The following is a 67,996-nucleotide window of genomic DNA, read 5'->3' as shown; positions in this document are numbered from 1 at the left end:
CAAAGTATGCGTAAAATATTTCGAGAACCACATGACAATTTCTATAAGCTCAAGTGGTTTTTAAAAACAATCCAAATAATAGAATTCTAAGATACATCAATGTTGAGCATCAACTTATTGTCAGCTCTAGCACTCAGTAAATTTCACAATCTACTTCAAAGTATTAATCCACAAATAAGAACAATTCTAAACATTGAGTTCATAGTGAAATATGGACTTATCACAATCAAAGGTTCACTTCTTAATTTTCATGATATCATTGATAATCAAAAGAGCATTTAGGACAACCAAAACTTGCCTAATAGTTCATCTTTTCATTCTTCCAGTTTTTTATATTTCCATCGATGGCTTTCACACTACGTCCACCTTTTTAAAGATCTTCAATAGGTAGCCGTTTTCAACAACAACTATTTTTTTAGTTGGGTATTTATTTATTTTTCTTTCTTTTCAATTCTTCTTATTGAACATGATGGACAAATTCCCCAGGTTGGTTCCTTCCATGCTTAATAATCATCAAGTTATCAATTCAATATCAAACTAGAACCTTAATATGTAAGCTAGATGTGATATGTGAAATCATGACATAATTAATGTTTAAAAATTCTAATCATGGATCAATAATTCGAACTTACTTTGAAATCTAATAAATAACTTGCTCTAAGAGTCATAACATTGACATTAAGTATCTTATAATTCTAATTCATGGGTTAATCTCAAAATCACTTGAATTTACAAAATTTTCAAAAAAAAAAATTCACGATTTCTCAAAGACTAAGAAAACACTAATTAGCTTGCCTAACCCACACCCCCAACCTAAAATCTGTATTGTCCTCAATGTAAAAGATATAAGCATGCAATGCACATGAGACAATGAAAGTAAAGGAGAAGTGATGGAAAGGTAGTACCTGAAGAAGGAATTTGGAGGTGTTTCCAATGATCTCGGTGTGAAAAAATGGGTTAACATAAAAGACTCAAACTGATGATAAACAAACAATCCTAAAATAGCTGAAAGCAAACTATCCTAAATTTCATGAAAGAAATAAACTAATCCTAAACTAGGAAAGCAATGGAAAAGCTACTCAGTCATGCTACAAGGTTCCTCTTCCGGCCACTATCTTGATAAATTTCTCAGTAGATTTCTCAACAAGATCATCCAAAAGCCCTTTTTGTAATAGCCCTGGATGCCCTAGAGCATGAATTTCTAAAGAAACTTATAGACCTCAGCATAAAATATCATTTTAATTTTCTGAGGTGTCCAAAGTATATATGACTCACTTGTGATAGAAAAGGTTTCAATATTAGCATAACATGGTGAATCAGAGACTACATATAGATGAAATTCAGAAAAAATCTCAGGAAGTGATATAGTCTCGACACATTTCGGTTCAATTTCCACCTTCTCCTCCTTTAATGGTAAACATTTAGGATCTAGGGACGGAGGGGCTTCAGAATAAGCGTTCTCTCGATCAGTAACAACTACTGGGGTATTGTCTTGCAAGGCATCCACTATTTCTTTTATCATAGGTTTGTTTGAAGCTGCAAAGTTTGCCAAGCAATCGTCCAATGAGTTGAAAAATTCTGAAGAGAGTGACTCATTTTTCACATTAATGTTTGTGATGATTTGTCAAAGGATTCCATCATCTGTGGAAGTGGATGGACGCATGCTCTCTTACTTTTGCCCTGCATAGACAAATTGAAAATCAACAGGCGAAGAATTGATGTGAAGACTCTGTTCATTGGTACTACTCAGTAAAGGCATTGTATTGTCAAGGGTTAACAACTCAGATGGTGGCCTTAGCTGGATGGTTTCCAATCCTAGAGTCATGTCGAGCAACTCATCCATCTCCCAAATCATATCATCATTCAATTCAGGGGAGTGGTCTAAACATTTCTCACAAGAGTTAGAAGGGTTGGTTGAAAGGGGCTCATCCTCCACATTTAAATCAAACATGTCAGATGAGTGGAGTAGATCTTTATGACTGATCACTTCGTGTACTTCCTGATCACTGACATGAACCAAACTTGAGATTGAGTTCAGGGGAATTTGAGCTACACATTCATGATTGTCATCCTAATACTTATCATTTTCCAATTCAGTGCAGTACACACTTGGGATGAGATCAGTTTCCTCACATTCTACTCCTAAATTGGTTTATAGTTCGAATAAACTAACGTCTCCCTTATCATTGAAACCAAGTGTCTCATGTGAATGAAGTGTGTCATTATCATTATATTTGAAAGACAGCAAGTCTCTTGATCCTTCCTTTGGACTTATCATCGAGATCGACTCTTCAGAAAATTGAACCATATACTCATTAACACAATCCAACTCTCCATTCTTAATTTCAGTATTCTCCATAATCACATCATGTGAACTCCACTGTTGTATATCTTTTATAAGTTCTTGAAGTCTCTGAAGTGTGCTTGCTGGCTGAGCTCTAGAGTTTGTATGAAATTTTGAAGTGAATTCTCTTGGATCGTTTCTTGTTGGATCTCAGATGTATAGGACCCAAGAGAATTGTCACTATAATGCATTGTTGGTTTAACTTCTCAATCTTGATATTTCCACTGATCATAAGCAGGGAGTTGGGAATGAAGAATTGGATTAAGTTAAGGCTGAGGTGAACTAGCCTCCATTAGTTTATCGAGGGGTGATTCAAGCGCTTCTATTGTTCTTCTGATGTCAGCAAAATTATCTGTGTAACCCTAAAGTGACTCATCTTGGATCGTTTCTAATTAGGTTTCAAATGTAGAGGACCTAAGAGAATTATCACTATGATGTATTGCTGGTTCATCTTCCCAACATTGATGTTTCTACTAATTATAGGCATACAGGCCATAGGTGGGAGAATATGATGGTTGTTGATATATATTGTCAACCATAATATAATCACGCATTATTTTCTTCTTATCTAATGGGTGATAATAGTTCTCACTCTCATAATTATGATAACCCTAACACTCACGTACTATTTTCTTAATTCGTAGGGTGTAATTATTCTCCCGCATATGATCGTGTAAGGATTTCTTAATCGGTGGAGCATTGTATTCCATTCGGTTCTCGATGATGGTTTCAGAAAGATTTTGAGACATATGTTGTTTTCGATCATAATCATCACACATCCCTTCCCAATATCTTTTATCCATCTCAGCATATTGACGTACCCACTCTTGCATGGTGAAACCCTAATTCTGAATCTAATCCTAAAAAAAAGGTAAAAGAAAAATCTTACAACAATGAGAAAATCTAAAAATAGAAAGAGAGAGAATCCGATGGAAGTTACCAAATTAGAAGTGTCACACCCCAAACTCAGAAACCGGGCTCACAAAATTCCCAATGACCGAATCTGACGCCGATAGCCTCCGTAGTACCCCATTCTCGGCTCCCAGCGCCCATACACCAAATTCCGATCCTGGGATCCTACAAGGAGGATTTTCAGTATGATTTTTTTTTGAAATGGAGCATAATCACAAGCATAACCAAGTCACAAAACAACAACACCACATATCCACTATATCAAAAACTTTAACTACAATACGTATGAAAGGGAAATACAATATAATGAAAGTAACAAAAACTCCAGAAGCTTAGTTGCATGCTCCAAGCTCAACGCAGCTGCAACCTAACGCCACCTACACGCATCTATCGTGCATAAGCTTATAAAAAGCTTAGAGGGTGGTGAAAGTGTGTGCAAGGTGACTGCCAGGTGTATAATATCAGAATAATGCAGAAATATACGGTAAGTCCATGAATGCTATCAGCTATATCAAAGCAATGTGATGCAAGGCATGAATGCTATCAGCCATACCAAGGCCATGCGATACCAGGCCTATGTAGCCAAATGTCATATGCGAGATGCAAAGCAAGCGTGCCAGTACTCATCAAGTACACATATCAGTATCTGCTCTGGATATCACCGGGGTCTAATACACCTCACACTGACTGCCTCCTCCCTAGCTGCACAGTCAAGCAAGTGGAAGAGACCACACTATCCGCCTGACCAGTAGTCTACCAATACCTACCCGGCTCATCAATAGCGGACTCATTTGTGAGCTAGTTAAACTCAGCCTAGCTTATAGCCCCCTCACTCGTGCAGATAAGGCCACACCCCCTTCCAACCGACCACGACACAGTGGGAGATGTGGCCTACTGGTATTCGGCACTCGGGTACTCATGTATCCACTCGGTCTAGATGTTAGAGCATCTCCTGGTACCAAAAAGGTTCTGAGACTTTCACCCAAGGACATCCTAAGTGCCCACAGTGCTAGAACCAAACATTTTTGGTATCCGATACGGCCATCCACGATGTGTCTATGGAGCCATGGCCCTGATGTCGCTAGGGCGTGCAGTGATCACGACACACAATGCGAGATGCATGAGTCACACCGTACAATCATTCAGCAATCCTATGCGTACCACGCGATCATGTGGAGCACTCCGTCTCATAAGGAGTCTCGTAAATGTCTAAGCCCAACAGCTTATGCTATGATCAAACATTCCTCATCTCAAGCATACATATGATGCGTATGGGCATGAATCATGAAAGTGCACTAAGCATGTAATAAAGTAATGAACTATCAACAAGTATGGGCCTATCAATGGGCCTTAAGGAGAGTTACAATGCGGATATTTAACCAACATTGTACTTACAATGTGGGCGTCAAACCAACATTGCTCCCAAGGCATGGTCCGCCATAAAATATCATTACACAAACCATAGGGAATCATACATTGCAATGGACCTATATACATCTCATTGGGCCTCGACCCATAGTCCTTAGATACATCAAATGGGCCATCTAATAAGGGCCTTATATAAATCAAGTGGGCCACATCAATGGGCCTTATGTACATTGCAAGGGGCCATGTCCCATCGACCTTTGAAAACATCACAATGGGCCTTGTAACATGGGCCTTATGCATGCCAAATGGGCCTAATCATATGGGCCTTATACATACCAAATGGGCCTAATCATATGGGCCTTAGATATATACCAAGGTGGGCCTACTGGGCGGTCACAAATAACTCAATATGGGCCCCATACATATACTAAGGTGGGGTCCAATTGAACCATAGGTCTATCTTATTTCTAGTCTCAAGCATCTAAGACAGCTTGCCAAATGGTGGACGGTTGGGTTGCAACACATGCATCATGCTGGGTCACATACCTCAAGGTAGGGTCCACATGTGTGGCCCACCAGATAGAAGGACAGTTGGATATAACACAGACATGGTGGGGCCTACTGGCCGTCCAGCGAGTGCTTGGACAGCATTGATAAAACACATAAATGTGGTGTCCACCGTCCACAACCGTGGACGGTGCAAATAAAATACATACATCATTGTGGGTCCCACATGGGGCCCACCATAATGCTTATAAGCCATCCAATCTATTGATAAGGTCACAGTGACCTGAATGAAATGGAAAAATAAATTTTAGCTTGATCCAAAACTTCTGTGGACCCAAAAAGGGTTTCAATGGTAGAGTTCAATTCACACCTCCCGAGTTCCAAAACATCACTTATGCAACATAATTAATGAATGATGTATGTTGACCGTATTAGCACATAAACATGGGATAGATTAAGCCAAAACGCAGATATGATTCAAGGATAAGTGAATAAAGCAAGCGGAAGACTTATAGTAAAATATGTGTACAAGTGTAAGTCCTGAATTACATATACAACCGATCGTGTAAAAGTGTTATTTATCAAAATTATAAGTACAAGTTACATCATTTCGAGTTCCCAAAATAGTAATCCCATAGATCCCGCGCAATAGGATCGAGGCTCGCTAGAACCCGTCTCGAAAACCGCATATAGGAGAAGGCGGCCTCGTCGTCATCCAGCTCCCGCTCTGCCTCAGACGTCACATCCACATCTGCAACATCAGGGCCTAAGACAGAGTCTGGTGGGTGTGCAACACCGCCCCAGAAACGTGGGAGTGAGTGATCAACTCAGTGGAACAATAAGGCACTGGTTAACATGTTATCAATTCAATCAAACAGTAATGATAAAGCAGGACAATTAAAGAAATCCTAAGTACTCTTATTAATGCAAGTATGAATGCGGTATGATGCGTGCCCTCACGCGTACACCCTCTTATTACGTTACGCATGACATCGCCTCAAAGTGCGCCACATCTACAAAGCACATGCAAATGCGGTGCATGGATATGATTACCAAGTTGTTATTAGTCCAATTCATATAGCAGGATTGAGAAGCTAAGATACCTTCCTCATATCACCATCCAAACAGTGATCCATACTAGGGTCGTCAGTCCTAGACATCTCATACGATCATATAGTTGAGGTCGTAGCAAAGGGCTCGTCACCAATCAATGCACGCCTTTCATGCCCTTACTACCACAGATCGGCTCGTCACCTCCTTGCGGTATCCAGGTATGCTCGAGGTCACTACAAAGGGCTCGTCACCAATCAATGTAGGCCGACAAAGACGAATATAGTGTCCCATACCAACATATTGGCTCATGAGTCTTAGCGGATCAGGTACCATGGTTATTAGGATTTCACTGGTAAGTTCGGTATCCTAGATTCAAGCAGTAGCGTCCATACATGGTTAACATACATCGGACAATCGGGTTAGCTGACGAACTCGACTAGCACGAGCGCACGTTGAATTGAACGACATGGAATGCGCAAACACCCCGCGTGGTCGAACCACTGCCGACAACTCTAATACGACTCGGGTTCGTCTAATGCGTCCTACGTGGCGAAAGCAATCTCAACCACGATTCATAGGGTCAATTACCGATTTCCTGGACTAAGGCATAGTCCCAAACACATTACACTACTACAGGTATTCATATGGAATGTAAAACAGTAATGGAACAACTTAAACCATGGTACATAAGCATCTGAAGAAACTCAACTTAACATAAATGTAAGCATAGGAGATGCTTGAATTTAAATAACTTGGAATGTAACTGCATAAAGGAAATCATGCGCATCAATAGGAGTATTGAGAATCACTTCTCAACGCCCATTACTAGTGTAATCAGTTACACTTAGGTCATTCATGCATTTCTACAAACACTTAGCATACATGGAACAACATACATGACGCATGTTGAAATACATGCACTTAGACAATTCCTTTTATCAAGGAGTTGTCATACATGCATCTAGCATACATACATGACCAATAATCATGGCAAACACAAGTGCGTATTTTATACGTATACGGTACTTTATAAATACACTTAGAATACACAAATCTCAATATAGCACATGCATATCAGGAAAGCAATGCAAACATAACATTTGACATGTGAAATCTCATCCATAACAAGAATAAATCACTAACTGGGATTGAAAGCCTTGAAAACCATAACCTATACACTTAAAGTCCGCACCTTAAGCGAAGAAAGAACCGCCGAACTGATTTAGACGAGTTGTCTTCGTCAACGGCGCTAGAATACCCTAAAATAAGGATAGAAATGAGATACAACAACACCAAGTCTAATCTAAGCTCTAACACAGGTTAGGGTTAGGTTAACTTACCCCAAAAGAACTCAGAATCGTCAGAGGAACGATTCAAAGTGAAGATTCAAAGGTGAAGAAGAACAAGGAAGAATCAAGGTGATTCACCAACTAATCTCTCTCACTAACTCTCTCTTTTCCACTCTCTCTCCAAGCTAGGGTTAGAGAAAATTCGTATGGAAATGAGAGCTAGGCTTTAAGGACTATATATAGACCTTAAAATGATGGAAATAACCCGGTCAAGGTATACTTAGGTTATAACCAAAGCACGCCTTTCTCGATCCAACGAAGCACTTGGTGGGCCTATAACCACGAAAGGTCGGACTTAAGCTCACCGACCATGGATCTAGGTCAAGCCTGAGTTTTCGTACCGACCGCTCTTCAGATCAACCGTGGCGGACCACACTCAATTCAACGGTCACGGAATCTCGATCAGTCCACAAGCACTAGGATATGCATGGGCCAAATCCTGATTCGAGGGTGAAATTGGGTCGAAATCCAACGGTGAGATAGCTTAAAATCGTCGCGCAAGCACCACACTCATTTCATAAAAAGCTTATTAAATTCCAACCGTTCTCACACTCTTCACTCCGAACTCAACCAAATCGACCCGGAACATCAGATCGACTTGATTTTGAGGTGAAGACCAAGCCCAACTCGGTGGCCGCAATGCTAAGATCATCGCTATCGGACTTTCGACGCACGGTCAGTCCGATCCGGATCTTCCAAAAATTCAGAACAACCGGATTTAGCGATGGATCCCATTTCGGAGTAACGTAGCGCTCACTAATCGCACGTTTAGAGCCATGCAGATACAATTTAAAGTGAATGATGCGAATTTCACAATCAATCGAATAAAGAACTAATTACCACACAACACATACTTAAGGAAAGATTAGCACAAAAATTCCAACTTCTGTGGACCCAAAAAGGGTTTCAATGGTAGAGTTCAATTCACACTGTTTCCTATAATGTGGGCCACCTGAGTCTTGGATGGACCTGAATTTTGGAGGGCGGTCCACTGCCCTGAGGGCCCACCATATGAATGGATTGGATGACAAATAAACATCAAGGTGGGGCCTACGGCTGGAGCCGTGGGTCACTGCTGCAAGAGTATCAAATAAACAACCCTGACCGGACAGCTCAGATTATTCAACGATTGGTATTTTATTTATTTATTTATTTTTTAAAACCCTTTTTTATGCTTTTTCACTCGTAAGGCCCGCATCAAGCAAATCCACCCCGTCCATTGATCTCTATGGCTCAAGACCATTCTAACGAGTCCAATATCCGATATTTTTCAGTGCATAAAAAATGATTGGGTGACTTTCAACGGTAGAAACCACTACTTTACATGCTATGGCCCACCCAAAGTTCGGATGGATTTCGTTTTTTGGCTCAACGCCTAAAATGAGTTGTTAAATAGGATGGATGGCATGGATTGAACTCATACATCAATGTGGACCCACACAAGTGGCCCACCAATAAGCTTTGGAAAAGCTAATATTTGTGCTTTCCCAGTTAACATCTAGAGACGCTGGACTCTCTTTTTCTTTTCCTTATATTTTTTTTTTGTTTTGGCATACAAATAAAGTTAAGGTGGGCCACCACATGGCTACACATATAAAGTGGGCCCCCAATTATGGATCACTTAGATAAAATACATGCCTCATCGTGGGGTCCATCCGGGTGGGCCATACAGCCACATCATCACACACACAAAAATAAATAATTAAAAAGGGAGGGAGAGAGAAAGAGGGACACGTGTGATGGAGGGACCCCGACACTATGGGCCCTCCTTACATTCAATCATACATCAAGTGGGTCCCAATACATGTCGGCCCACTAAAAACAAAAATCAATGGTGGAGATCCTTTCTCCACTAAATGTAAGGTCTAGATGACCTCTTTTCATGTAAGGAAAATAAACATCATGATGGGATCCATGGAGAATGGCCCCATCATGGAATGATCATGAGTATCAAGGTGGGCCATCGGCCACACCTAGGGTCCAAAATGAGATCCATACCATCAATCGGTAGGCCTTACTTGTCCCTTCATCAAAAAAAAGAAATTTAGGCCTAATAAAGCACCCACCGGTCGATCTTCTCGGTCCGTTGGAATGTCGGTCTCCTTGTGCTCTTCTTTGATGGTGGAAGATAAGAAGTGAATGACTAAGATGGAGGATTTGGGATGGGAAAGTGGGCCACACAACTCACTTTCTCTCTTAGAATGGCTTGGACGTCCACCACTTCCTTAGCTTGGAATTTGAGAAGAGAAAGAGAGGGAGAGATGGGATGTAGGGAGAGGAGTGATGGATGTGAGTGATGGGTGAGGTGATGTTGTACTTGACATGTATGGGTGTGTAAGAGAGAGGGTGAGAGAGAGTTGACTTGGTGGTTGCTTGGGGATGGGATGAAAGGTGATGTGTACTTGACATGATGTGATTGATTGATGGGATTGATTTGACATGTTGTAGAGATTCTCTTGGGATTGCAAATGCGCGGCATTTTCTTCGAAATAAACGCCGGCTCACATCTTCCTGTCAGGGTATCGGATCGGTGCGAGAGATGCGGCGTCGGAACCGCAACGATGGTGCAGTTGCAATGGTATAAGTCTTGGATGAAGACGACTCAATTCTACAACATACGACTTAGGGTCGATCGCAAACGTCGATTACCGATCGCAGGTTGCTGGAATTCAACGGGAAGGATCGTGGGATTTGATGGAACAGTATGGAGTAGGATACGGGTCTTACAAGAAATTCCTAAATTAAGACCCTGCAAAAAAATAAAATAAGTTAGTTTCTAAAAATAGAAAATAGAAAGATGAGTTAGTTTTTAAAAATAAATTAGGAAAGTTTCTAAACCTTGAAATAGAAAGTTAAGTTAGTTTCTAAAATAATTCAAAAAATCCTAATCCAAAAACTAGAAACTAGAAAAATCCTAATCTTAAACTAATTCCAAAACTAATTAATCTCAGAAAAATGCAACCATCAATCCCAGGAAACAACGCCAAAAACTTATTCACAACCCTAAGTGTAGGGTCGCAATGTAGTAATAATCTCAGTAAGACTAAGGGTGAATCCACAGGGACTGAACTTGTACGTTTCTGAAATTAAATTAAACTAGAACTAGAAGAAGATGTAAACCTAATTCTGAATATTTTGAAAGAGTAAATGTGAATAGATTAATTAAAAACTAATAAATTTAAAGGAAGGAACTAGGGTGCCAAGGATCCACTTGTAGCAATTGGGAAGCTACTTTGCATGATTCAAGGACTCAACTGGAAACAGAGACCTATCTTATCTAGTTAGTAAGAAAAGATTTGTCAGATCTCTGAACTTCTCAAGGATCTAATCATCAATGGATGAGAGTGGTGAAGATTTGGAAGTGATTCCGTCACCTAACCTTGCCCAGGAGACAAGGCAAATAACAGGATTTACCAATCCCACAACCAATCAATAAGAGAATTGTGAAAGTTAGGAGGGATTCCATCATCCTACCATGCTCAAGGGACAATGGTGAACAACAGGATCTCCTAATTTCGTAATCTCAATTCAGGAAAAGAAGATATCTCAAGCCATCGCAAATCTATTGTAATTTGTCACAACAAACCATTAAAAACTAAAAATATTCCTTCATAATCAAACTAGAATCCAAGAGAGTTCAACAAAACATGAATCAAAACAAAGTAAATATCCCAATCACATTACAAGCTTCATCCCTTAGCCTTAGCTAAGAGGTTTAGCCAACCATAGACATGATTGAACTAAAGACTCTTAAAAAAAAGATCAACTAAGGAAGAAGAAGAAAAACTCTCTGACGGAGGCTCCACCCTTTTGCTCACTCCTTAAACCCTAGAAGATGCCTAGGGATGCCCAGGGGACCCCTATTTATAGTTTTACCTCACCTCCTTTCGAACCGAGTTGGAAATTTCCAAAAACCGTCTCAAATTTACGCAATCCACGAAACTTCTGCATAACCCTCGACTGGTCGAGGGTCACCTTCGACTGGTTGAGGATGACCTTCAACTGGTCGAGGATGACCTGATTTTTTATGATTTCATCACTAGAGTTCGAGTTGAGGAATCCTCGACTGGTCGAGCCAAAGCCTTCACTAGTCGAAGAGGAGCCAGGACTAGTCTAGGAGATGCCTCGACTAGTCGAGCAAGAGCCAGGACTAGTCGAGGATCATAGAAATTCACTTCAAAACTTCGATTCTCTTCATTTTTGACTTGATTTTCTTGGATCTTTGGTATATGAATTCTTCATTTTTAGTCTTAGTGATTCTTAAGCATTAAATTCGTGCTTTTTGTATCCTTTTCAATCCAAGCTCTTAAATTCACCTTATAGCACAAACATGATTAAAATAGAACATTACATATTATCATGTTCATAAAACCAAGTAATAAATGGGGTCTAATATGCAATATTTGACCCTCAACATTCCCACACATTGCAATATGAAAAGGAGACCTTATGATGTCCTAAAGGAGGGGTACATAAAATAATGTCAAATAATCGAAACAAGTGTTGAATATATATAAATAATACAAAGATCTCAATTGCTTAAGTATTGAAACCTTGATTCCAAATAATTTGTAGGACAACCTTCACCTAAAATTTTAGGCAGGACAACCTTATTTCTTGAATGTTTTTAAAATCAAAACTTTAAACTAGCAAGAGTAAATTAAAGAATTATAACATTCACCACACAACTGAAATAATTAAATACATCCAATCCACTAAAGATAAAAATAAGGCATTCATTACATGACACAAAGAATTATAATGGTTTGGTGCTTTAACAACAACCACACCTACTCCACTCCCAAAATTGCTTCCCTCATAATTTTATCTTTCACTATAAAAAATGGTTTTCACAAGGTCACATTAATAACCTGATACAATTCCTTGTGATTTTCACGGGCTATCACAATAAAAACCCAAACTGAGATTTTCACCTCAACTGAAATTTTCACAGGAGATCTTAGAAAAACCTAACAGAATTTTAGAAGTTATAATTATCTTCAACCGTAGAAGACGTAGCAAAAGCTTGTAGCAGAAAGACCTCTTTCTTGATTTTAGATGGTGCCATGTTCAGTTAGATAAAAAGGGTCTAGGGTTCTATAGATTTTAATTTTGTTAAACCTAAATGCTACTTAATCAATTCTCTTAGATCTCAAAGAGGAGTATAGTTTACTCTCTTAGATTAGACTTAAAAGATCTAAGTGTAAAGGGAATCGAAAAAGCTATTTAAATAAATTATAAATACCAACCAATAACTTGCTAATAACTTGAGCTTCTCTTTCTCTTACAGAAGAATTCTGATAATTAATTTGTATTATCAGAATGAGAGAAGAACTCAATTTATAGGCAAAGAAGTTACAACTTTGGCTACACTGAGACAGTCTTCAACTAGCCTAAGTGCAGTGGATTCTGTTCAATGCTTTGATACCACTTGAAAAGGCCAAGCTATATGTCCTAGAGGGGGTGAATAGGACAATGCCAAATAAAAACTTATAACAGCGGAATAATAAAGAAAATGATGCCAAATTAAATAATAATGCAAGAAAGAAAAACAACCTCAAAATTCAGATCTTGAGAGGTTGATACAAACGTTATTCTAAGGACAACCTTACACCAAAAACAGAGTTTATGGTAGGACAACCTTATTTCTAGAAAGGTCTTTGTATCAAGTCTCAAATCGAAGAGGAATACAAAAACAAATATGAACTGAATTGAAATAACTTGTAATTAAAGATGTATTGTTCTAGGGACTGCCATACACCATAAAAATGGCAGGGCAACCTTGTTGGAACAACTTTCAAAATGAAATTGAAAAACAAGCTTATATAGGAATAGCAGAAAGTAAATTCTAAGCTATTACAACATTCTCACAAAGCTTGAAATAATTACAACATTCACCACCATACATACATCCCACAAAAAGAATAAAAACAATTAAAAGAATAAATCAATCAACCACAACTCAAAGGATTTATAGTGGTTCGCCTGTGTGTTCACCAACTGTTATCCAACAGCCACACAAAAAGCTACTCCACTCCTAATATCCTCACACAGGGGATATTAGCGTTCACTAAAGATAGGTTTTCCCAGGTTCACCCAAAACCCTTACAATTGTGTCTTTGTATGTGGGCTTACACAATTAAAAAACCCCCACTTCTGAGTTTTCCTGGCTTTCCTCAGATAACCAATATAACAAGATTTTTCTGGCAAATCTTGAAAGAAACCAAAATAATAGAAAGGAATTTACAATATGTAAAATACCTGAATATCTTCTTCGTTGTAGCAGCCCGGTAGAACCAAATCAAAGTAGATGATTGAATGTCCAAGTTCAATGTCCAGTACTCGATTACAATGGTTCTAGTTCTAATTGATTTTAAATTAAACCAAACAGGGCTTGCCTTAATTGATTTTGATTCCAAAGAAAGGGAATAACAATTCCTCTTTATCAAATCAGATTGGAATATAAGAAACAAAATCAATTAAAATAAAGCTAAGGAAAGAAGATATTAAATAAGCACACTTAGCTTGGATGGAGCACAAAATTATCTCTCAGAAGTTCGACGAAGATTGGCTTGAATACTATAATTAAATCGATGATTTCTTCTGAGATTCGTGCACTATTTATAGGTGAAAAGATCAGGTCTTCGACTGGTCTAGAGTGCTCTTCGACTAGTCGAAGCCATAACAGATATTTGAAAGATTAGGCGGGATAAGCGCAGACCGTTCTACGACTGGTCGTAGCCCTCCTACGACTGGTCGTAGGTCACCTACGACTGGTCGTAGGTTTCCTTCGACTGGTCGTAGGTCCTGCAAAGGTTCGCTGGACTTCGAGTCGTAGATTCTACGACTGGTCGAAGATCAGTCGACACTGTTCCTACGACTGGTCGAACAGATTTCAGGACTAGTCGAAGGCTAACAGATTTTATCTGGAATTTGTAACAAACTTACGACTGGTCGAGGATTTTCTTAGACTGGTCGAAGCAAGTCTAGGACTAGTCGAAGAACCCCTAGGACTAGTCGAAGAACAGACCAATCACATGTAAAATAACATTCGGCTTATGTATCCGAAATGACCTACTTCTAAGGTCATCCTATGGTCAAACAAACCTCAATCATGAAGTATGGACATTGAAACAAGAGACCATGAAGAATGAGCCTTGAAGTCTTGATGAAGATTAAACCTTGAAGTAGCTCAATCTTGAAAGTGGCTTGAGTTTCAGCTTGAGTCTTGAGTTCAGCTTGACTTTCAACTTGAGTCTTGAGTTCAGCTTGAGTCTTGCCTTGTACTTTCTTTTTCTTTTCAGCTTGAGTCTTGTGAGCAGTTCTTGCATTCAAGAGTCTTGTCTTGTGATCAGTTCTTTCATTCAAGATCCTGAGTCTTGTACTTGAGAGCATTGCTTGATGTGAGCTTAGCTTGTTCATGTATGTTGATCCTTGAGAGAGCTTCACTTAAGCAGGTTATATATAACATAACAGTGATTTTGGCACCACAAATTTGACAACAAACAGGGATATAAACTATAGCACTTACAATCTCCCCCTTTGTCAAATTAGTGACAAAACACATAACCAAACAAAAGTAAAACAACTGGTTAATACATGCAAATCAACATTTAACATTCAACCAGTTTCAACATTCAACAAGAAACAAGATCAAACATATATTCTTCTTGACACCCCACTCCCCGAGTAACATAACCAATGCTACTCCTCTCACAATCATATTAAACAAACCATTCTCCCCCCTTTTGTCACAATATGACAAAGGAGAACTAAATAAAGGAATGAGAGTAAACATGAGGAGGAAATAGAGTATAGTAAAAGAGTCATAGAGATACTCAAGATTGCATCACATATATCCAGCATAAATATTACATTAAGAACAAAATCCAACAGCATATAATCCAACTAAAACTCAATCAAACAAGAGCAAAGTAATAAAGTTATTACATACCAAAAGTCTCATAGAAACTAGTCAGAATTAGAACTTGAAGATGGAGCAGGAATAGAAGGATCAAGTTGGTGCATGCCTTTGTTCAAGCGCCTTAGGTATTTGCGCATGTATTTGAATTGCAAATCATGAGCAACAGACATGTTCTCCAACTTAACATTAATATTCTCAACTTTATCTTCTAATGCACTCAGACGTGCATCAACATCAGATGGTACAAAATCTGGATCATTAGCAGAGTCAGAATCCAGTTCCTCAAAAATATCATCCATATTAATATCAACACCAGCTTCTTCAGGACCACCACCACCACCTTGTTCAAGAAGTAGATCCAACTTCATCTTATTAATATTTGTATTGTTGAAGATCAGATGATGGATTGGTGCTTCATCAACAGGCATATCGACTAACATATGAGTAGCCAATACAGTCATAAAGTATGCAAATGGAATGTCACTATGACCAGGATGGAGTCGAAACTGAAGAATGAAATGACAGATTAAGGATGGCAAACAAATTTGAGTACCATTTGAGATAGCATGAATTATCTTGCAATTTAAACAAAAATTGAAATACAATCTAGCAAATATATACAATATTATACAAGAAGGCATAAATTATCAATTTAAAATGCACATGCCAAGATCAAATTTCATCTTTTTGAACTTGCTTTTATCAAGAGGTTTTGTGAAAATATCAGCACGTTGATCTTCAGTAGGAATATATTCTAGAGATATAACTTTTTCTTCTACTAATTCCCTTATATAATGAAATCTAATGTCAATATGCTTAGTACGAGAATGCTGAATAGGATTTTTTGAAATATTTATCGCACTGGAATTATCACAATGTAATAACATAGAATCCTGTTTAATTCCATAATCACTTAGCATTCGTTGCATCCAGACAAGCTGTGTACATGCATTACCAGCTATGATACTCCAGTTGTTGAAAGTGATATAGAATTTTGTTTCTTACTAAACCAGAAACTAGACAATTTCCAATGAAAAACAACCACCACCGGTTGATTTTCTATCATCTAGATTACCAGCCCGAGTACCCGAGTACCCAACTAATTGAACATTGGTTTCATGAGGATACCGAGACCGAGATTAACCAGTATTTGCGACATATCTAATAATTCGCTTGACAAAGAATCAAGTGAGATTCTTTTGGATCGATTGATATCTTGCGCAAATACCAACACTTAGAGAAATATCAGTCTACTAGCAGAGTTAGATATAACAAACTACCAATCATACTCCGATAAAGTTTTGAGTCAACATTTTTACCATTAGAGTCTTTTGATAGTTTCGGGTAGTACTCATAGGAGTATCGAAATTCTTGCCATTCTCAAATCCAAATCTCTTGATTAGATTCAAGGCATACTTAGATTGAGAAATGAATATTCCTTGATTGTTGCTTTACTTGCAATCCAAGGAAATAAGTCAATTCCCCAACCATGCTCATTTCAAACCGTGATTTCATCAAATCTGCAAACTCAGTAGTCAAGTCAGTATAAGTTGATCCATAAATGATATCATCAACATAAATCCGTACCATTAAGATATGATCATTTTGTTTTTTAACAAACAGAGTTTTATCAACAGATCCCATTTGAAAATTATGAGTTAAAAGAAATTTTGTTAGTTTCTCATACCATGCCCTAGGTGCTTGTTTTAATCCATAAAGTGCCTTTTAAGCCGATATACATGATCAGTATTTTTGGAATCTTCAAAACCCATTGACTATTCAACATAGACTTCTTCATGTAAATCGCCATTTAGAAAAGCACTTTTCACATCCATCCGATAGATCTTTATCTTTTTAAAACATGCAATGGATATAAATAGTCCGATAGATTCAAGACGTGCTATCGGTGCAAAGGTTTCATCGAAATCAATCCCTTCAATTTGAGTATAACCTTGTACCACCAGTCTAGCCTTGTTTCTAATTATATTTCCACGTTCATCGACTTATTTTTGAAAATCCATTTTGTTCCAATGATGTGTTTATCTTTAGGTCTTGGTACGAGATACCAAACATCATTTCTTATGAATTGGTTGAGTTCATCTTGCATCGCAACAATCCGGTTTATCAGTGAGCGCTTCTTTTACGTTAGATGGTTCAATTTGGGATGTAAAACATACATAATTACATATATCCTCAAGTTGTCTACGGTGCGAACACCGGTGAGAGGGTTTCCAAGAATTTGTGTGGTTGGATGATCTTTAACAGTCCTCAACTCAGAATCAGTTTGATTTGATGAAGTATCGGGTTTATCAATGATTAGTACTTCATCATTATCTGAATTAGAAGTTGGTGTGTTTAAATGATCATCAATGACAACATTAATGGATTCTTGAATCACACCATCCTTTTGTTCAGGACCCTATAAGCTCGACTGTTTAAAGAGTATCCTAGAAAAATACCTTCATCACTCTTCGTATCGAACTTTCCCAAATTTTCACGATCACGTAAAATATAGCACTTGCTGCCAAAAACTCGAAAGTATTTAACAGTAGGCTTTTTATTGAACCACAATTCGTAAGCCGTCTTATTATTATCCTTTTTTGTGTAGACTCGGTTAATAATATAGCAAGCTGTGTTGCTTCAGCCCAAAGATTTTTAGAGAGCTTCATGCTATTCAACATGACATTAGCCATTTCTTGAAGCACCCTATTCTTCCTTTCTACAATTCCATTTTGTTGAGGAGTTTTGGGAGCAGAGAATTCATGTAATATTCCTTGGTCGATACAGAACTTCTCAAAATTGCTATTCTCAAATTCGGATCCATGATCACTACGAATTTTACTTTGATTTGAGAAGATTTTTCAGTTTGAATCCTTTTGAGAACTTTTCTTACTTCTTCAAGGGTTTGATTTATCCCTTAAGAAGACTACCCAAGTGAATCTGGTAAAGTCATCAACTATTACCAAGATATACTTTTTACCACCACGACTTTCCGTTCTGGTAGGTCCTATCAAGTCCATGTGGAGAAGTTCGAGTGGTCTTGATGTGGTATTTGAATTCACCTTTTTGTGTGAGTTCTTTGTTTGTTTGCCTATCCGGCACTCACCACATATTTTATCTAATGTCTGAAGTTTGGGTAAACCTCTTACAAGTTCTCGTTTGCTCAATCGATATAAATTTCGATAATGTACATGTCCAAAACGTTTGTGCCATAAATCAGTCTCGTCTGTATGGACCATGTAACATGTTTGATTAGATGAGCTGGATTCACTAATAATATAGCAATTTTCAGACGTTCTACGTCCAGTTAATATTACAGAACCTTATTGTTTAATATCTCACAGCTTTGATTAGAAAACCGAACATTATGGTTATTATCACATATTTGTGATATACTAAGCAAGTTGTGCTTTAGGCCTTCAACATATAAAACATTTTTAAACACAGGAAGATTAAAAAGTTGAACCGTACCTTGGCCTATTATCTTGCAGTTGCTACCATCACCAAATGTGACTGACCCATTAGTCATATCTTTCAGATCGGTGAATAAAGCTTTGTCACCTGTCATATGCCTGGAGCATCCACTGTCTAGGTACCACTTTGAATGACTTGTTGCTTTGTAAGCGGTGTGAGCAACCAAGCAGGTGACTTTAGGAATCCATTTCATAATTGTTTTGGGTTTAGGAACATAGTTGGTCTTCTTTTGTGTATACTTGTAGGAATGACCTATAGAATTAGATTTTAATAGCTCCTTGAGTAAATCAACTATCTTTTCAGCTAGTGGATTTCGATTCTGATTAAAGTTGACATGGCTATTTCTAGGTTTTTGAAAAGTTTTTGAATTTTTAGAAAAATCTTGATAAGTACTTTTCCCTTTTGAGTTTGAGGACTCTCCTTTAACAAACATAGGAGGAGTATATTTTTGTTTAGGAGGTTGATTTTTATCATAGCCCAACCCGGATCGATCGCCACATTTTCTTGATCCGGATAACAATTTTTCTAACTTTGGATCACCTTGGGCATATTTCCATGTGTCCTTTAAACTCAGAAGAGAGGAAACTTCAGTTTTAAGTTTCTCAATTTCAGATTTTAAATCAACAATTTGAGAGTTTTTAAATTCCAAATCGCATTTTGATTTTTCAAAATTATCTGAAATTTGTGATTTTTCTAAGACAAGCGATTCAAAACAATTTTTGAGTTTAGAAAACTTTTCTTTTTGAAGTTTAAGTTTGACAGCAATTTTACAACTTTCCTTATATAGGGCATTGTAAGCATCTTGAAGATCATCTTCATTTTCACATTCACTATTCAGATTTTCTTCACTCGTAGAGTCATTATCTGAAAATGTGAATTTGGCTAGAGTCATAAGAGCTTTGACCTCATTGCCCGACTCGGTTTCAGAATCTTCTGATTCAGAAGAACCTTCAGAATCAGATGATTCATCCCATGTAGCCAACATACCCTTCTTCTTGGGTTTGTCCCTTTTAGGACATCTATTTGCTAAGTGCCCATATTCTAGACCGTTGTAACATTGACTATCTTTCAAAGATTTTTGAAATTTGGGTCTAAACTTCCTTTTGTCATTTGATTTTTGAAAATCAACTCTTTTCTTGCTTTTGAAAATTTTGTAAAATTTTTTAGCTAAAAGAGCCATATCATCTTCTAAATTTTCTTCTGAATTACATTTAGAAGATTTTAGCGCGATAGATTTACCTTTAGGAGCTTTAAAGTTTAACTCGTAGGTTTGTAGAGAACCAACTAGTTCTTCAACCCTCATATTATCCGTATCACGAAGTTCCTGGATTGCGGTTACTTTAGAATTGAACCGTTCAGGAAGTGAGCGTAATATTTTTGCACATACTTTACTTTCTGGGATTTTATCGCCAAGACCCCACATTGAGTTTACAATGTCATTCAATCTAGTGTAAAAGTCCATAAACATCTCATTTTCCTCCATATGAATTTCTTCAAATCTGGTTGTGAGGAGTTGGACTTTAGATTTTTGACAATTGTAGTACCCTCGTGTGTCATTTCTAATATATCCCAAGCTTGCTTTGCGTATCACAAGAGATGATTCTTTTGAACTCATCCGGAGAAAGAAAGTAAGAAATTGCATTAAGTGCTTTAGCATTTGCACTACTCTCACTTTTCTCGAAGGGTGGTCCATTGGTAATATGGTATGGTTTTCATAGATTTTGAACCATCAACCCCGTAACTTCCATGATAGGAGGATTCCATTCGGTACCGTGGCTTGCCACACATTTTCATCCATTGATTTGAGGAAGATCCTCATTCGGCTTTCCAAGAAGCATAGTTGGAGCCATCAAAGGGTGGAGGCCTAGTGACTGAAAGGCTATCAAAATTTGACATCTGAATAGCTTAAATCGTTAGCTCAGGAATTAAATCCAAGAATTAAAAAGGAGCTATTAGGCTTTGATACCACTTGAAAAGGCCAAGCTATATGTCCTAGAGGGGGGGTGAATAGGACAATGCCAAATAAAAACTTATAACAGCGGAATAATAAAGAAAATGATGGCCAAATTAAATAATAATGCAGGAAAGAAAAACAACCTCAAAATTCAGATCTTGAGAGGTTGATACAAACGTTATTCTAAGGACAACCTTACACCAAAAATAGAGTTTATGGTAGGACAACCTTATTTCTAGAAAGGTCTTTGTATCAAGTCTCAAATCGAAGAGGAATACAAAAACAAATATGAACTGAATTGAAATAACTTGTAATTAAAGATGTATTGTTCTAGGGACAGCCATACACCATAAAAATGGCAGGACAACCTTCTGTAACAACTTTCAAAATGAAATTGAAAAACAAGCTTATAAAGGAATAGCAGAAAGTAAATTCTAAGCTATTACAACATTCTCACAAAGCTTGAAATAATTACAACATTCACCACCATACATACATCCCACAAAAAGAATAAAAACAATTAAAAGAATAAATCAATCAACCACAACTCAAAGGATTTATAGTGGTTCGCTTGTGTGTTCACCAACTGTTATCCAACAGCCACACAAAAAGCTACTCCACTCCTAATATCCTCACACAGGGGATATTAGCGTTCACTAAAGATAGGTTTTCCCAGGTTCACCCAAAACCCTTACAATTGTGTCTTTGTATGTGGGCTTACACAATTAAAAAAACCCCCACTTCTGAGTTTTCCTGGCTTTCCTCAGATAACCAAAATAACAAGATTTTTCTGGCAAATCTTGAAAGAAACCAAAATAATAGAAAGGAATTTACAATATGTAAAATACCTGAATATCTCCTTCGTTGTAGCAGCCCGGTAGAACCAAATCAAAGTAGATGATTGAATGTCCAAGTTCAATGTCCAGTACTCGATTACAATGGTTCTAGTTCTAATTGATTTTAAATTAAACCAAACAGGGCTTGCCTTAATTGATTTTGATTCCAAAGAAAGGGAATAACAATTCCTCTTTATCAAATCAGATTGGAATATAAGAAACAAAATCAATTAAAATAAAGCTAAGGAAAGAAGATATTAAATAAGCACACTTAGCTTGGATGGAGCACAAAATTATCTCTCAGAAGTTCGACGAAGATTGGCTTGAATACTATAATTAAATCGATGATTTCTTCTGAGATTCGTGCACTATTTATAGGTGAAAAGATCAGGTCTTCGACTGGTCTAGAGTGCTCTTCGACTAGTCGAAGCCATAACAGATATTTGAAAGATTAGGCGGGATAAGCTCAGACCGTTCTACGACTGGTCGTAGCCCTCCTACGACTGGTCGTAGGTCACCTACGACTGGTCGTAGGTTTCCTTCGACTGGTCGTAGGTCCTGCAAAGGTTCGCTGGACTTCGAGTCGTAGATTCTACGACTGGTCGAAGATGCAGAAACACTGTTCCTACGACTGGTCGAACAGATTCCTGGACTAGTCGAAGGCTAACAGATTTTATCCGGAATATGTAACAAACTTACGACTGGTCGAGGATTTTCTTAGACTGGTCGAAGCAAGTCTAGGACTAGTCGAAGAACCCCTAGGACTAGTCGAAGAACAGACCAATCACATGTAAAATAACATTCGGCTTATGTATCCGAAATGACCTACTTCTAAGGTCATCCTATGGTCAAACAAACCTCAATCATGAAGTATGGACATTGAAACAAGAGACCATGAAGAATGAGCCTTGAAGTCTTGATGAAGATTAAACCTTGAAGTAGCTCAATCTTGAAAGTGGCTTGAGTTTCAGCTTGAGTCTTGAGTTCAGCTTGACTTTCAACTTGAGTCTTGAGTTCAGCTTGAGTCTTGCCTTGTACTTTCTTTTTCTTTTCAGCTTGAGTCTTGTGAGCAGTTCTTGCATTCAAGAGTCTTGTCTTGTGATCAGTTCTTTCATTCAAGATCCTGAGTCTTGTACTTGAGAGCATTGCTTGATGTGAGCTTAGCTTGTTCATGTATGTTGATCCTTGAGAGAGCTTCACTTAAGCAGGTTATATATAACATAACAGTGATTTTGGCACCACAAATTTGACAACAAACAGGGATATAAACTATAGCACTTACAATAAGAATTATCCAAAATTCGGTTGGCCTGAGGTCAAGTTTGACTGGCAGAATTCCTGTGAATTCTAAATATTAATGTTGCTGGAATTTGACTCGAACTTTCTCGGACCAGCCGAATTTCAAGCTCGGGCTAGCCGAACTAAAACTCGGCCTAGCTAAATTTGTAAAAAAAAAAAAAAGTTGTTATTTGCTTCAGGCTTGAAGTTAGGCTTGTTAAGGAATCTTAGGCTGGCCAAATTTCAGGAAAAAATAAATGTAAAAACCCATGATTAAACATTTTTTAAAGCACCTAGTCTTAAAGTCTTTCTAGGATTTATACCACTTGAGATATATCAAATATCTGATTCACTTTGGCTTGAACTTTGTTTCGAACTTCATCTTGAATTTGGGTTTGACTTCATCTTGAATTTGAGCTCGATCTTTTCTTGAACATAAGCCAATCTTGAGCTTGATCTTTTTCTTGAACATAGACTGATCTTGAGCTTGATCTTATCTTAAACATAAACTCATCTTGAGCTTGATCTTCTCTTGAACATAGACCGATCTTGAGCTTGATCTTTTCTTGAACATAAACTGATCTTGAGCTTGATCTTCTCTTAAACATAGACCGATCTTTGAAGATCTACTTTGAAGTGGCTTTGTATTATGAAATTTGACAACCTAAGTGTACTCAGCATCCTAGCACTTACACGATATGATACATGGGACTTAAGCCCCTTTAATGGGTTTTTGTTATGTTGTGCACATGCCTTGCATTCTCTAAGGTATGGCTAACCATGAGAATCTACTGTCGACCTTAACTCAGTTTAATGTTTATGGTCAACTGTGACTTATTGTGATGTTCATGGTTAACAGTCGAATTTTGTAATTTTCTACAAAATAATTTATTTATGTCAGGTTTTCTTTAGGACTTTATACCATACGAGTGTTTTCTCTTAAGGGGCTAGGGTTTGCCAAGGAATTTAAGGGTTTCCTATAGTTGCGATCAAAAGGGGAGAATCGGTACATTTGTAGTACAAGAATGTGAGTCTGTACAACTCTAACATTTTGATTATAGTAGATTTTTATCGTTTTGTGCCATAATTTTTCCCGTAAGTGTTTTCCATGTAAAATATCGTGTGTTTATAAATTGCTTGCTTTTAGATTGGTTATCCTATATTATTATATTGTTCTATCTTCATTTATTGTACTTTCAAAATGTGCATAGATTGGCAGGGTTGTTAGATCCAAATTTCTAACACTTGGGGTTTGATCCAGGTTTTTAATTGGCTCGGGTTTACATTATTATGGTGTGATATAAAGTGGGATCACTCAAAATAAAGTGGTATCAAAGAATCAGGTTGGTTGTTTGGGTTTGAACAAAGATGTCATAATCAAAATTCGATATATAGAAGTTTGACTAGAAAAACAATTTCAATTTATGGCAGCGGAAGGTTAAGGACATTCTAGTTTCACAAGGGTTGAGCAAGGCTTTATTGGAAACAAAATTGGAGAAGATGTCAGATGATGAATGGAGCAATCTCGGGGAGAAAGCTATAAGCACCATTTATTTTTGTCTATCGGATGAGCTTACGTATAACGTCTTACATGAGGAATCTCCCTTTGAGATGTGGAAGATGTTAGAAGTTAAGCACATGTCGAAGTCCCTCATAATAAATTGTTTGTAAAGAAACAACTTTTCAGGATAAAATTGAAGGAAGAATTGGATCTGATTGAGCACATGAACTTATTTAGAAAGCTATGTAGTGAGTTGGTAAAGCTCGAACAGACGGTTATGGAAGAAGACAGAGGTGCTACTTCTAGCATTGCTTCCCTCGTTATACAGCCATCTCATCACTACTCTGCTCTTCCCATAGAATACAGTGAATGAAATGAGAAGGAGAAAGGAAGAATGAAAGAAAGAGAAAGAGAAAAGGAAAGAGAAAAAGAAAGAGAAAGAGAAAGAGAAAGAAGAAAAGAAAAGAAAAGGAAAGAGAGAGATGAGAACTCTCGTCACTACTTTGCTATAAGAAATCACTATACCGTTTGTTTCCAACAAGATCTTGAAGAAGTCAAGTGATGAGAACTCTCAGGTGGAAGGGCTACTCATGAAAGAGGGTCAGGGTCATGTGCAATCTGTGGAGCGATCTCATTCTAACAATAAGAATGTAACGCATCGAACTTTTCAATACCCGAGTATTGAAAGTTCTCGAGTGTTACAACGAAATTTAACATATTATGTACAGGTGCATGATACCAATCCAGTTATCCTAATCTTACATCTATTCCCTGACATGAATATAACCTTTGGGAATGATCTCCATTCATAAATCAAGCTATCTGACTATTGATTTTAAGACAATACCATCCATCATGTGATTTGACATATGTACCTTCCCTTAAATGAATTGGTGAATAACCCTTTGTCCGTAATGATTTTGATGTAAGTTTATTTGTAAAAATTGTTTACAAAGGTGCATACAACCCTATAAAACCATTAGATTTCACAAAACTCTTAGATCAGCAATAATTATGAAAATACCATTAACAAAGACCTTAAATTCTAGATCATAAGGTTCTCACAATCCGTTTAATGAAAAACTTTACACCATGCCTGTATATCATAAATTGACTGTACATGTCAAATTTCAACCCTTACATCAACAAGATCCATAGTTAAAATGAAGATTCACTTGAGATGACCCACTTAAGACTTGTATTCACTGCATACTCTGATGTGGGCCCGATCATGAATCAACAAACGAATGGACAGAGTAGATTTCTCAAAATGTACCTACAGACCCCACGTCTAGGTGCCCACAGCGTACAAGATCATTAGACTTGATCAAACACGATTTGACCCATGAAATCCTAAAAATGGAGGGATTTACCACTGCGCAACATGAACGAACAGTGTTCCATTTGGAGATGATGTGGCCCACCACCGTGATCGTTCCAGATGATCTAAGTCATCCATTGTGACCTTAGGTCAAAAGTGACTGGACCAATCTTTTCGTAGGTATTTCCAAGTGTCACACGCACACAGTATTGAACACAAACAGTCAGGCTGTGAACGGACGACTTATGGTTGATCCAGATTGGACCACCACTTCAATCTATTTAAATGATCCGAATTGCCCATCAAATCTAGCACACAATTCTGGCTAAAACCTCAAGATCCATAAGAAGCCATGCATCCGGTCGTGCGCACAACAATGGACACAAGAAGAAAACTCATTTTTCCTTCAAATTGTTAACCCGAGAAAAATGCCCACTCTAGATCCCATCTACGCAACCCATCAGCATATCCTAACCGTCCAAACTCCAGGTGCTGGAATTCCGACCATTCCCTGACAAGAAGAGAGACAGAAAGGGAATGGAAACTCGAGATTCATTTGTCTTTCAAGCAGTCCTCATGCAAGCCTACCGCTTCTTGTAAAAAAAACCTCTGCATGTATCACATCCCTGCTTCCAGCCCTTCAATATGGTGGGCCAAGGAGCATCGAATGGAGATCACGAACTGCCCATGAGGGTCATATCGAAGGAAGATCATGCGGAGACAAATCCACCATTAAACAGACCTCGTCTTCCTTGCCAAGAAACGGCAGCCGCAGGAAGACTGTCCAGATGTAAGTCCAAATCACGATCGAGCTTTGCACAACCCATGAACTCCCTGGGACCTATTTAAGTAAGCTCCAACCAACAATTCAATAGATGGCGTTCCAGTTGATGACCCATCACTAGATCAAATCGCCTCCTTTGTCGAAGAGATCGGCCCCACTGCACAGACCATTATGTTATGCAACAAATCAACTGATTAGATGGTGGCCCACCCAAAACTGACCCAACTGATATAAGGAAGAAACCCGAGGGGAGAGACTAGGGCTGAGAATAGCGAAACAGCGTCCGCTTCTTGGTTTCGTAAACAGAAGTTGTGCAAAAGAAACCATCTTGCTTCCGTGTTCGCACAAAACAAGGTTGCGTAAGAAGAATCCCGAGACTAGGATACATTATAAAATCCCCTACTGCCTAGCCAGGGAATACACAGTAAAAGAAAGGAAGCGAGAGAAACAAAAAAGATAAGAAAGAAATGAGAAGGAGAAAGGAAGAATGAAAGAAAGAGAAAGAGAAAAGGAAAGAAAAAAAGAAAGAGAAAGAGAAAGAAGAAAAGTAAAAAAATAAAGAGAAAGAGAAAGAGAGAGAGAGAGAGAGAGAGAGAGAAAATAAAGAGAAAGAAAGAAACGAAGAAAGAAAGAAAGAAGGAAACAAGAGAGAAGATTTAGCAAGGAGAGCAGCACCCAGACTCGCTAATCTCCAACAAAGATCGAGTCCGGCCAAAAGGGTTTTAGCTGATCATTGGACGACAAAGAGAAGGAAGAGAGAGAGAGAGAGAGAGAGAGAGAGAGAGGAGAAAGAAGAACAGGGTGTCGGAACCCATCAATAATGACGGTAGCTAGGGCCTATCAGGACTTTTTTTTATCAGCCATCAACGACGAGATGAGGAAGTGATAAGGGTCGAATATTGCATATCAGACCCTAATTATTGCATGATTTTACGTACATGATAATGCTTAATAGAATATTTTAATCGTGTTTTTGTTGTAGGGTGTAATCAGGAGCGTTGACTAAAAAAAAGTACTAAAAGCGTGGATTTGATGCTCCGAAGCCACCAAAGCAAGCGACGGACCCCAGGGGATCAAGATCAACGGATTTACACGCCAGGGATCCAAGAAAATCAAGCCGCTCACATTAAAAAGGCCCGAAAATAGTCCAGATTGCAAGATCATATAGTACCCGCCATCCAATTGACACGAAACCTCATACATGGTCTGAGGGATATAAATTAATCTTACATGTAAAATTTCATCCATTAAATGTCTCGAAAAGTGGCCCAACGGCCAGATCATCCCTTTAATTCATTAATTGGGGCCCACCTACAATCTGGATATACTTCAAAATTGACCTAGACGGTTTAAATAAGATGAGAAACAGGATGGATGGATTGGATTTCTCGACAGCATCACAGTGGACCCCATATGTACATCGTGTGTACATAGTGTACGCACGACTGACGAGCATCGGACCAACTAAGGCGGGTCAGCAGGCGCTGACCCACTTCTTCCTCTTAAGACAGCAGTTGCCATTTCTGGCGCAATGAACGGACGGACGTTGTCCGTCTTACGGAAGCTTGTGGGCCCCACCCATCACACGTACGTCTAATCTAAACCGTTCATCGTGTAGAAGGATTCGAGAACTGCAAAACCATGTTTACATTTTATGCCCATACGTGCACACGTGTTCGGTACAGAGGCCACAAGCGGACTGCCCTGCAACGTTCAAAACGGTTGCAGCGTGATTGCTTCTCTGGGCCGCGTCAATGGACGTTCAAAACCATCCATATTTGAACGAAATTTCATCTTGAATCCAATGTATGGAGTGGATTTTCTTGAAAACACTTCTGTGGGGCTCACCAATCATCGCAGCGTTGTACGTGCGTATGCACGTCCATGAAAAACGGACTTCCGGGCGGTTGTGGCCCACCATCTTTGATCAGATGGAAGATCTAATCGGTCCATCGTATAGGCCAGCCAAAAACATCCCAGGAGACGTTGATTTTACGGATAAAGTACAAAGAACAAGGGACTTATGAAGCCCCAAAGTTTGATGTGAAAAGGCATTCGCTGCGCGTGCGGCAGCTTTCCAAATCTGATTTTCACCACTCTAGCCACTCCAACAGCTATAAAAAGAGATGCAAAATGTGGACAAGGAGGAGGAGGAGATCCAGGGAGAGCTTGGTTAGACATATAGCAAAGCAAAAGAGAAGAAAGGGAAGCCAGGGAACAGATCCAGAGAAGAGAAAGAGAAGAAATGAGAAGAAAGAGGAGAGAAGGATGTTTCTTTTTCATCAATGTTATTTTTTTTACTTTCTAATTGATCACATGGATATCTAAATTCCTTAGCTAGGGCTGAGATGAAGCCTCTAACTTGAATGATCTTTGTTTGTTGATTCAATCTTAACTTGATTGATTTGTTTCTTTCTCTAGTATACTTGGCTAGAATTTCCATACTTCTGTATGCTATGAGCTTAACCAAAGTCTAGTTATGGATGTTGTTTGGAATATTATTCTAGGTGCTTGTGTCTGACCATGAACAGGTTTCCTATAGGGGAAGAAACAGGAATCTACATCTCTTCATGCCTGACCATGGATGGAAAGACGTGATCCATATGCTTTAAGGGATTATACATTTTGTGTGCCCGACCAAGGACATAGTTTGTGATTTATTTAATTTATATCAATTTGAATAGGGTGAATCAACAGGTAAAACAAGGGTTAGGATAATTAGGGTTGGATTAGAAAGTCCTAGTATTCTCCTTGATTGAATTTTCCTCATTATTCTTGATTATTTTTCGTATATTTGTGTTAGTAGTTTGCTCAATTATTTGTTGGATTAGTTAAGAAGAATCGTAGATTTAAATTGTGACAACCAGTCCTCGTGGGAACAATCTCGTAATACGTACCATATCTACATCTGATTCGTATACTTGCGAGTTTAAAATCATTTAAATCAGATTGGTTTAAAAATAAAACATCAAGTTTTTGGCGCCGTTGCCGGGGACTGTTTCGGTCCAATTGGATTTAGGATTCTCTCTTATCATAATTCATAGTCTTAGGTTTTTACTAACTTTAGGTTAAAGTTTTTTTTTAGAAACTAACCTATTTCCTGTTTTGTAGGGTCCTGACATAAACTTCTAATTTGGTAATCCCTTTTTAAATTCTCTACTTTTTCTAATTTCTACTTTTAGAATTAGGGTTTTATTTTTTAGAAATTTTCTATTTCTAAGCTTTCTTTTTTTATAAATTTCTTTTTTTTTTTAAATTTTAGATTTTGATTCTTTTTTCAAGTAACTTTCTATTTTCTAGTTTTAGAAATTTTTTCCCTTTTTAGAAACTAACTTGGCTTTTTATTTCTAAGATTGGAAACTTTCTTTTTTAGAAATTAACCGTTGCTTAGGATTTTTCTAGCATTATTTTAGGAAATTCAATTTTTTTTTTTAATGTCTACAAGAATTGAGGAAGGAAGCTGCTAAATAAGATTGTCTTCAAAAGGAGGAGCTCTCAAATCTTCAGACATTCATCATCGCCTTTTCCGGGTTCTTCCTTCCAATTCTCATTTACATAACTTTCTTTTATTTTTAGGAATTCATAACTTTTATTTTTAGTTTTATTCATCTTAAGTTGCATCTTAGTTTAGTTTTCTTTCTTATATTGATAACATAGTTTATGCTAGGACGTAGATCTCTGAACATAGAACTAGCACCTTTCGATCCTGAAATAGAAAGAACCTTTCGTAGAAGATTTAGAAACATCCTATTTGAAATGGCGGAAGAGAATAGAACTAAAGCTCTTAGAGATTATTCAGCTCCTGTCCAATTCAATGCGCCTTCATGTATAGTGTTGCCTGCCACCACGGCAGCACACTTTGAACTTAAACCTGGGGTCATACAATTGTTGCCCTCCTTTTATGGTTCAGATAAGGAGGATCCATATCATCATGTGAAAGAATTCTTAGACATTTGCTCCACCTTTAAGTTCCAAAACTTTTCAGATGATTCGATCCGTTTGCGCATTTTTCCTTTTTCTTTGAAGGATAAGGCGAAAGCATGGCTGAATTCTCTAGGAGTTGGGTCTATCACTACATGGGACCAACTGTCTAAAAAGTTCTTAAACAAGTTTTTCCCGGTTCACAAAACTAATGCTCTCCGCAGAGAAATTACGAATTTCACACAAAAAGAGGGTGAGCATTTTCATGAATGTTGGGAAAGATGGAAGGATTTACTTCTTAAATGTCCACACTATGGTTTTGAAAAGTGGCAACAGGTTCAATACTTCTATGACGGTCTGACACCCCAAAACCGTCACATGGTTGATGCCACCAGTGGAGGGTCATTCATGACCAAAAGTGATGTCGAAGCTTGAAATTTCTTTGAAACCTTGTGTAAAAACTCCCAGCAATGGGACTATTCAAATAGAGGTGAAAGAAGTCCTCAACCACTGAAGAAAGGGGGTATATATGAGGTAGGAGTCACACCAGATCTTTATGCCAAAATTGATAGCCTGACAAAGAAGGTGGATGCTTTAATGTTAAACAATGGACCTCCACAAACAACTCAGGTCGAGTCATGTGTCATATGTTCTAGTCTCGCCCATCCAACGCAGTCTTGTCCATCTAGTTCAGCATTTCCAGAATTTCTCTTTGAACAAGTACATGCTATGAACACCTTTCAGAGAACTGAGAATAATCCTTACTTAAACACTTACAATCTAGGGTGGGCTAGGCATCCAAATTTTTCTTGGGCAAAAGGACCACAACAAGGAGGACCATCTGGAAATCCTCCTATGCAACCTTACTCCCAAGTTGGCAGTCAACAACCTCAGCAGTTCTCACAGTATCAACAAGTGCCTCCACAATCTAGGAAACCATCTCTTGAGGATACACTCAATCTTTTTATGCAAAGTTCACTTAAATTTCAAAAATATACACAACAAACTTTACTAGATAACCAGTAAAGTGTACATGCAAATGCGCAATCCATTGCTAAGCTAGAAGTACAGTTGGGTCAACTTGCTGCCACATTGAGTGAGAGAGAGAAGGGCAAGTTCCCTAGTCAACCTGTGGTAAATCCAAAAGGACAGTATGAGATTGGCTCTAATTCAAACCAAGAACAATATCATGAGCAAGCCAAATCAATCATTACCCTTAGGTCCGGTAAACAGATCGAGAACAAAGTAGAGATGCCTAGGGAAGAATCAAAGTCCAATGCGGAAGATCAAAATGAAATGGAGAGACATACTAGTGCATCCAAAGTCCAACAACACTCTGACTCTCCAGGAACCACTCATGTGCCATCTTATGTGCCTAAAACACCTTTTCCTCAATGTCTGGCACCGGTTAAGAAAGGAAACAACTTTAATGAGATATTGGATATGTTTAAGCAAGTGCAAATTAACATTCCGTTGCTTGATGCTATCATGCAAGTTCCTGCTTACGCTAAGTTTCTTAAAGATTTATGCACTCAAAAGCGTAAGATGAATATTTATAAGAAGGTCTTCCTTGCGGAACAACTCAGCTCCATGATTCAACACAACACCCCTCCTAAATTTAGGGATCCAGGAGCTCCTACCATTTCTTGTGTTATAGGAGATCATAAGATTGAGAAGGCATTGCTTGATTTAGGGACGAGCGTTAATTTGTTGCCATATTCTGTGTATGAGCAACTAGGACTTGGTGAGCTAAAATCAACCAAAATAACACTACAACTAGCTGATAGATTTGTCAAGGTGCCCCGTGGTGTTATTGAGGATGTGCTAATCTAGGTTGATAAGTTTTATTTTCTAGTGGATTTCGTCATTCTAGATACTCAGCATGTCCAAAATCGTATTAGTCAAATCCCAGTTATCCTGGGACGACCATTCTTAGCCACATCCAATGCTATCATAAATTGCAGGAATGGAGTTATGAAGTTGTCTTTGGTAACATGAAGATTAAACTCAATGTTTTCAATGCTGGACAACAACCGACAGACTCGGATGATATATTTGAAGTGAACATGATTGAGAGTCTAGTGCATGACTCTTTCCTTAAATCTTCCGAAGACGCTCTTGAGACTTGTCTAACACATTTTGGCATAGATTTTCATTGAAAGTTCCATCCAAGAAGTCAATGCATTGCTTGACTCTAATCCGGAAATGGATACAACAAAATGGAAAGCCAAAGTGGAACATCTTCCACCTTCTGACTCTAAACTGATCCCGTCTATTGAGAAACCACCCGAAGTCGACCTTAAACAATTACCTAAAACTCTCAAGTATGCATTTTTAGGACCTTCTGAAACCCTGCCTGTCATCATAGCTGCTAACCTTGATAAAGAACAGGAGGGTAAGTTGCTTAATGTTCTTAGAGAACATAAGGCAGCTATTGGGTGGACAATAGCGGACATAAAGGGAATAAGCCCCACGGTGTGTATGCATCGTATTCATCTTGAAGAAAATGCAAAAACATCGCATGAAATGCAAAGGAGGCTTAACCCTAACATGAAAGAGGTCGTTCGGGCTGAGGTGCTAAAATTGCTAGATGTTGGTATCATTTACCCCATTTCGGATAGCACATGGGTCAGTCCAGTTCAAGTTGTTCCTAAAAAGTCTGGGATTACAGTGAAAAAGAATGAGGATAATGAGTTAGTGCCAACTCGCATGACTACGGGTTGGCGAGTTTGTATTGATTACCGTTAACTGAACCTGGTCACAAGGAAGGATCACTTTCCTCTTCCTTTCATAAACCAGATGCTTGAGAGATTGGAAGGGCACAACTATTATTGTTTCCTGGATGGTTATTCCGGGTATAATCAGATTCCCATTGCTCCCGAGGATCAAGAGAAAACCACATTTACATGTCCTTTTGGCACATATGCCTATCGGCGTATGCCATTTGGGTTGTGTAATGCGCCTGTGACCTTCCAACGATGCATGATAAGTATTTTTTCAGACATGGTTGAGCATTTTCTTGAGATTTTCATGGATGATTTTTCAATTTTTAGCTCTTCATTTGATGAATGCTTATACCATCTATCTCTTGTCTTGGAAAGATGTGAAAAAATGAACCTGGTATTGAATTGGAAAAAGTGTCATTTTATGGTTCAAAAAGGGATTGTACTCGGGCATGTTATTTCAAGTAAAGGCATTGAAGTTGATAAAGCCAAGATTGATTTAATTTCTAGCCTTCCTCCACCCAGAACAGTTAAGGAGATTAGATCATTTTTAGGGCATGCGGGATTCTACAGGAGCAAAATTTCTCGACCCTTATGCAATTTACTAGCTAAAGATGTTGCTTTTATCCTTAATGATGAGTGTCGACAAGCTTTTGATAAGTTGAAGCATTTACTGACTTCTGCTCCAATCATCCAACCACCTGATTGGAGTTTACCTTTTGAGCTTATGTGTGATGCTTCGGATTATGCTGTTGGAGCCGTCCTAGGACAAAGATTGAACAAAATGCCTCATGTCATTTATTATGCTAGTAGGACTCTAAATGATGCACAGCTCAACTACTCTACCACTGAAAAAGAATTGTTGGCAGTAGTATTTGCTCTAGACAAATTCAGGTCGTATCTCATAGGGTCAAAGGTTATAGTGTTCTCAGATCATGCAGCATTGAAATATCTTCTTTCTAAAAAAGACGCTAAACCTCGATTGATTCGGTGGATTCTCTTGCTACAAGAATTTGATATTGAAATTCGGGATAAAAAGGGTTCCGAAAATGTGGTAGCCGACCATTTGTCTAGACTTGTCTTAGAGTCCACAGTGGATCCTTTGCCAATGAACGAGTCTTTCCCTGATGAACAACTTCTAACTATTTCTCAATTACCTTGGTATGCGGATATTGTAAACTATCTTGTTACAGGTCAACTTCCTTCTCATTGGACTAAACAAGATAAATCCAAATTTCTTGCTGAGGTTAAACATTTCTTTTGGGACGACCCATACTTATTCAAAATTTATCCTGATCAGATTATTAGGAGATGTGTGTTTGAGAGTGAGTTTCATAGTATAATCTCCTTTTGTCATGATCATGCATGTGGTGGTCATTTTGGTTCAAAGAAAACAGCTGCGAAAGTCTTACAAAGTGGATTTTATTGGCCTACACTGTTTCGAGACACCCATGCCTTTTGCTCAACATGTGATAGATGCCAACGTACGGGTAATATTTTCCACAGGAACATGATGCCACTTACCAATATTCTCATTATTGAAATATTTGATGTTTGGGGTATTGACTTCATGGGCTTATATCTCCCGTCATTCGGTTATGTGTATATCCTTGTGGCCGTCGACTATGTCTCTAAGTTGATTGAAGCAGTGCCATGTAAAACGAATGATCACAAAGTTGTGGTCCGTTTCTTAAAAGAAAATATCTTTTCTCGTTTTGGCACTCCTCGAGCAATTATAAGTGATGGGGGTACTCATTTTTGTAATAAACCGTTTAAATCTTTAATGAAGAAATATTCCATCACTCATAAAGTTGCAATGCCATATCATCCACAAACAAGTGGTCAGGTTGAGGTGTCAAATCGGGAGATTAAACAAATTTTAGAGAAAACGATTCACCCCGATCGTAAGGATTGGTCGCAACGTTTGAATGATGCTCTTTGGGCATATCATGCGGCTTTCAAAACCCCGATTGAAATGTCTCCGTACAGGCTTGTTTTTGGGAAAGCCTGTCACTTACCTGTGGAATTAGAACATCATGCTTATTGGGCCATCAAAACTTTTAATTTTGATTTGAATAAGGCTGGATCACATCGTAAACTTCAACTCAATGAGTTAGAAGAAATTCGAAATGAGGCATATGAGAATGTAAAAATTTATAAAGAGCAGACAAAAATCTTCCATGACAAATCAATTCTTCGCAAGACATTTGAACCGAACCAGAAAGTATTATTGTACAATTCCAAGCTACGCCTCTTTCCTGAAAAACTACGTTCGCGATGGTATAGTCCTTATCGAGTAGTACAAGTATTTCCTCATGGAGCAGTTAAGATTCAAAATCTAACAAACGGGAATATCTTCAAAGTAAATGGTCAACGGCTGAAACCATATTTAGATGATTTGGTAAACAAAGATGTTGAGAAAATTTATTTGGCGGACCCAAGTTATCAAGATTGATTAATTCATGGTCTATTCGTATCTGGCTGAAGATGTTAAACTTAGCGCTCCTGGGAAGCAACTTAGTTTTTCATTTCCTTTCATTTTCCTAGTTCAATGTTTGTGGGTAACATTACTACAAACCCTCATGAGACTACAACTCGTCCACTAGGGATAACCTAGGGGTTTAAAGGCTTGTTGCATACGCTGAATGCAATCGAGAGCACCTGCGAAAGTGGTGTAGGTAGGATCTTCTTTTTGTGATTTTATTTTTGTTATTTTGCTTTTGTTGATTTTTCTCTTGTGCTAACTCGCTTTTACGTTGATATTTTTGGGAAAGCCTCTTGATTCTCCGTCCAGGTACTATCTTTCCATCACTCCTCTTTTATTTTCGCTGTCCCATGTGCATTGTATGATTATTTCTTTGGACAATATAGATTTTAGGTTGGGGGTGGGAGATTAGGTTACCTAATCAGTATTTTCTTTATCTTAAGCAAAATTTGTGAAAATTTTTAAATTTTTTTAGAATTTCTTGTGAATTTGAAGTGATTTTGATGGCCATCTTGGATTTAGAATTAAAAGATACGTGATGTTGGTAATTTATGACTCTTGGATTCAGTTGTCTTTTAGATTTCACACTTAAGTTCAAGTTGTTAACCCATGATTAGAAGTTGTAAACATTGATTGAGTTATGATCTCACATATCACATCTCGATTGCACGTTAAGGTTCCGTTTAAACATTGAATGATTAACTTGGTAATCACTAAGCATGAAAGGAACCAGCCTAAATTTTTTTTAGCTTCGGTCTATAAATAAGAATTAAAAGAAAGGGTGAGTCGAATAATCATCATCATAGGTTTACTCCCTATAGGTGTCGATTCGATTCCCTATGTTGTCATTTGAAAAAGTTAGGCGACAAGTTTTCGCCATAGGTTTGCTCCCTATAGGTGAGGACTTGATTCCCCTCCTTGGCGTTACTATTCATAAAGAAAAGCAAAGGCTAGTAGAATGAAAAGTTAACCTATCAGGCAAGTTTTGGTTTCAGTTGTCATGCATTCCGTTGTTAATTACTAATGATATCATGAAATTGACAATTGGATCTCTTAATGATAGTAAACCGAGATTACACTATACACTCATGGAACTCAATGTTTAGAATATTCTAATTAATGGATTAATATTTTAAAATTGATTATGAAGTTTACCGTGAGCTTGATTCTATAAAGAAAAATTTTGTGCACCGTTCATGAATCTTAGAATTCTCGCGCCTCGACGACTTGTTCACAAGTCACTCGGGTTTACAGGAATTGTCAAGTATTTCTGAAATTATTTTCGCACGTTTTGCTCGGGACTAGTAAAATGCTGGTTGGGGGTTGTGACAAGGGTCGAATATTGCATATCAGACCCTAATTATTGCATGATTTTACGTACATGATAATGCTTAATGGAATATTTTAATTGTGTTTTTATTGCAGGAAGTAATCAGGAGGGTGGACTGAAAAAGAGTGTTAAAAGCGTGGATTTGATGCTCCGAAGCCACCAAAGCAAGGGGACAGACCCCAGGGGACCAAGATCAACGGATTTACACGCCAAGGATTCAAGAAAATCAAGCTGCTCACATTAAAAAGGCCCGAAAATAGTCCAGATTACAAGATCACATAGTACCCACCATCCGATTGACACGAAACCTCATACATGGTCTAAGGGATATAAATTAACTGTACATGTAAAATTTCATCCATTGAATATCTCGGAAAGTGGCCCAACGGCCAGATCAGCCCTTTAATTCATTAATTGGGGCCCACCTACAATCTGGATATACTTCAAAATTGACCTAGACGGTTTAAATAAGATGAGAAACAGGATGGATGTATTGGATTTCTCGACAGCATCACAGTGGACCCCATATGTACATCGTGTGTACATAGTGTACACACGCCCGACGAGCATCAGACCGACTAAGGTGGGTCAGCAGGCGCTGACCCAACGTCCGTCTTTAAAACGAAAACAGCGTTTTCGCTGTTCGCAACAGAGCTTTGCGAGCGACTTCAGGTGCGCCAATATCATCATACGTTTTTATGATCCACACCGTTCAATGAGATAAGGAGGTCAAACTGACCGTACATAGGAAGTTCTTCCAACCCCAGGCTCGCATATAGAGGAGAATACTGTTTAAAGCGCAGAATGGATGGCAAGAAAGGAAATCCTGTGGACCGCATCATCAAACAGTCAAAACCATCCATTCTTGACCGAAATTTCATCCTGTATCCAATGTACGAGGTGGATTTTCCCAAAAACACTTCTGTGGGGCCCACCGAGCATCACAGCGCTGGACGTGCGTAGGCTTACGCACGTCCGTGAACAACGGACTTCCGGGCGGTTGTGGCCCACCATCTTTGATTAGATGGAAGATCTGATCCGTCCATCGTATAGGCCAGCCAAAAACGTCCCAGGAGACATTGATTTTACAGATAAAGTACAAAGAACAAGGGACTTATGAAGGCACAGAAGTTTGCAGCGAAAAGGCTTTCGCTGCGCATGCGACAGCTTTCCAAATTCGATTTTCACCACTCCAATTCGATTTTCACCACTCCAGCCACTCCAACAGATATAAAAAGAGATACAAAACGTGTACAAGGGAGAGGAGAGCCAGGGAGCTTGGTTGGACGTATAGCATAGAAAAAGAGAAGAAAGGGGAGCCAGGGAACAGATCCAGAGAAGAGAAAGAGAAGAAAGAGGAGAGAAGGATGTTTTTATTTCATCAATTTTATTTTTCTTACTTTCTAATTGATCACATGGATAGCTAAATTCCTTAGCTAGGGCTGAGATGAAGCCTCTAACTTGAATGATCCTTGTTTGTTGATTTAATCTTAACTTGATTGATTTGTTTCTTTCTCTAGTGTGCTTGACTGGAATTTTCGTACTTCTCTATGCTATGAGCTTAACCAAAGTCTAGTTATGGATGTTGCTTGGAATATTATTCTAGGTGCTTGTGTCTGACCATGAACAGGTTTCCTATAGAGGAAGAAATAGGAATCTACATCTCTTCATGCCTGACCATGGATGGAAAGATGTGATCCATATGCTTTAAGGGGTTATACATTTTGTGTACCCGACCAAGGACATAGTTTGTGATTTATTTAATTTATATCAATTTGAATAGGGTGAATCAACAGGTAAAACAAGGGTTAGGATAATTAGGGGTGGATTCGAAGATCCTAGTCTTCTCCTTGATTGAATTTTCCTCATTATTCTCGATTATTTTCCGTATATTTGTGTTAGTAGATTGCTCAATTATTTGTTGGATTAGTTAAGAAGAATCGTAGATTTAAATTGTGACAACCAGTCCTCGTGGGAACAATCTCGTAATACGTACCATATCTACATCTGATTCGTATACTTGTGAGTTTAAAATCATTTAAATCAGATTGGTTTAAAAATAAAACATCAGGAAGGTAAAGATCAATCACGTACAACAAGCCAACAAGTTGTTGCCCCAAATATATGTCAGATCTAGGTCCCCATCTATTCCCTTCCCTTTCTTGTCAAGATTCATTTCCTTCCCAACATTGGAGGTGGAAAGACACAACTAAACCCTCTAATTGGGATTTATCAACATAGGTAGCACAACTGAAATAAAATTCCTTGAGACTCACTATGCCTAGACTAAATCTAACACTTGTTGTAACTAAATTGAAATCAGGTGAATTATGATAAGAATTGTCTCAAAGAATAACTCAGAGTAATTAAAATTAGGAGTGGACAATTATAAAACCTAAGGTGAGGGTTTCATCCTTTATACTTACCTTAATTTAAGTTGGTATGATTTAATTACATTTTTACTTGTTTATATGTTATTATGATTCTCTCCCTACAATCATATAATTTTACCACCATCAATTGTCTATCCTTCAGAAAATTATAGTATGACTTTAATTGCAAGTGATCTTTATGAATTTATGTGGGGTGATGGATACAAGCTGTAAGGCCCGTATTCTAGACCGTAATGATCCGTACACTCCCACGGTCCTCCCGGTCGAATTGTGACGACCCGCGATCTGTTATCAGCAATTGCGAGCAATGGGGCGGCAATTTGGTTCGGAGTGTACTAGACCACGGTGATTTTTCAGAGATGAACTGTACTGATATATGGACTTAATGAGTAGGAATTGCATACTCATTCATTCATGCATTCACTATCTGCTTGGGCTGGTGGTGCGCAACTAATTATTGTGTACCTTCGTAATGATAAGGATTTTCGTTGGGGCGTGCGACTAAACTGAGATCAGGAGTCTATTACAATGAGTCTGGCTATCCAAATTTAAGTATGGGACTAGTTTGGATAGAATTCCCTTGTGATGGAGCCCATAGCCTACAATACTATGCACTATCATCCTGACTTCACTCCAGCTTGGTCATTTCATTCGCACTGCATGTTGCATTGCATCTGCAACATTTAGTATCTTGGGTTGCCATGTTTCTGCATTAATACGGCCGTTAACATTCATGTCTTGTATCGCATAGCCTTGGTACAGTTGATGGTATTCATGATCTTACCAGCACATTTCCGCTTACTATGATCTCGTATGATTCATGATCTGGTCAGTATTTTCACTTATTCTGATATTATATGATTTATGGCATTGTATTGCATACTTGACACTTACCTTATGCACACACTTTCACCACCCTCTAAGCTTTCTATAAGCTTATGCATAATAGATGCATGCAGGTGGCATTAGGTCGCAGCAGTGTTGAGCTTGGAGCGTGCAACGAACTTTTGGAGCTTTAATTTTTAACATATGTATTTCCCTTTCAGCACTGTATTCAACATTTATATTAGTGGATAGGTGATGATGATGTTGCTTTTGTGATTTGGGTAAACTTGTAGTTATGCTTTTTACGAGATAAATGTACGTTGGAAAATCCTCCTTGTAGGATCCCATGATCGGAATCTGACGTATGCACACTGGGAGTCGAGATTGGGGTACTACAGAGGCTGTTAGCACCAGATTCAGTGATCAAGAATTTTATGAGCCCAGTTTCTGAGTTTAGGGGTTGACAGAAGCCTTACATTTACCTTATCAATTTTATGAGTTAGCCCTTGCTACTCTTCTCTTTTGAGTTGGCCATTGCCACTCTCCTTATTATTGAGTTGGTCATTGGCACTCTCCTCTTTGTTGAGTTAGTCATTGCTACTCTCCTTATTACTGAGTTGGTCATTGTCACTCTCCGTTATATTGAGTTAGCCATTGCTACTCTCCTCTTTTCTTAAGCCTCATATTATTTACCTTTAAGGCTTGGGTATGTGTCTTGATATTGTAAAACTCTCATAATTCAATTTACATTCTCTTAATACAAGTGATATGTTAAAGGTATCACAACTAATGATTCAATTATTATATTATGGACGTAATGCACTCTAGGTAGAGACCCTCTTAGTTGATGGATAATTCCATGGGTTTTTAGGTAGTGGTTAAAAAATCGATGTAAGTAATTCACAATGCGTGTTACATCACTTTCGGGATTAGATGTCACAAATACTCGCTCCATGAACAAATCATGTCATGTAATTCATCTGACTCATGTGTTGTGCCGCTTCAAGGTGTTCAAATAAATCCACGGTAGTGTTGGACATGCCAGCGAATCTCGGTAGTGTGAAAATACGAGGCTAGTCAGATTTTGCTATGAATTATATTTCACATTGTGATGATCACTACGTATGATGAGCCGCACACACTTTGCTATGTATATATTCATATATATTGGTTGCGCATACTGATACTCTCGTAGTAGTTGAGTACAAGACATACCAGAACCTTTACATTGCTTTTATGAATCTCTTGAATTATTGTTAATCTTAAAGGATAACCATCACTATGATTAGGGCATTGACCCTCTCCAGCCGTACAGATGATACAGGTGACATATAGATTGAATACCTAGAGGACCATCTCATATGGATGATTATACTGAATGAATAAGAAGATAGTTTTATGATTTATTTTTATACTTACGCTCCAAACTCAATAAATGTAATAAGCTTCCATTGAGAGGGCATTTGATTATTTAATGATTTCTTTTACTTTGATAAAATAATCAATACAGTCGATTTTATTCTCATGAATGTTACCTTCATGAATGTATCTAGATGTAATCTAAATGAAATAATAATAATAATAATAATAATAAAGTGTGATTTTTAAATCATCCAATTTATATATTTTTAACACCCGATTTTCTTGGGCATGAGTATAAACTCTAGCCGTGAAAATTTGATATGTTACAATTGGTATTAGAGCATGAGAATATGATTAACTAGGCCTAAGGGTGTGGGCCACCATAAGCACTACTCGATTAGGACATATAATGAATTAGATGCATACACTCAATTGAATTCCCAAAGGAACTAGGAAGTTGAGGAATTAAAAACATATATTCAGGTTCCCCATTAGAAATATCAAGTTAGATGTGGAATTTAAAAACTACTAATATAGGTGACCCCATACCCAAAATCCTAAATAAACTTTCTTTGAACTAAAAGTCATCCTTAAATAGAGTCACAACCAAGAAGAAGAAGTTTCCCTTATGGGAATAAAGATTTTCAAATTATTCCAGAATTTTTGACTATTTCGACGAAATTTTGACATGTGGTGAAATCTCCACTAGTTACGGAAAGAAGACACATCAAAAAGTTTTGAAAAATTTTCAATAGATCACTTAGTTCTCCATCAACCTTTCTCTAACATTTCAGCTCAATTAGGTCTGTACAAAATCCCATAAAAATCCAACAGTAGCAGAATTTAGTAGAAATTGTTAGTGGACAGCAAGCTTTTGTACACCTTACAAGGGTGAAACAACCCCCAAATTGTGTAATCTTGTCTCATGAAAATTTCTAGAGTGTTAGGAATAAGTCAGGGGCTTAGGCCCCAAATTTTGAATAAATTGGACATATGGATCAGAAATTAAAATTCAGAGATTGACAGAATGTCAATTAAAATGATTTTGGGAATTTACAATGTTCATATAAAGGACGACACTAATGCTTAGGTTCTATGAGGAATGGCTAATTTGGCCTATCCTTTATGAAGACTAGGATACGTTTATGGCGATAAAATGAAAATTTTCATGATATTCCCCAAGGATATAAAGTGATTGGGACCATGGATTACAGAACCATATCCAAGTAAGTCATAAGCGGGATAATCCAACTAACAAATCTCAAGGTCAATATTTTTATTTAAGGGGGTTAGATTATAGCATCCCGATTTCAAGTAGCAGATTAAAAGCCCGCCTAGACATATATATCTAACTCATGAAGAATACACTGAAAACTTAAACACAATGAATCGATATAAATAGTAGAAAAAAAAATTGGGGAAGAAATTTTGTTCAAGGGGGGTAGATTGTAATGCCCCAAACTTTTCAATACACGAGTATTTGAAGTTCTCGAGCATTACTACGAAATTTAACTTATTATGTACAGGTGCACGTTACCAATCCTGCTATCCTAATGTTACATCTTTTCCCTGACATGAATCTAACCGTTGGGAATAATCTCCATTCATGGATCAAGCCATCTAACCGTTAATTTTAAGATACGACCATCCATCATGTGATTTTATTTTATTTTTTTTATTTTTTGTTAGCTGGTTAGTACACCCCACTGTCAGTTCACACTTCACTGTTAGCCACCCACACAAGGGATCGATACCAAGACCTCAGTATTGAAACGAGGTATCTTTCACTTAGTCTACCACTTGAGCTATGGATCAGGGTGTATCCATCATGTGATTTGACATATGTACCTTCCCTTAAATGAATTGGTGAATAACTCTTTTTTCGTAATGATTTAGATGCAAGTTCATTTGTAAAAATTGTTTAGAAAGATGCATACAACCCAATAGAACCATTAGATTTCACAAAACTCTTAGATTAGCAATAATTACGAAAATGTCATTAACCTAGACCTTAAATTATAGATCATAAGGTTCTCACGATCCATTGGATGAGAAACTTTATACCATGCCTATATATCATGAATTGACAGTATATGTCAAATTTCAACCCTTAGATCCCCTCGTGTAATGTAAATTGCTACTACTTGATTTATGGGTGAAATGCATAAGTATATCCGCATGTTCAACGAGGTTGATAAAATGCTCAAATAAGAATTATGTTTGAATTGTTTGTTAAATGCTGTTATGATTAACATATATGACTACTTACTACATTTGAGTATGATTGGGACTACTACGTAGTCTAGGTAATCGGTAACAGTTCTTGTTTGAGTGGTGGAACTAGTTTTACCACATTGAATAAATTCGATGAATCTGATCTGTACGGTAATCGTCGATAGTGGTTAGGCTACGTAGAGTGCTTATACCCTCCATATTGATTAATTTAGCGTACGCTCATACCAACCGAACTTGTCAAATAATTCGATTGGCCTAATATGTGTTTACCATGTATGGATGCTACTACTTGAATCTAAGGTACCGCTTACCAATGTAAAGCTCGTTTCAACCATGATACCAAGATCCGCTATGACTCTGAGCTGGGCATGGTACTATGGGACACCGTGGTCGAGCTGTCAGCCGACACTAGGATGACGAGCCTCCCTGTAGTGATTAGTGAGCAACCCAAACTCGTGATTCGAATATGATGGTATGGGACACTGTATTCGAGCTGTTGGCTTATGTTAAGGTGACGAACCTTCCCGTAGTGACATCGAGCATAAACTTTTGAACTTACCTATCCACTGCTTTTCATTAGGGGTGATGCCCTATAACTTAATTATCGTATGTGATTTACTAGGACTGACGACCCTAGATGGATCCTCGTTTGGGTTAATGATAAAAAGGGAGGGACCTTGGCTTCCTGAACCTACTATATGAATAAGCCTAATAAATTACTTGGCTAACATGATCATGCACTACATTGCTTGTGCTTTTGCAAGGAGGTGCACTTTTAGGGAGTTTACCATGCGCAATCGTGAGATGATGTCGCTGAGGGAGTGTAAGCGAGGGCATACATCATTACTGCATATCATTCCTACATTAACAAGAGTAATTAGGAAATGTTTGTTGTATTGCTTTATCATTAATGTTTGACTGAATTGATAGCACGTTAACCTTTACCTTATCGTACCACTGAGTTGATCACTCACACCCACTCTGAGACGGTGTTTTAAAAAACGAACTAAACTTTGTTATAGATGCATGTTATGGCGAGGCTTACGCGATGGAGCCAGACTTCTTGGATGAAGAGGAGGAGTTCTCCAATGTGCAGTTATCAGGCGGGTTTATGTAGACCTAGATCTGTGTCACCGGGATTAGAGGGATTATAAGGATTAGTTGGACATGTATATTTTGAAATTTTGTAAATTTTAGAAACAATACATGTAGACATTTAGCCCAGTTACATACTTATACTCTGGAGGTTATGAAACACGTATATACTTTATTTATTTATCTCAGTCTTCCGCTTGCTTAATTTAATTACCTCTAGAGTATGATGTGCAATTTTAGCATAATCCTCCTCATGTTTAATGCACTAATATGGACAACACTTAAACATCATTATCTATGTTGCATAAGTGATGCATCGGAACTCAAGAGTTGAGCTTTGCTCGACCATTGATTTTCAGAGCGTTACAAGTTGGTATCAAAGCATGATTTGGATTAAACTGGACCTGGGTTATGGTAACACGACGCACTTTGATTTAGGTGGGGGCAAAAGATGTAGAAATGAACGTAAGATTCCAAGTTTCACCGACAGGCGAGATTGACAGTTGAAATGTAACCCGTACGTGTCCAAGATCCTGTGAATTGATCTTGATTCCCTCTTAGGCCATCAAACAACGGGTTTAAACTATTACCCGACAAATTCTAAACTTAGACACGCCAAAAGGCGTAAATATGTGTGAAATGGACCAAAGAAATGCATTTCATGAAATAGGGGCCCATATCGTAAAATTCGGTGGGACCCAGGGTTCCCCCGCATCATTGGAGGGGGAGGCCACCGCCACTTTTTCAGGGAGGTGCGGTGGCACCGCCCGGACCATGGTGCGCCACGCCCACCTCTAGCGGGCTGCGGTAAGCCCGTAAATCCGGCAGCCAGCTGCTCTCTCCCACATGTGTGAGGCCCTGTATTTCATGTGGGGCCCTCTATTTTACCCCCTTTGCCTCACTTTCCTCCATTTCACTTCATCTAAGCTCTTTAAACCCCTCAAAAATCTCATTTATCCTCTCAAATCTCCCTTCCATTCTCATAGTTTCTTCTTCTTCTACAATACATACCCACCCTCCATCATTTTCTTCAAAACCCCTCTCATACAATCTTCCATCTCCCTTATTTTCCCTCATTTGAGCACACAAATCCATCCCTTGTATCTCATAACTCTCCATCTTCCCATTTCCTACCTATTTAAAAACGAAAGCTCTCTTTTATATCTCATAGCCCGCTAAATCCACAAACTCATCTCACCTTTCAAGATTTTTCAACTCCATGGCTCTTTTTGAGCTAGTTACCACTATTTTCTCCATCTCTGTGCGGCGTCTGCGGGTGAAGCTGGGCTTAGCCGCCCAACCCATTCAAGAAAGAAGACAGGCATCGAGGCTAGCACTAGCATCGATCTAGAGCGAAGGACGAAGCTAGATCTTGATCCCTAAATTTCACTTGAAAGATTTCTACCGCCAGGCATAGGACTTGGTAAGTTTCATGGTCGTAAAGTCGTGTTTGAAGCACAGGTTGATGAAAGACTATTTGGGCTGTATTTAGTGTTGGACCTCTTGTTGGAATCCGGGTGGGGTCCCATATTTGAAGGCAAGTCTCATGCGTGTGAAAGCACTGTCAGAGCCTTCTATGCCCACATACAGAATCCACTACTAGAGCCTCTAAAGTTCACTATTCCCATGGGAAGGTGGGAAGCCATAGTCGATGTAAATGTGATGGCCCAAATTATGGGGATTGGACTTGGTGAGGTACATGCCAGTGAATCTCGTCTCACTAGTGTGCAAGAAAGAGATCGCCCCACGCGACTTCTTTGTGGCTGACTGGTTCACTGGAAGTAAGGCAATTTCCTCTCATCGACCAAGATGACGGCAGACTTCTGCTTACTCCACTACATATTCACGTACAATGTATACCCTAGGTGAAGCAACCATATCGAATGCACTCGTTTGATGGTGGACTTCTTGTACAGAGCTGGGCAGGGAGACAAGCTGTGTCTGCCTACGTTCGCCCTGTTATAAATAATCTAAACCGCACGCTCTGTCAGGGGAGATATTTCACTCCCTTTCAGCCGACTTATATGTAAGATTGCTCGTAATTTCGGCTACAGGCTTAACATAGATGAGCTGGTGCTGATCCACTTCATTAATGACACTAAGCTCAACAACATGAGAATTGGCCCTCGACAACGTCAAGCCCGACTCAATGAGTATGGGGACGAGATAGAAAGTGAGGAGGAAGAAACTAGTGAAGAAGAGGAAGAAAATGAAATATAGGAAGGAAGTGAGGAAAAAGGAAGTGAGAAAGAAGAGGAGCGGTCCTAAGACTCAGGTAGGGAACCTCCTTCTGCTACAGGAGAAGACCGTCGTGATCAGGCCACCTTAGAAGCCTGCATGGCTCAAATCGAAGAGAACCAGGCTGCCTTGAGACAAGAGGTCAAAGAGAGTCAGGCCTATTTGAAGCAGAAATTCAAGTGGATGTCTCACACTCTGAAGACACTCCTATGCTGCATGCAGGATAAGGGTGCTCCTCCACCTTCGCTAGAGTCAGAGGACTATGCGTATATTGCAGTTGTCTTTTGTTTACTTTATTTCTTGCTTTCTATGTAATAGCCCTTGTCGGCTTAGTTGAATGTTAGAATGCCTAGTGTTTAAAGGTTCTACTGAATTAGCTCACATGCATCTTCTATCATGATTCATGTAATACTACATCTCATGTATTGTGACAATTTCGGTTAAATGAAACTCATGAAGCTTCTTTTGAATCGAAATGTGTAAAATGATTGGAAAGAACTGAGTATTAATTATTCTAAATCTCACACATGTTACACCCTATGTTGTGTATAGGGAATGCCTCGTAAGAATACTCGAAACACTATACGTCTCGCACTTGGCGGATCGATTGATGGGGCACCTCCCCTAAACAATAACTAGACGGACCCTAACTTGGGCCCGGACTTTGAGACAATGCCAAATTCACAGCCGGCCACTGGCCCCACTGATGGGCCAACACCTTGTGAACCACCGGTTCCAGAGTAGAACCGTACGTATTGATCGACGCCACACATGCCTCAGGCGGCTCCTCCGCCTGATAGGCTGGAGCAGATGATGCTCCTCATGCAGCAGTAGCAACGAGTTCGGGCCACTATTGCGGGGGCCATAGCCCATAACATGAACATGGTCCTGCCTACACCACCTGTGCAGCCTACTAGAAATATGAATACCAACGGTCTATTTGAACGCTTCCAACATTTCTATGCCCCAACCTTTGCAGACACCCACAGGCCTGAAGAAGCCGAATACTGGCTACATCGCATCTCTAAGATGTTGAAGCCGCTGCACTGCACTGAGGCAGAGCAAGTGGAGCTTGTGACCTATATGTTTAAGAAGGAGGCCAGTCTCTAGTGGGACAGCATCCTGCAAACCTTCACTACAGGATACGTATGGACCTGGGATGTGTTTGAAACACGCTTTCATGGAAAGTATTTCCCCCTCACCTACCGTAATGAGGAGGGTGAGTTTCTCTGCCTCCGTCAGGGAGGGATGACAGTGACCGAGTATGAGAACAGATTTACAGAGCTAGCCAGATACGTTCTATTGATCCTAGCTGATGAGCCGATGAGAATGCGGCAATTTTCTGAGGGCCTGCGACCCGACATCCGTACAAAGATGTGTTGCGCTAGCATTCCTAATTATGCTAAGCTAGTGAACATGTCCCTATGAGCTAAGTAGGATGGAGATAGACTATCTCGCACATGCATGCCCATGGGCCCAATGCCTCGACCTGATTTGCCAAACTGACCATTCCTCGATAAGAGGCCACATATAGATTTGTCTCTCAGGCTTACAGCTTCACCAACCCAGCTGAGGCAATCAGATCTATGGTGCACCTACTGTGAGAGGATGGACCATACAAACACTTATTGCTTTACTAAGATGAGGGACAATAGCTTCACACCGCCTCAGAAGATCAATCACCAGTCGCTGAAGTTATATCAGCTCCACCTCTACGATCGGCACTGCTAGTACAGCCATTCTTCCGACCACCTGTACCTCGAAGTAGGCCGCCTCAACGACCTATGGCAATGCAACCTAATCATTCCCAATAGGCGCGTGTACATGCACTGCCAGCTGAAGCATCTGAGTCAGCGACTGCAGCGACTTTGGCCTTTGAAGTCACCGTCCACATCCAAGGTATACTAGTTTTTCTATTAGTGGACACTGGGTCTACTATTTTGATGATATCATGTGGTACAGTTAATCGGTTAGGGTTGAATACTACCCCTATAGTTGGGGTGAGAATTATTGTAGCAAAAGGAACTTTTACTGATGTCATGAAGCTTTATAAAGTTTGCCTGATGGATTTAGAGAGTAGGGTGGTGTCTATTGATCTGATTATTACATCATTATATCATTACGATGTCATCCTCGGTGTAGATTGGTTCACTGAAATGAAGGCCAAGATCGACTGTGATACCAGATTGGTGATGGCCCATGGACTTGAGAGCACGACCTTTACTTTCTCACTTCAGGTCAGTTGTCTTTACCGTGTTCGTTGCTACACATCTCTATTGGAATCTATTAATGGTCCGACACTAGGGGGACAGGCCTGTAGTTCAGGATTTTTGGGACGTATTTAAGATTATACCTAGACTACCTTCTTGGCGCGAGATCGACTTTACTATCGACCTTGTGCCTAGTACGATGCCCATTTCATTACCTACGTATTGCATACATCCATGTGAAATAGAGGAGTTGAGGAAACAGATAGATGGCCTGTTGGATTCAGGTTTCATTAGACCTAGCCTATCTCATTGGAAAGCACCTGTATTGTTTGTAAAGAAGAAAGACGGATCGTTGCGATTGTGTATTGATTATCGCAAGTTGAATCAAGTGACAGTGAAGAACAAGTATCCTTCGCCCAGGATAGATGATGTGTTCGACCAGTTGAAAGGGGTACAATATTTCTCAAAGATCGACTTATAGTCCGGATATCATCAATTGCACGTCAGGGATGAAGACGTATAGAAAATAGCATTTAAAACCAGTTTTGGGCACTCTGAGTTTCTCGTGATGTCGTTCGGACTTACGAATGCACCGGCTATGTTCATGGATCTCATGAACCGGGTGTTACAGCTGTATCTGTATCGGTTCATTATCGTATTTATAGGTGGCATTTTAATATACTCTAAGAGTCGAAAAGATCACAAAGAGCACCTGTGAGTAGTCTTCGATACTTATAGGAAAAATCAGTTGTTTGCTCAGTATAGGAAATACGACTTCTGAAAGGAAGAGGTCAAGTTTCTGGGACATGTAGTGTCCAAGGAAGGTATCGCCATGGACCTTGCCAAGGTGACCGCAGTACAGGACTGGGAACAATTTAGTTCGGTTACAAAAGTAAGAAGTTTTATTGGACTTGCTGGCTACTATCGCCGCTTCATTAAAGATTTTCCAAGATAGCCAAACTGTTGTCGCAACTCACTCGAAAGGATCTCAAGTTTGAATGGAACGAGAAAGCAGAAGCAGCCTTTCAGGAACTTGGTTTGGGTTGTGTCCTTATGCAAAAGGACAGTGATTGCTTATGCATCGCGACAGTTGAGAAAACATGAAGAAAACTATCCTACGCACAATCTGAAATTGGTAGCAGTTATCTTCGCGTTAAAGCTTTGGAGACATTACCTCTATGGAGAGGAGTTCGAGCTCTTTTGCGACCACAAGAGCCTTAAGTACATCTTATCACGCCCCAAACCCGGAAATCGGATTCACAGGAATCCCGATTGCCGAACCCGGTGGCGACAGCCTCTGAAGTACCCCATTCTCGGCCCCCAGCATACATAAGTTAGGTTCCGATCCTGGTATCCTACAAGGAGGATTTTCCAATGTACATTTGTCTCATGAGAAGCATAACCATAAGTATACCTAAATCATAAACGTAACATCATCATCACATATCCACTAATATAATCATTTGGATACAATGTAGAAAGGGAAATACATATGTCAAAAATCAAAGCTCCATAAGTCCGCTGCACGCTCCAAGCTCAATGCTGCTGCAACCTAACGCCACCTATATGCATCTATCATGCATAAGCTTATAGAAAGCTTAGTGGGTGGTGAAAGTGTGTGCACAAGGTAAGTGCTAAGTAAGCAATTCAGAGTAATCAGAGTAAGCGAAAGTACTGTCAAGTCCATGAATCATACAATATTAGAAATACTGGCAAGTTCATAAAAATCTTACGAAATCAGAGTAATATGAAAACATTATACAATATCGAAATAAGCAGAAATATACTGACAAGTCTATGAGTGTCATCAGCCGTACCAAGGCTATGCGATGCAAGGCATAAGTACTAATGGCCATATCATTGCAGAAGCATGGCAACCCAAAATGCTAAGTATTGTAGATGCAATGTAATATACGGTGCGAATGAAATGACCAAGGGAGAGTGAAGTCGGGATGATAGTACGTAGTATCGCAGGCTATGAGGTCTATCCAAACCAGTCCCATACCTAAATTTGGATAGTCAGACTCAATGTGGTAAACTCCTGATCTCAGGTTAGTCACGCGCCCAACCGAAATCCTGGCCATGCAAAGGTATACAATAATTAGTTGCGCACCACCAGCCCGAGTGGATAGTGAATGAAAAAAATGTATGAGTATGCAACTCCTATTCAATAAGTCCACATATCAGTACGGTTCCTCTCTGAAAAATCACAGGGGTCTATTACACTTCAAACCAGGTTGTCGTCTCATCGCGCGTAATAAGGTGAGTAGAAAAGACCTCACTATCCGCCTGCCAATATCGGCCCAGCTCGTCGATAGCGGACCCATTCCTTGAGCTGGTCAAACTCAGCCTAGCATTGCCCCCTCCTCTCGGGCAGGTAAGGCCGTACCCCCTTCCAACCGACCTCGACATAGTGGGAAACGCGGCCTAACGGTATACGGTCCTCTTACGCTCATGTATCCACTCGATCTAGACGTTGGAGCAACCTCTAGAACCAAGAGGGTTCTGGAACTTTCACCCAAGGATATCTATAGCACCCCATGTAGAACAAATTTCAGGTGTCCCATCTGGTCATCCCCGAAATACCTGTGAAGGCTAAGGCCCTGATGTCACTAGGGCGTACGATGGTTATGTCACATAAATGCGAGATGCATGAGTCACACAGCCCAATCATGCATCAATCTTGTGCATGCCGTGCTCTCATGTGGGTCAACTCCACCTATCAGGGAGCCCCATGAATAACCTGCCCTATGGCATATGCGATAGTCAATCACATCTCATAACAAACATGCAGATGATGTGTATGGGCATGTATTATGATGTTATGCTGTCACATACTCATATTTATTATTAATAACCGGCATCAACAATCGACCTCGACAATGTGGACATTTAACCAACATTGCCCCCAAAGAATGGCCACATAGAGCCAAACATATAAGGAGCCCACAGCCTCACACAAAGGTCTAATATACAAAACAATGGGCCTTACTCAAGGGCCACATATACACAACAGGTGGACCTTGCTCATGGGCTTAATACATATCATCATGGGCCTTGCCCATAGGCCATGAATACATCACAATGGGCCTTACCCATGGGCCATGAATACACCATAGTGGGCCTTACCCATGGGTCATGCATCACTGGCCTAATACGTGTCACAATGGACCTCAACTACGGGTCGCATGTACATCATATAGGTCTTGACAATCGGTCTTGGCAATCGAAATCGACCTCGACAATCGAGGTCGGCCTCAACAGTCAGAATCGACATTCAGAATTGGCCTCAACAATCGGAATCGACAATTTGGTCAAGTCAATCGGAATTGGGAATCGACCACGACAATAGGAATCGATCAATAATCAGAATCGGTAAATCGGTCACGTCAATCGAAATCGACAATCAGTCGTGATAAACAGCCTCGAACGCTGATCGGCAATCGGTCATAACAATCAGAATCGATCTATAATCGGAATCAGCAAATCGGTCACGTCAATCAGAATCGGCAATCGGTCATGACAATCGGAATCGGTCGATAATCAAAATCGACAAATCGGTCACGTCAATTAGAATCGGCAATCGGTCATAACAATTGGAATCGATCGATAATCAGAATCGGCAAATCGATCACGTCAATCGAAATTGGCAATCGATCATGATAAACGGCCTTGATCGCTAATCGGCAATCGATCACGACAATCGAAATCGATCGATAATTGAAATCATCAAATCGGTCACATCAATCGAAATCAGCAATCGGTCATGACCATCGAAATCGATCGATAATCAGAATCGGTAAATCGGTCACGTCAATCGGAATCGACAATCGGTCATGATAATTAGAATCGGCAAATCGGCATAAAAATAAGGTGGGGTCCATAGATGGATAATCGGCCAGCTATAATATGAAGATCGGTCCACGGCCATGGTTATATCAAATCTGATGGCACAGAGCCATCAGTCTATGGTGAATAAGGCCCACTTATTTGGGTTAACTTACTTAGAGAGTGGTGCGAATGGGCCTAACAAGGCCTACGGGAAGGTCACAATGTGGACATTCAACCATCATTGTCCATCAATGTGGACATTTAACCACATTGATCCTAAGGAGTGGTCCCAATAGGACCAAACATATAGTGGGCCCACGGCCTCACACAAAGGCCTAATATACATCGCAATGGGCCTTATACAAGGGCCTCACGTGTATCACAATGGGCCACACCCATGGGCCTCGAATACATCGCAATGGGCCTCGAATACATTACAATGGGCCTCGCCCATGGGCCTCGACTACATCACAATGGGCCTTGCCCATAAGCCTCGAATATATCACAATGGGCCTTGCCCATGAGCCTCAGATTCAGGCAGGTGGGCCCCATCATATGGGCCTTAAAATGCAAGGCAAGTGAGCCTGTCACATGGGCTAAAATACAAACAGGTGGGCCCTGCACATGGGCGAAAAATACATCATGATGGACCTCACTCAAGGGCTACATATACATCACATTGGGCCGCCGACGTGGGCTACAAGTACATCTAGGTGGGCCCCATGGATGAGCCACACCAATGGGCCTCAAGTGGGCTTGGATTACACCAAAATTCATTCAAGTAGTTGTAGGTGTAACCTGTGTATCACTATACACTATCAATGCATGGTACACATGGCCCATTAATGATGACTAACACTGCCCAAACATTGTCCATATAAATCAGCACCATCCAAACCTTGCCCATGTGTATCATCACCATCCAAATATCATCCAGCAGCGGGTCCCACCATCAAGACGGATGGGACATGCATCACGTAGGACCTGCAGAACTTGCTGACATTACTTGTAGTGGGTCCCACGTCCCTGACAGATGGAGGGTTTGGATGGGAAACATCCATCATGGTGAGGCCGCTGACCATCCAGCAGATGGATGGCCAGCTGTCGCCGAGAAGATGGACTGTGTGGGTGCAACACGCACCATGGTGGGGCCATACATTGCACCATCCAGATGGACGGTGCAGATGAAACATATACAAAGATGGTGGGTCCCATCAGATAGATGGACGGTGTGGGTTTATTCCACCGTGCAACAGCCATGTGGCTGGCTGCTGGCCAGCTTAAATTCCAAAAGGTGGGTCCCACATGGAGCCCACACGTACAGAGATATCTGTAAGTATGTTTTATATATATATATATATATATATATAATATATATATATATATATATATATATATATATATATATATATATATAATATGTCAAATGATTATACTCTTTGTATCCATTAATAGTAGATTAATATATGCTGTTACATGAGGTAGTACGAGAATGAAAACAGTATATGTGGATAAAACTTATATCATGGTGGACCCATGATTTTGACGGTGTGGATCACCACAAAAGCACAGCAGGCCCCACACATCCTATGCTATTTTGGACGGCAGGGATGAATACATGCATCAAGGTGGCACCACGTCCATGTAATGGACAATGTGATTAAAACCCATACATCAGTGGGTATAAAATGCATACATTGAGTGTGTCCCACAGGACCGTGTGAATAAAATACATACATCCCGGTGGTGTCCCATGTCCAGGGACTGGACGTGAGGTGTCCCACCTCCACCGTCCAGATGATGGACGGTCAGGATGGCGTCGACATAAAGCATACCTCATGTGGGTCCCAGATAGATGGACGGTTTGGATACAACTCAGACCACATGATAAACGGTGTTGACGAAACACTTGCATCGGTGGAGTCCACACGTGTGTAGATCCCACGGCTGTGGTGCAGCATAGATAAGACACATATCATGTGTGGGCCCCACAGCTTTGCTGACGTCAATACAACAGCTATATAGCTGTTGTACGACACAACAACGGTCATAGAAATAAAGTAGGTGAGTCCCACGTGGGGCAACCATATTATATTGTATACATATATATCGATGTATATTTTATATTCAAACGTCCTGCCCTGGACATCTAATTGACGGACGGTTAGGATGAGGATGCCATGTGGGACCCACGTACGGTCGGTTAGGATATGCAATGCATGCAAGGTGGGCCCCACTGTAAGAACTCTGTTTGATGGGCCTTACTGATCAACGGTCTGGATTGTCATTCAGTTGGACTGGATGATTGAGTAGAACAGTGGGCCCCACTTCAGGTGATGCACTGCGCAATCTATCTGTGCAGCTTTGCGTACTAGGGCGGGAATACTATAACTGTCTTACGTAGACAGTAATTTGAGTTGTACTAGGATGCTACAATGTGGAGCATGGGAGAGAGTTGTGATGGGTTTCAAACTCCCTCTCCACGGACTCTATAAAAGAGAGCTGGGTCCCCGATCCTACACCATATAGTAGAAATTCGAGTCCCATCTTGTGAATTGCAGAAAGAGTGTGAAGGAGAGGAAGATCCTAAGCTCACAGGTTTTCTGGTATTCTTATCCGGCTTCCATGGCGACGCCTCAGCTAGGTAAGCTATCCAACCCCTGATCGCCATGTCTCATGCACAGACAGATCCGTGGGCCTATTCCGCATATAGATTAAGTCCCACAGTTGGTCTCAGAGCCACTGTGCAAAGGTATGGATGATCAGATTATCTATTTCACAATCAGATTCATCCTCTAGCAATTCTAATTCCATATCAGATTTCAAATTCCCAAATCAGCTAAATTGGGATTTGGATTTTTGAATCCGATTAGGGATTTTCATCCTCAATACCATAATTAGGGGCTTCAAATTCAAATCCCAAATCTAGATATTAATTAGGGATTATTCGAAACCCAAATCCAGTTAATTTGGGGATTTCAGTCCTAAACCCCAAATCCAACCATCCATATTATGGATTTCAGATTCGAATCCCAAATCCAAATTAGGGATTTCAATTCCCAAAACAGCTTCGGGGAATTTCAGATCCCCAACCCATATTCCAGATTCTAATTAGAGATTTTCTGAACCTAGATCCCTAAATCCACTCGATTAGGGATTTCGGATTCTAATCCCCAAATCCAGGTGGTGATTAGGGATTTTGAAATCCCTGAATCAAGTAATTTGATTACGGATTCAACATCTAGAACCAGCAATTAGGAATTCTGAAATCCCTGAGTTGAGGTCTTTCGATACCCTTACCAGCGGTTTGTGGAAGACAGCCATGGATACTTGGATTTTCTCACCAATGTTGTCTATAACCCTCGATTTAACTGGATCCAAACCCACCACCTCTATTCATGGCCGATGAATCCTAATGATTGCCACATCGTCCGACCGCGACCATCATCATCGTGTTAACGAACTCCTCATACGGATTCGAGGAGGATTTCATGGTTGTCGGCGTCGAGGATGATGGAGGCGTAGAGATTTTCGTCTGGGTGGAGATTCATCTCAGGAAGGGGAGATTTTTCACTCTCTTCTCTGTTGCTTGCGTCGAGAGAGGAATCGCCTCTCTCCTCTGCTGCTTGCGGCGACGGGAGAATCCATTTTCAGTTAGGTCGTTTATGACCTTATAAGTGGTCGGGCCTGATTGCCTACATATTTCGGGTTTCACCAGCGATTGAGACCCGGATCCACCTTCTTAGTGGAATTGGGCCTGACCCAATCAACGGCTTCCATTGCAGATAATGCTGTTCGGACCCGTTTAGGGTGTATGGATCTAAATTAACCCATTCCAATTAGGCCCTTCTCATTCGGGCCTATATTGTGATCCGTTTATTAGATCTAAGCCGTCTGTTTAGATTAAAAATGAGGATACAATTTATACCGTTCACTAGATAGACAATATGGGAATAAGGATCCTTGATCAAGTATATGATTTGACATTTCCATCTAATGAACACTAATTTTAGGATCAAAACATTCATCTAACTTGTTCTAATCAATCGTCTATCATGTGAATGCTGTAGAATAGGCTTATTATACTCATTTATAATGACAAGATCATATAAGAGTTCTGATTCGGCCCTATCAATGGCCCATCACCCATCCTTAGGAGTTGATATGGACCATTGGAATAAATGATGTGAAAATTATTAGCATGTTTCACTTTAAGTTTCCTATATTTTCCAATTATCAATACCGACCATCTTGTGGGCCGCATTAAACTAATCAAGATATAATCTATTGAGAGACAGGATTATAATAGCAATCTTAAAGTCTATATTTATAGTTTTGAATTCGGTTGTGTTAGCCACCATAGTGACCTCAATCGATGAAAACTTTACAGGTACAAACTTGTAAAATTGGGATAAGGAGGATTGCATATAGTTGCGTTCATTTTTTCATGCGTACGGTAGCGAAAACACAGACGATTACCGTTTGGCAGTCAAGTGAACAAGTGAAGTAAATGGTGCTGGTAATATAAAGCTGAAAGACTCATCTCACCCACAGGTGTTGAGTGTCTCAGATTTACATGACTTACATCACTTAGCTTCATGTTCAGGAGAATCACTAACATATTGTTATTCCCTCCCACAGGAGGAATGATAATGATGTAACAGATTTTCACCAGGATGGGATGCTTGGACCCATCATCATCCTGGATGATTCAGTTGATGCCTCCCTTAGCAACTGAATTGATTAAATTTGCTTGATAATTGTTTACATTCACTAAATTGCTTTGTGAAATTATGAACTAATGTGAGTATAAATGCATCTCTTTTATTTCAGTATCAATTCCAACTAACCAAAATCAAGTCCCTGCCCTTAATGGATCTAATTACGCTCAATGGAAGAACACCATTGAAGTTATACTGGGCTGCCTTCAATTAGATCTTGCCCTGATAACACCAGAACCGCCAAAGCCATCTGATAATGCCACTGAAGCTGAATATAATTGATGGGTTGCATGGTTTAAATCAAATGATACATGCTTGAAAGTCATTAAGTATTCAATTTCTGAATCGATGAAGGGTGTCATGCCTGAAACAGATAAGGCCAAAGTTTTCCTGACTGAAATGGAAAAACGGTTCTAGAAATCTGATAAATCTGAAGTGGGGGCATTCTTCTGAATAAATTGACTCGCTCGTCCTACGATGGAAAAGGCAACATCCATAAATACATTGTAGAGAAGATCGAAGTTGTTTCTAAGATCTGTGCTCTAGGGCTTGTACTCACTAATGATCAACTAGTTCATTTGATCATGAACAACCTACCTCCCCAATTCGGCACATTTCTGGTAAACTATAACACTCTGAAGGACATGTGGACATTGGATGAACTCATCACTCAGTGTGTCCAAGAAGAAGACAGGATCAGACAGATGATAAAAGTTCAAAATGTTAGTATGGTGACTTCAGGACAAGGGCATGGGCAAGGGAATAAAGGTAAAAGGAAGAGGAAACAAGGTTCTAATAATGGATTCTCTGGTCCTCTATCTGGAAACCATGAGAATCAATCTGGAAATGGATCTAGACGCAAACGGGTTAAAGGCAAACCGTGCTTCTTTTACAAAAAGACGGGTCATGTAAAGAAAGACTGCGAAGGTTTTAAGGATTGGCTCATAAAGAAAGGTAAGCATTCTATTCTTGTCTGTTTTGAATCTAATCTGACCGATGTGTCAGTGGATTCCTGGTCGATAGATTCAGGAACTACTATTCACATATGCACTTCTATGCAGGAATTACTACAGGCCAAGCCACCAACTGATGCGGAGCACTCAGTATACGTAGGCAATGGTGTCAAAGTTGACGTGAAGGCAATAGGAGTCTATAGGCTTAAGTTGAAGTCTGGTCATTTTTTGAATTTAGTAAATACATTCTGTGTGCCGTCTATAAGGCGCAATTTAGTTTCAATTTCCTGTTTAGATAAGTTGGGATATTCATTCCACTTTGGAAATAAAAGTTTTAGTATTTACTTTAATTCGATTAAAGTTGGAACCGGCTCTTTAGTAAACAACTTATACCAGTTAGACTTGATTGCCTCTCATGTCTATAATATTAATACCTTGCATGAAAATGTAGTGGGACCCAAGCGAAGACTAAACTATGAGAATTCCTCCATGTTGTGGCACAGGCAGCTATGCCATAAATCTCGTGAGAGATTAGACAGGCCTGTGCGAGAAGAAATTTTGCATTCTCTAGACTTCTCTGACTATAAAGTATGCATTGATTGCATAAAAGGGAAACAGACTAGAACGAGAAAGAAAGGTGCAACCAAGAGTGTAGATCTATTAAAGGTTATACATACAGATATCTGTGGACCATTCCCTACAGCCTCATGGAGTGGCCACAAATATTTCATTACCTTTATAGATGACTACTCTCGCTTTGGGTACCTATACCTTATCAGTGAGAAATCAGATGCCCTAAATGCTTTTAAAATCTATAAGGCCGAGGTTGAAAATCAACTCGATAAGAGAATTAAAGTTGTCAGATCTGACCATGGTGGTGAATACTATGGCAGATATGACGAATCAAGACGCAATCCAGGGCCATTTGCTAAATACCTGCAGGATTGTAGCATTGTTGCTCAGTACACTATGCCTGGTACTCCAGAGCAGAATGGAGTTGCTGAGAGACGTAATCGCACCCTTATGGATATGGTGCGAAGTATGGTCAGCAATTCAACATTGCCAAAATCTCTGTGGGGTGATGCGATCAAAACTGCAGTTCATATATTAAACAGGGTTCCCAGTAAAGCAGTAACCAAAACTCCTTTTAAGTTGTGGAATGGGAGAAAACCAAGTCTCCGATATCTACATGTTTGGGGTTATTCTGCTGAGGCCAAAATTTGTAACCCGCATGAAAAGAAGCTTGATCCTAAAACAATAAGTTGTTTCTTCATTGGATACCCAGAAAGATCAAAAGGCTATCGATTCTACTATCCTTCCCACTCCATCAGGATTGTTGAGACTAGAAATGCTAGATTCATTGAGGACACTGAAAATAGTGGGAGCACGAACATAAGAAATTTTGTATTTGAGGAACAAAAGATTGTGACTCCTGTCATAGTCAATCTAGATCACGTGGACATTAATGATGTAGTCGATTCTGCAGTCACTGCAGAGCACCACGTAGAACCTCATATACAAACCACTGATGAGGAAAATCAAGATCAGACCCAACAAGCTAAACCATTAAGAAGATCTGAAAGAGAGAGAAGGCCTGTAAATCGAGACGATTATATTGTATACTTATAAAAACACGACTTTGACATAAGGGTGGAAAAGGATCCTAAATCCTTTACACAAGTCAAACAAAGTGCTGACCCTTCTCGTTGGTTTAATGCCATGAAAGATGAGTTGAAATCCATGCAGGATAATAAAGTATGAGATCTTGTAGAGTTACCCACTGGAATAAGGCCGATTGGTTGTAAATGGATATTTAAAACCAAACGGGACTCCAAAGGTAATGTCAAACGATATAAAGTCAGACTTATTGCCAAGGGTTTTAACCAATGTGAGGGCATTGACTTTAAGGAGACTTTCTCACTAGTATCCAAGAAAGACTTATTCAGGATCATAATGGCTCTTGTAGCTCATATCGATTTAGAGTTACATCAGATGGATGTAAAGACTGCATTTCTCAATGGGGATCTGAATGAGAATGTGTACATGTTGCAGCCCGAAGGTTTTGTAACTACTGGCTCAGAACATTTGGTTTGCAAACTTAAGAAGTCCATCTATGGGTTGAAACAGGCATCGCGACAGTGGTACCTTAAGTTTCATGAAGTAATTTCTTCATATGGCTTTGTAGAAAATACTGCAGATGAATGTATCTACATTAAAACCAGTGGGAGTAAGTTCGTTATGATGATTTTGTATGTTGATGACATTCTGTTAGCTAGCAGTGATACCAGGATGTTGAGCGACACCAAGAAATTCTTATCTCAAAGGTTTGAAATGAAAGACCTTGGTGAAGCTTCTTACATCATCGGCATTGAGATTCGCCGTGACAGAACACTTGGACTGCTCAGCTTGTCACAGAGGGCCTATATTACTAGGGTACTCGAAAGGTATGGCATGCAAAATTGTGCTTCAGGAAAGTCGCCCATTGTGAAGGGCGACAAATTTGGTTTATTTCAGTGTCCAAAGAATGATTTAGAAAAGAATCGAATGAAAGAATTTTCGTACGCATCAGTAGTAGGGAGCATCATGTATGCTCAAGTCTATATGCGACCGGACATTGCCTTTGTCACTGGAATGTTAGGAAGATATCTATCTAATCCAGGAATGCAACATTAGATAGCTGCAAGAAAGTATTACGATATCTTGAGAACCAAAGACTTCAGACTCACATATAGAATATTTAATCATTTGGAGTTGGTTGGATACTCAAATGCAGATTATACCATCTAAGTTGATACTAAGAAATCCACCTCAGGCTACATCTTCATGATGGATGGTGGGGCCGTCTTGGAAAAGCGTGAAACAGACAACAACAACCTCATCAACCATGGAGCTGAATTCATTACTTGTCATAAGGCATTTAATTAGGCACTGTGGTTAAAACATTTCTTCTAAGGTTTGTGTATTAAAGCATATTCTGAAACCATTGAGAATTATTTGTGATAATTCAGCTGTAATTTCCTTCTCTAGTAACAACAAACATTAATTTATCAATGTCGAGGGATATTGACATCAACTATCTTCTTGTAAAAAAAAGAGTTCAAAATCGTCAAGTAACTGTAGAGTTCTCAACACTAAGCAAATGATTGCAGATCTGCTTACTAAAGGGCTCCCTATCACACTATTTTAAAAGCATGTAACATCCATGGGAGTCATTGATCTCACAGATATTTTCGATCAATGGGAGTTAAGCATGTTTTATTTTCATGGGCATTTAAGAGATCTCACTTGACAAAGTTTTTGATGATTTTAATATCGAGTTTATTTATGCTTATTTATATATATGCACAAATTTTAAGTAAGTAGAACTACAGTTGTGTCTCGTTGGAGACATGAAAAAGCTTCAGGACCTCTTAAGGATAGGCACATATTATCACACTAAAGTGTGTAATCCTTATACCACATTTTCTAGTTCGTGATCTATGTCGTTAAGATTAAAAGTATTTGTGATCACGCTTAGACTTACTTCGCCTAAATTAAATGTTGTGATGACTACCGCGTTTCGATACTGACTGTCTTAATGGACCAGATTGAATAGCATTACTCATACTGTCCAACTATTTCATTGGTTAACCATTTAGATATTTTCTTAAAGGATCAAAACTTATTTTCAAAATTATTCTATATGACTATCATTGATGTTGCTCAATGAGGCCCAAGTGGGAGAATGTAAGAACTCTGTTTAATGGGTCTTACTGATCAACGGTCTGGATTGTCATTCAGTTGGACTGGATGATTGAGTAGAACAGTGGGCCTTACTTCAGGTGATGCGCTGCACAGTCTATCTGCACAGCTTTGCGTACTAGGGCTAGAATGCTATAACTGTCTTACGCAGACAGTAATTTGAGTTGTACTAGGATGCTACAATGTGGAGCATGGGAGAGAGAGTTGTGATGGGTTTCAAACTCCCTCTCCACAGACTCTATAAAAGAGAGCTGGGTCCCCGATCCTACACCATATAGCAGAAATTCGAGTCCCATCTTGTGAATTGCAGAAAGGGTGTGAAGGAGAGGAAGATCCTAAGCTCTACAAGTTTTCTGGTATTCTTATCTGGCTTCCATGGCGGCGCCTCAGCTAGGTAAGCTATCCGACCCCTGATCGCCATGTCCCATGCACAGACAGATCCGTGGGCCTATTCCGCATATAGATTAAGTCCCACACCCACCTGTTTCCACCATCTAGAATGGTGTGGATAAAAATATAAATCATGGTGGGTCCACGTTGGTGTGGCCAACCCAATCTGAATCAAGCATATATATTTGCTTTTTTTTTCTTTTCATCAACACCTGCTGCTGGACAACAGGACGTCTAGCAGCTCACGTCCTATCTGGCCTGTTGCCTGAACGTCCAGGGTCTGGATGTTGGGGATAAAACCCATACATCATGACGGGGTCCAAAGGGATGGGCCACACAGCCCTATATGAAGCTGATATTTATGTTTTTCCTTCAATCAGGTCCTTCCAAACGAACTGCTGGGTGGGCCCACTCAGTAAACAGAATGGATAAAATACGTTCATCATGGTAGGCCGTAAAATATGGAAGAGAGAGAGAGAGAGAGAGAGAGCGGTTGAGATGGGAGGGACCCCGCTACTATGGGCCTCTCATGGATACAATGCATGCATGACGATGGGTCCCAACATATGTGGGCCCTCAAATCATCAAAATCATATAAATCAAACTCTAGAATAACATCCACCTTAAGATCTCTTCATCCTTCTTCCATCAACACGTTCAATAGCTCCAAAGAACGTGATCCAATGGTTGAGATGAGGCTTTGATGGTGGAGATGGGAGGTAGGAAGGTGGGCCACACCTAGCTCTCATGATATTTAGAAATGCCTTGGACATTGGATTCTCTCCTTAGGTTGCTTGGAATGAGAGAGAAAAGAGAGAGAGAAAGATATGATGTAAGAGAGAGGGATGGGTGTGATGGGTGAGAGATAGGTGATGGGTGATAGATGTGTACTTGACATGTATGGGTTGTAAGAGAGAGAGTTGACTTTAGGGGAGGGGTGGTTGTACTTGGGGATGGGTGATTGATGGGACATGTTGTAGAGATTCTCTCAAAATTGCAACGTGCGGTATTTTTCTCAAACTGAACGCGGGCCCACAGCTCCTGGTCTGGGTATCGCCTCGAAGCGCAAGATGTGGTGTTGGAACCGCAGCGATGGCGTAGTCACTAGGGTGCAAGTCTCGGGTCGAGCCGACTCTTAAATACGGGATACAACTCAACATTACGTGCAAATACTGATAATAGATCACGAGCCATCGAAATTCGACCGAAAGGACCGCGGAAGCCTACAGAATAGTACAATATATGATACGGGTCTTACACATCTTCACGCAGAGAGACCTTAATATGAGGCAGCGGCAATGGATGGAAACCTTGAAAGACTTCAAGTTTGAGGTTTCCTACCATCGTGGCAAGGCAAATCTTGTGGCAGATGCATTGAGCTGCAAGAAGACAATAGAATTTGCAGCTCCGCTGATGATAGAAGAATGGATTATGGTAGAGTTTGTGTGAGACTTCGAACAAAAGCTTACAATAGAGGAACCGTTCGAGAGCATCGCACACATCCGCTTAGAGCAACTTATTATGACCAAATCATAGTGGCACAGCAAGAAGATGAACTATTGGTGAAAATGAGAGAGCGAGAAAGTGATAGTGAAGACTCTGAATGGAGGGTTGGCTTAGATGGAGGTTTACGATATCGTGGCTGCCTGTGCATCCCGAATCTCCATGACTTGAGAACGGAAGTCTTGGAAACCGCTCACAGTTCGAAGATGGTAATGCATTCGGGTAGTATGAAGATGTATAGAGACATGAAGCGTTCGTACTGGTGGGACAACATGAAGGCCCACATAGCAGACTATGTATCCCTTTGTCTCAAATGCCAGCAGGTCAAGGCCGAGGATCGCTAACCTCCTGGTTTACTTCAACCCATGCCCATAGCTGAATGGAAATGGGATTTCATATCTATGGATTTCATTTACGGGTTACCGAAGACGAGGAAGGGGCATGACTTCATTTGAGTGATTATGGACAGATTGACGAAATCGGCTCATTTTCTCCCTATTGGAGTTTCAAACTCAGCCGGCAATTTGACCAAGCTGTACATCAAGGAGATTGTACGACTGCATGGAGTTCCTATGGAGATTGTGTTGGATAGAGACACACGATTCACATCCATTTTCTGGACCCGTATCTAGGAAGCAATGGGAGTGAAACTAAAGTTCAGTACCCCGTTCCACCCACAGACTAATGGGTAGACATAACGGGTAAATCAGATACTTGAAGATATGTTGCGAGTGTGTATGCTTGATTTCAAGGACAGTTGGGATGACTACCTTCCCTATACCGAGTTTATTTATAATTACAGCTTCTAAGCGAGCATCGGCATGACTCCCTACGAAGCCTTGTATGGCGCCCATGTCGAGCACCACATTATTGGGCAGAAGTTGGCGAGAAGAGTTTGATTGGCCCAGATTTAGTGCAGGCGTCGACTTCTTTCAACCCAGAGCAGACAGAAGAGTTACGCTGAAACCAGATGACGACAACTGGAATTTGAAGTTGGAGACCACGTTGAAAGTATCCCCAATGAAGGGAGTCCTTCAATTTGACAAGATGGGGAAGCTTACACCGTAATTTATTGGTCCATTCTAGATTCTAGACTGAGTGGGTGTGGTAGCATACCGTTTCTCCTTACCCACACCACTCGCTGGCGTGCATAATGTATTTCATGTATCGATGCTGAAGAAATACATTCCTAATCCTACTCATATTATTAAGTGGGAGCAGGTACAGCTATGTGAGGATGCTACCTATGTGCTGCGACCAACATGAATTCTAAATAGGAAGGAACAAGTGCTACGCAATAAGGTTATCCCGCTTGTGAAGGTATTGTGGACTCACCACACTGAGGAAGAGATTATTTGGGAAACAGAAGCCGATGTCCATAAGAACTACCCTCAGATCCTCAAGGAATACGAAAAGGCACTAATTTCGGGGACAATTTTTCTTTAAGGGGGGTAGATTATAACGTCTCGAAAAAATCCGTAAAAACACCTAAGTACTACCTCAGGCAAAAAGCCTTAAAGACCATATACTATGGAAATTAGACGAGAATTAATTAAGTACTAAACTAAATTAATCAGTGGATTAGCTTGAACCACTATCTATACAAACTGCAAGACCTAAAACAATAAAAATTGCTAGCTCAACATTACTTGAAAACCTCGAGGAAGTCCCAAAACCCAGTTGCTCTCGGGAGCATATTGAAACACCGTATCGGACCTGGACTGCGCGTCGAAAGTCCGATGACCACGAAACTATACAGTTATGACCGCCTTATTGGGCTTAACAAGCATCGCGGGAATCGAGCCCAAATAGTATCAAGGAACACACAACTTGAGCTTTGAGCGAAGTGTGTGAGAAACGCGGATATCTTTAGAAAACATAACCAAACTTAAGTGAATTGGGTCATTCACTTGCGGGCAAAATTGAAGACTTCAGGCCATCAGATTTTGACCCAACCACACCTATGGATCAGGAAAATTTTCCTGCACCTACCGGTATACTTGTGGCCCTGATTGAGTGACAACGACCGTTGATCTTATACAGGTCTGTCACAGTTGATCGGCCTATCCAAACGCGTTGAAATTGCATCCTCACCTAGATCCATGGTCAAAGAACTTACTATGTAAAATAGACAGGTAATGGACCTCCAAATGGGCCCCGTTCATCAGAAACAGGCACCCTTTGGCTATAACCTAAGTATATCATGGCCCTAGGGCCATTGACATCAGTTTTGAGCCTATATAAGGCTCTTAAACCCACCTCTCTCTCTCTCTCCCATACGAATTTCTACAAACCTTAAGAGAGAGAGAAGAGAGAAAAGGAGATAAAAGAGTGAGGAGAAGAGAGTGAGATAGGGAGATCGTTACTAGGATTCATTCCCACGATTCCACATGCCGTTTCGCCTCCCCACCATCGCTACACGAACGTCTCCAACTTCAATTTGGGTAAGAAATCCTAACCCTAATATTGTTTTAGGAATCCAAATAGATGAATCGACAAAATAACTAACCTATTTCGTGATTTAGGTACCCGTTGTGCCGTATTCGGGAACGTAGGATTCGAAACGAGTTCGAAACGAGTTATCCGACGAAAGGTGCGGACTATAAATATTTAGGTTATGGTTTTCAAGGCTTTCAGTGTTAGCAATAATTTATATCTAACTTGATTGCTGCCATATAGTCTTTGTTAGGATGTATTTGATGAATCATACATGTGTGTGAACTATGTGAATATATAACGCATTCCATATATTTATTGAAATGTTTGAATGAAATTAAAATTATAATTTGTGCTTGCCATGACTAATAATCGAGAATACATGTTTTTTGTATGTATAACAACTCCTTTATGAAAGGATTTGCCATAATATATATTATAACTAAATTAGTTCATGTATATAGTCAGGTGTAGTCTACGTATTTGATAAAATGTCTGAATGAGAAATTATTTGTTAAATCGTTTTTAATAAGGGTGTTGAGATAGGATTCTCAACTACCTTATCCATATCTACAATTCCCCTAATGTAATGTAAATTGCTATTACTTGATTTATGGGTGAAATGCATAAGTATATCCACATGTTCAACGTGGTTGATAAAATGTTTAAATGAGAATTAAATTGTTTGTTAAATGCTGTTACGATTAACATATACGACTACTTATTGCATTTAAGTATGATTGGGACTACTACATAGTCCAGGTAATCGATAACAGTTCCTGTTTGAGTGGTCGAACTATTTTTTCCATATTAGATACGTTCGATGAATCCGATCCGTACGGTGATCGTCGACAGTGGTTAGGCCACGTGGAGTGCTTATGCACTTTATGTCGATTAATTTAGCGTATGCTCGTACCAACGAACTTGTCAAATAACCCAATTGGCCTAATATGTGTTTACCATGTATAAACGCTACTACTTGAATCTAAGTTATTACTT

At 39.6% G+C, this 67,996-nt stretch overlaps 1 non-coding gene across 1 annotated transcript; it reads right to left on the bottom strand.

Moving 5' to 3' along the window:
* Positions 1 to 30,739: 30,739 nt before the first annotated feature.
* Positions 30,740 to 30,846, bottom strand: LOC131235815 (small nucleolar RNA R71). Its single transcript, XR_009166335.1, has one exon. It is a non-coding gene; the product is annotated as a small nucleolar RNA R71 (small nucleolar RNA).
* Positions 30,847 to 67,996: the final 37,150 nt, after the last annotated feature.

Source organism: Magnolia sinica, chromosome 19, assembly GCF_029962835.1.
Source record: "Magnolia sinica isolate HGM2019 chromosome 19, MsV1, whole genome shotgun sequence".
NCBI lineage: Eukaryota > Viridiplantae > Streptophyta > Magnoliopsida > Magnoliales > Magnoliaceae > Magnolia > Magnolia sinica.
This window is presented reverse-complemented; position numbering and strand designations above follow the sequence as displayed.